We start from the raw sequence: 72089 nt of genomic DNA, 5'->3' as shown, positions 1-72089 counted from the left end.
TCCGACCATGTGCATCTAGTGCTCGCTGAGCTGCATTGGTGTATAATGCCCCACTCATTACACACAAAGTAATTGCCACAAATGCACCACAATACCTTGCTGATCTCGTTAATGAGCACAAACCATCACGCGAACTCCAGTCATCCATGCAGCGGCTTTCGGCAAGCAATCAAACGACGGTCACCGCATGGTGCACTTTCGAATTCGCTTCTACGGGCGTCTGGAACCCTCTTCATTGCAATATTAGGAAGCCACTGAAGCTATGCACGTTTCAATCTAGATTGAAAACTCGTTTCTTTAGAACTATTTTTTGTGTTTAGTTTGTTGTCCTTCCCCCACTATGTACTGTGCGAAAGAAGTTCAGCATACATACGTTTACGTGGAACTTGGAATTCACTTACTGCTCAACACGGGACATGGCATATACATAGAACAGGCACCAGAAGAGAGACAGATATGGGAGGCGGACTTCATGCGGAGGGAAAAACAGAGACCACGCAAAGAGTCCGTGAAGCCAAAGTCTCTGACTTTAGATTGGGCTGTGCTGTCAATAGCAGAACGAGACGCAACATTCATTTCTCTGTCCCTAGATGCCAATGCAGTAGCACAATATAGAGATATGTCTCGTGACAAAAGAATGCCTCTCTCCTCTATCAACTGTGCTGTGGTGGAGCGATTGGCTGTGCAGGCGGGCAAAGGGCCCTTGGTGCCGAGCTACGAGAAGGGGTCGGGGTAGTCATCATATTTTTTTTTACCAAAGAAAGCCTCACAGAAATCCGGAGTTCTCTACCTGCACAAGGCAAAGCAGTGTTATCGCTCTCTGCGGTGCACCATGATGGTTATGATGATGCTACTTTTAGTGTCATCATCATCATTAGTCACGGCCAATCCACCAATGGATGAAGGCCATCCCAAACCGCCACCACCTCTCACAATCCAGTAATGTAATAACCCATCTAGAACCTGTACGTGAACTGATTTCATCGTCCCATCTCGTCCGTGTGGACATCCCTGTCGTGTGACGTCGTACCATTGCTCAAATGAACCATGATACGACGCTCATTTCGTGGGTGTAAACGTTACAATTCGTGGTGGTAACGAGTAAGATTATATTATCACTGTTGACTGGCCCAAAAAAGTGATACTCATTTTTTTATCAACCCCTGGTTGTGATTTGCACTCGCAACCTTCCGATTGCGAGTCAGGTGTTCTAACCGCAGAAACAACTGGTCCATAGATATTATATATTGTTAAAAGAAAAAAAAATGAAGATAGGATGACATTTTCCGTGACTGAAAATAAATATCACTATGGCTTGGCTCGCTGACTATGGGTCTTCTCTCGTGAACGCCTCCTGCATATATTGTCATAGCTTCTTTTTTCCTGCCCTCTTGTAAAAATAGGCCAGGTTTATGTTTATGCAACTTGCTATTCACAGCGTGGTTTCACTGAAGTTGAAACAGAATCAGAATATTTATTCATACTGGGAGAATCCGACGAACTGTAAAGCTGCTTTCCACAGATGTCCAGTAAACGCTTTAATACCGTACGTGTAAACACATTGGAAACGCAATCGCCAGCACTCGGGCATGCAAAAAGCATTTTAAAGTCAGGGTAGGGGCAAGTAATAGCCATGGGGATGCAAGCCAAAAACCCAAGAAAACTATTAAACCATTAAGACTGTTGAGGAGCCGTGCGGCGTACAGTGCGAAGCCAATCTCACAGAGGGCAGCTGCTCCCCTGATCCCCATTCTCCCAGAACCCACGCTCGCATTTGTGAGATCTTCGGTTTCCTTCACTTCGCGATGCAAGAAGCGAGAAGCCAGCGGCGGCGATAGCAGCAGCAGTCCCTTTGTTTTTAATCTGCATAAGCCGATATGCAAGCTCATGAAGTTTTCGCGACCCCCTGCGTCAGACCGGCGCACGAGGCAGCAGCATGCAGCAATCTGCGCCCCCACCCACCCTGCCACCGCTGCCACCTGCTCGGAATTTTGCTGCATTGCGGCGACGGCGCTGTGCGCCTGGCACGGCGGCTCCCTCGTTATAATTGCAGTTTCGCTGCGCGCCACTTTGGCCCTTGGGCTCGCTCGCTCGCTCTCTCTCCCGTCGACTCGAGAGAGAAAGTTGCGCGACGCCAGAGCGCGCGCGAAGAGATATCGCACGCGGACTTTGACGTATCGGTGCGGTGCACGTGGAGCGTAAAGCGTATATCCGCGCTCGATTCGATGGGCAGATTTGAGGACGCGGAAATGTATAATTTAACAAAAACCCACGTGATATTGGTAAAAAGATCTTCAACTTGTCGAGCGCGCACGGAGAGAAATCACACGCGGTTTTTGGCGTATCGGTGCGGTGCACGTGCAGCGTAAAGCGTATATCCGCGCTCGATTCAATGGGCAGATCTGTGGACGCGGAAATGTATAATTTAACAAAAACCCATGTGATATTGGTAAACAAAGCTTCGAATTATTTATGCTACGAAAAAGGGTCGTTGCACAAATCGTCGCCTGTTTATATATATGTTTCCGCTTCAGCGCAGTGCTGTTGACGAATACTTGTGTTGTTTCAGCTTGTGCACTGCTTGAGAATGTAATATCAGATTTGTTGTTGTTGTTGAATTTCCCCCACAGACAATGTTCACGCTAATCTCCCCTGGTAGTCTATTTCAGAGCCGCCGATAGATAGCCTCCCGGGAAGCGGAACTTATTTCGTTGACCATAGAGGGATTCCTGGCTGAGTCTCAACTCCTGATTGGGATTTAAAATCGCTGCTTTTTTCCGATTGCGAGTCAAGCATGTTAACCATTATTTCAACCAGCTGGATCATGGGAAAAAATGTATTTCCAATTACCCTGTATGGCGTACTAGTATGTTTGACAAATTGGGGCTATATCGCTGGTGATGCCATGTTCTACTCTTGCGTACGATTTTGTTACAGGGTCTTTTGATGTTGGGTGTACAGCAGATGGGACGCGTTGATAAAAATGCCAGCTCAGTGGGTAATGCAGTATGCTTCCCAATCATCGTAAATGAGTTCAAAACCCAGCCAGGGTTGACTTTTGCCCACATTACCATCACGAGTAGCATTAGCAGCTGCCCAAGCATCATCATCAGTCGTCGTGAGCAGCATCAGCAGCATCATAAGCATTCGAATTATCATTATGAACAGAAGCAGCCTAAACGCCGTAACTAACATCAAGATAAACCCTTTGTATGTATGTATTTATATTGAACTTCGTCCGCAACGTACATACCCAGCCATGCTAATCGAAGGTGCTGGAAAGAGAGTAGGGTATTTAGAGAGTATTTGGCCTACTCTTCCACGCTGGCCAGACGTCTTCGAAGAGATGGGAGTCCCCACACTTTTCCCCACTACATGCAACTTGCAGATAGACTATATGTGGTTGTACCCATTAACAAAGGCGGGGGGGGGATTTAAGAAACTTTCCTCATTGTTAAAACTGCTGCTTCGGGAGAACGAATCGAACCGGTGATCGCAAGTCCAGCGTGCTCAACCGTTACGCCACCGATGGCAACCATAGACACGTTAAATGTCCAACCCTGGATGAAGACCTCCACCAAAATGAGAGATGCCCAGTGCTGGCGAGAGCATGACAACACACCGCCTTCTCATCTTCTGAGCAGAGAAAAGTCCAAATTGCCACCACAGTCGTTCTGTCCTTTAATATGCAGTACCACCACACAATGGCCGAATGAGATTATCTCCTTTAAAATGGGAAACTGCAGTAAGTGTATTTTAATGGAGAGCACTATAATGTTTTAACAGTTCATTTGTGGGCACAGCAAATCACGCATTTGGGATTTGAGCTGAGCAACACAATGGCCTGCTATTGGGCAAGCCGTAACAGGATCTTTTTTTAACGTTAATCCAGACAGCTCCCTGCACCCTTATGTTGAAAATGCGTTTCGGCTATTTATAGGCACAAATGTGCCGAATGTATTTCCTTCCATAGGCACGCACAATTCTAAACGGTGTCTGCCATGAGGTACCGCGGCTGCTGACACGTGAACCGATGGATGAGAGAGCCTCGCAGATGGCGCAGATGACTGGGTCCGTGCTCCGAGCGTCTTCACGCTTATTCATCAGGTTCCCGCACAGTATTAACCGTGATTCAGTCAACCGCTGGGGCCAAATTAGAATAATAAGTAGTGCAGATCATTCGCCTACCAATATGGATTTCAAGTTTAACAAGCACTTAAGAATTCTGAAATTTTGTTTAGAAAAATGAGGGCACATTATTTTGGGGCAATTGCAGGCAGGTTGGTGAGATTTTCAAGGAACTTTCTTTGCTAACCTGAAACTTTATGTCGCGTGAATTCGTTCGAAGGCCGGACGGAATGTTACATCGCAGAACCATGAGATGGCGATGGCCTAGGCAGCGGTTCATCCAATGAAAGTTCAGGGATTAAATCACATGCTCACCTTCTTACAACAATTTCACAAAATACAGTTTTAAAATAGTCAACAATCCAAACTTGAGAGAGCGTTGTTTATTGTGGTGCTCATCTACATTGGAGGACCTGACCCAGTGGTCGAAATTCCACATTTCTATGGGTGGGATCAGTCTCTTCATAGAAACAACGAATGTTTAGTTACGAAATACAGCAATGAATTAACACGGCATGTCAGATGAAGGGATATTGTTTTGTAAAATCGATATATCTAATGCAGCTCAAGCCTCCCATAAATCACTGCTGTGTAGTCACCCCCAATCTGAATCCCTTCCCTCTCATCTCCATGTCTTTATATCTACACCAACTCAAGCCTCCCACAAGTCACGTGACATCTGTGCGGCCACCCCCACTCTGAGCCCCTCCCCTCTCTCCGCCGCCCCCTGTGAAAGCAGACGCTGGTTCGTGCAGCTCACTCCTTCTCTCTCCTTCCCCTCTCTCGCCCTCCCCTCTCATCCTCACCTCCCTCTCATCCCCGACATCTGGCCCGATCATTCCTTCTCTCCTTCCTCCCCTTCCTGCCCGACGATTCTGACTCCTTTCTTCCTGCTGCTCATCTTGGTCACTCTATACTCATGGTGTAAACGGGTTTTTTTTGTTAAATAAATATTAGCTATGTTATTAATTTCATATTTATTGTATTACCTGAGCAGGATATAGCTCAATTGTTCGAGAAGCAGAGCTCCTCGTCATGAGATCGAGTTCACATCTGGCCAGGATTGAGTCAGCCCTACTGCCATGATTGTTCATCATCTTAGTAATTCTTCTGTTTACTCCCAAAAGCAAAACACTTTATACAGTGAAATTGGCCAAGCATCCGATGCAAGATCCTCCTGAAAGAGGCCTTCAGCAAAATGCATTTTAGATTCCATTGACACATAAATGAGAAAACCAAGAGTGAACACAATGTTTTGGCTGGGAAATAAGAGAGACAAGAAACGAGGGAATACAGCGAATTAACTACGTAAGCAGTTTGGACAATTGGATGCAACTGGGAGTATGCAGTGTAAACTTCTTGAGTATCTCATTGGACAGAGCTAAATGGAAGAAGACCTTGATTGGCGACGTCTTTGAGAAAAGGACACGGCTCACAGAGCGAGAGGAGAGACGCAGTAAGGCTATTCCTGAATGAAACAAAGAACGTTGATTGCATTCGATTTATTTATCTCTCGACAAGGGTTGGTGATGAGGCTGCATCGCTTGGTGGAAAGTAAACAGCACTGAGCTTATCGCCGCGCAGGTTTCCGCGGTTGTGCTACACGGCTGCTCTACATTTCCACACGATAAGCCACTTCGTTGAGCTATGACTTGTGGCCAGTTTGCTTCTGAAAAACAGCTACGTAGCTCAGTGGGACTTACCTGGTAAAATAAAAAAAATAGCAGCAATAGTACTAGTAAATAGTTATAGGCTCTCGTACCATCCTTGTTGGGCACGATATCCGACGTTTCACTCCACATCCTTGCACGCGTGTACACGATGCCACCCGAAAACACAGCGGAGAGTGCTGATGTCATCAAGAAAGTTGCCCCCCGCCCCTCGCCCTCCTCACTTGCCCACTATCACTGGGGCCTTTAAACGTCTACTTTACAACGGGCCATTGGGCATCAAACGATCAATGTCACAACAACCGTGACCAACAGACTGTGAAGCTGTACGAATACTAAACAGCGGTGGCCCGTGCGATTTTGGACCTCTGGCTTGAGCAGGGTGTTGTTGTTGCCAGTCTGCGACCCGTCACGACAACGCCGTTGTGACAGCGTTTATAAGCGAGACAGACGAATAAAAGAAGGACCTCCAACAGCCCGCATTGTTCTCCCAGCACACGCGCACTGCTCCGCAGACTTGGCCCAAAGCAACTTTGTTATTTTCTCTCGTGTCAAGGAACTGCTGAAAGGACATCGTGTTTGCGGCGCCGTGGAAAGTGAAATTAATGTGGCAGCGGCTGAGCGTCGCTTTCCCGGCCGCACAGACGCTCGGAGTGCGTGTGATTAGCTGACAATGGTCCTGGAAGGGCGAGAATCTCCTGCTGACCTAATTAACACTCACCGCACCCAATGAAAATGGAAAAGTTAGGCCACTTGTCACGGGTACTAGTGTCGACATGCGTAGAGTTGTGGTTAGGGTGCCGCTGTGCCGAGATGTTAACTACCTCGTGGGTTCGAACCCGATCCCGAACCTGACGCCCGTATATTTTGAATTTTACATGTCTTTCTCCCCGTAGCCACGTCGATTTTTCTCCGAGTCCTCCGGTTTTTCCCTCCACATTTAGAAACATGCGTTTAGAATATTTGGCTGTAATAAATGTCCACATAATAAACCACTTCGTTGAGCTATCATTTGTGGCCAGGTCGACTCAGTCTATCATGATTTCAGGCCGATGAAGTGAGTACCACTTCGATCGATATTTGTTTTTGGGTTAGGCCACGTGGTAGTTTTACGCCAAAAATATTGTCAGTAACCCTCCACCATCCGACAAGATTGTCACATTTAGAGAGTTATTATTTATACTGTGTAGTGGTGATACGCGCTGGGTGTATATGTCGTGTGCCAGCGCGTATGTACGGGTGTGTGTGTGGTGACGCGCGCTGACGGGGAGGAGCAGGCGTCAGTGCGCGGGTGGGGGTAGTGCTGCTGATTGGCTGTGTGCCGGTGACGCGCCCAGAGGGAGTGATCGGGTAGCAGCGCGGTGTGATTGGTCGGAGAGTGGAAACACGCGCTGAGCGGAACCGGATCGTGGGGATAGCGCGTGGGGATTGGGTAACGGAGGAGCGGTGCCGACGTTGAGGTCCGCATCCGCTCCGTCTCCCGGGAAGAAGGGGTATATAAGGTGATGCACAGAGGAGCAAGGGGCAGAAGTGGAACCATCTAAGAATGAAGACGAAGGTGTAGAGATAGAGCCCGGAGAGGAGAGTAATGGAGAGTAGAAGAGAGTAAGGTATAGTGTGTAGCCAGCGAGAGAGAAAGGTCTACACGAGCTGAGTAAGGTATAGTGTGTAGCCAGCGAGATAGAACGGTCTACACGAGCTGAGTAATGTATAGTGTGTAGCCAGCGAGATAGAACGGTCTACACGAGCTGAGTAATGTATAGTGTGTAGCCAGCGAGATAAAACGGTCTACACGAGCTGAGTAATGTATAGTGTGTAGCCAGCGAGATAGAACGGTCTACACGAGCTGAGTAATGTGTAGTGTGTAGCCAGCGAGAGAGAACGGTCTGCACGAGCCGAGTATGCATACGGTGTAGCCAGCGAGAGAGAACGGTCTGCACGAGCCGAGTATGCATACGGTGTAGCCAGCGCGAGAGAGGCAAAGTCTACACGAGGCGAGAGAGGAGAGTGTAGCAGAGGCGCAGAGTCTACACGAGGCGAGAGAGGAGTGTAGCCGAGGCGCGGAGTCTACACGAGGCACAGAGAGCCGGCAGCACAGAATCCTGAGTCAAGAGAAGTGCGGTGTGAAGAAGAGAGGCCACGCGTTGTATTGTTATAAGTCAAGATTTAATAAAAGAAGTGTGTTCCCGTCAAGGAGTTTCCTGCCGTCATTTTCCAATACTTCATCTGGCGTCAGAAGTGAAACGGGCTTCCAAGTATGGAGACGAGGAAGACCCGTAGGACCCACGGGATTGACCGCGAGGAAGACCTGGACGACTCGGAGCCGCTGGTGGCGGGGGGTGAGGAAGAGGACTTGCCCACGCTGCAGGGTCCGTCGACGGCGCCGGCCGAGCGACCGGGGACAGACGCCGGGCTTCGTGAGGCGCACTCCCGACTGGCGGAGCTGCTGCTCGCCGCCGCGTCCATCTTGGCGGAGATCAGCTCGTCGGGAGGAGCGGGGACGGTGGGGGACATTTTACAAGGTCGCCCCGCAGATTCCCGCCAAAACGAATGGGGGATTCCCGCCATTGCGCCTGGGCCTACTTTTGGCGGGAACGGCGAGCGCCACGTGGTGGTGGGTTCCCAAGCGCGCGCATCGACGTCATCAGCGCGCGAGGGGGTCCGCCATCTTACGTCTGCTGCTGGAGCCGCCATCTTAGACACCGACGGACAGGCGGAGAGGAACCACGAGGCGGATGACTTCATTTTTCAGCAGCGCCTGCCCACGTTGTCAGCCTTCAAGGCGGAAGGCGGAGACTGGGGCCAATTTCAGCGAAGGTTTTTGGCGCATCAAGAGATGTCAGCGTGGTCCGATGCTACGGCGCTGCGGGCATTGCCCGCCATGCTGGACGACGATGCGCTCGCGGCCTTCAGGGCTGCACGGAAGTCGGACCGCTCCACGCTGAAGGATGCGCTGGGTTTGTTGGCCAGGGTCTACGGGCCTCCCTCTACATGCCGCCATCAGTTCTACGCAAGACGGAAAGCGGCCACGGAGACCGCGCTGGCCTATCGCACGGCGTTGCTGGCTCTTGCTGATGCTGCGTTCCCTCGGATGGACGAGGAGGGCCAAGACGCGATGGTTTTGGAGCAGCTGCTCAAGTTGGCGCAGGACCTGGGGGTCCCTATCAACACAGCTGACGACATTGATATTTCTTCTTTGAGAGTCGCCACGAGTATTCAAGCGCACGAGGCCCTACAACGGAAGCAAGGCGTTGGTTGCAACGCTGCTGTCGTCGCAGCCCCGGGGTTGGTGGTCGCCGAACCCCAAGTCGTCAGCCCACGAGAGGAGGCGTTCGCCACGGGACGACCAGGGGACTGGAGGCCGGGGGCCCGGTCGCCTCTGCGATCGGGCCGAAAGTCGGAGCAACCAAGATCTACTCCGACCCTCGTCACGTGCTATAACTGCGGCCTCCGGGGCCACGTGGCGTCCGGGTGCCGCGCTCCGCGGCAGCGCGCCATGGGAGCTCGGCTGGACGACGACCGAGAGCCCAAGTCATCTCTACAATCCCCGGCAAGTCGCGGCACCTCACACGCTCGGCCTGTTTATTCGGCACACATGGGACGCCGCGTTGCGGCGGAGGAGGGCCGGTTAAGGTTCGGGGATTCGGTTCGGCGAGGGGGGTTCGGCCGGGACCAGGGAGACATTGAATGGGCGGAATTGGGGCATAGAATTGTGGCTGCTTCGGCGGGTTCGTCCGTTGTTACGGGATCTATTGATGGGGTTGAGATTAGGGTGTTAGTGGACACGGGGGCATCGGCAACTATTATATCGGACCTCATTTATAATATTCTTCCAGTCCAATGTCGTCCGCTGCTTCCAGGGGATGTGCCATTTTACGCCGCTAATGGGGGATCGTTGGGCATTATCGGTCAGGTTAGGGCGTCCATTTGCATTGGAGATATCAAATTATCGGGACCCGTTTTCGTTTCGTCTTCTTTGGCAGTTCCGTGTCTTTTGGGCACTGACTTTTTGGCTAAAATGCCCATTAAAATTCTTATCGATCAACGATGCATTGAACTGCCATCGGGTCGCCGGATTTCATTTTTGACGGGCCCTACTGACATTCGGACGGCGTGCGCTACGATACAAGCGGTGGCGACGCAGACAGTGCAAGTGCCCCCGGGTTCACAGATGTTGATTCCCCTCCGGTTGCGAAAACCATGGGTGAGGGAGGCTTCGGGACAGAGTATGCTTTTGGGTCCTTCTAACAAGGCTGTCGGGGGTCTTGATTTATCGGTGGCTCACACTTTGGTGCGGGCTGACAGGGATCCGTTTGTGATGGTTTTGAACGCGGGGTCGCGACCAGCTGTCATCCCGCAGGGCACCGTGCTGGCTCACGCGGCGCAGGTTCCTGGGGATGATGGGTTGGTTGCGCAGGTGGGCTCGAGCCCCGCGCGGAACGTTGAGCCAAGGGAAGACCTTGAGTGGGTCCATTCGTTATGTGCCGCCTCGGACGATTTGTCGGCGGCGCAGTTGGGTGCGCTGCGCGAGTTGCTCATTGAATTCTCTGATGTATTCAGTAAACATAAGTATGACATTGGGTGCACGGATTTGTTGCACCATCACATTGAAACGGGCGATGCGGCGCCGGTCAGGCTAAATCCCTTCCGACTGAGTCCCGTGGAGAAGGAACATGTTCAGTCGGCTGTTAACGATATGCTAGAAGCCGATATTATTTCACCCTCCTCTAGCCCGTGGGGAGCGCCTATTGTGCTGGTTAAGAAGCAGGACGGGTCCCTGCGATTCTGCGTTGATTTCCGTCGCCTGAATAAGATCTCTGTGGCTGACGCGTATCCGCTCCCCAGGATGGATGAGTCCCTCGATGCATTGTCTGGTGCGCGATATTTTTCGACTCTTGATTTGTTATCGGGGTTTTGGCAGTTGCCGCTCGACGAAGAGTCGAAACCTAAGACAGCATTTCGGACTCCAGGGGGGCTGTTCCAGTTTAACCGGTTACCCATGGGACTTCACTCCTCTCCAGCGACGTTTCAGCGACTTATGGAGCTGGTTTTGTCGGGCTTGCAGTGGGATACATGCTTGATTTATATGGACGATGTCATTGTTTTCAGTAAAACGTTTGAGGAACACCTCCGGCGATTGAGAGGGGTGTTCTTGCGAATGCGATCGGCTAAGTTGAAATTTAAACCGGCCAAATGTCACCTCCTTCGTAGGTCCGTTAGATACTTGGGTCACATTGTCGATTCTTCGGGGATCTCCACCAATCCCGCGAAGACGGATTGTGTCGGTTCGTGGCCGACACCTACGTCCGTTTCCGACGTGCGTAGTTTCATCGGGTTTGCTTCTTATTATCGGCGGTTCGTTGAGCACTTCGCCACTATTGCAAAACCCTTGCACGCTCTAACGGCGAAGGGAGTGAAGTTCAAATGGGGACCGGAGGAGGAGGCCGCGTTTCGCTCCCTCCGGGACGCCTTGGTGGGTGCCCCACCCTTGTGTTATCCCGATTTTGCCAGTCCCTTTTTGCTGGACACGGATGCTAGCAACACGGGCATTGGGGGGGTGCTATCCCAAGTCGTTGGGGGTGTCGAAAGAGTTGTCGCCTACGGTAGTAGGGTGTTGTCTCCGGCGGAGCAGCGCTACTGTGTCACCCGTCGCGAGCTGCTTGCCATTGTTTTTTTTGTGCAGCAGTTTAGGCCATATCTGTATGGTCGTCACTTTACAGTCCGAACGGACCACGCGGCGCTACAGTATTCATTGAGGGTCGCCCAGCCCTCGGGCCAGTTGTCGCGTTGGTTGGAAGTCCTCCAGGACTATCAGTTTACGACTACGTACCGTAAGGGGTTGCGACACACGAATGCCGATTGCTTGTCGCGGTTGTTGCCTTGTGATGAATGCGCGTGTTTGTCGGGATCGGCGCGCTGTAAACCGACGCTTGCGGGGGAGATGGGGGCACTGGCTGCGACAGCGGGCGCACCGAGTGGGGATGATTCCACTGCCTCTCAGGGTCGGGACTCGCTGCTCTCGCTGTCGCTCAGCGAATGGGGCCGCCTCCAGATGGCGGACAGCTCGCTGCTAGCATTGCGCCGCAAGGTTGGGGGTCCCGAGGGGGACCAGGAGCGTACCGGCTCCTATGTACTTGAGCGGGGCGTGTTATTGAAATGGGACAGTTTGTCCCGGCGGAACGCACTCGTGGTGCCTTCCGCTGTGAGGGGGAGGGTTGTCTTGGCGGCACACGAACGCCTCTTGCACTTGGGAGTTAACAAGACGCTTGCCCTGCTTCAGCGTGACTATTACTGGCCGGGAATGGGAAGTGATGTGGTGCATATTCTGAAGGGGTGCGTTGAGTGCGCCAGGCGTAAACCACCGGCCGTGGCAGCTAATCCACCGCTGCAATCTATTCAGGTCTCGCGTACCAACGAGCTCGTTGCACTCGATATTTTGGGGCCCTTCCCAGTCACGCCGAGAGGGAATAAATATTTGTTAGTGGGGGTCGAATACTTTACCCGATGGCCTATGGCGTGGCCTCTCGCTAACCAGTCGGCAGCGGCTGTGACGGATGCCTTCGTCCAGGGCTATGTCCTGGACAAGGGGGCTCCCGAACGCCTGCTAACCGACCAAGGTAAAAATTTTTCGAGTAAATTGTTGCAAGAGGTGTGCGATCTGTTGGGTACCAAGAAGGTGCGTACCTCCCCGTACCACCCGCAGACTGACGGGATGGTGGAGAGACTCCACAAAACCTTGACTTCCATGCTGTGCCAGCAGGTGTGCGAGGCACATGTAGATTGGGACCTGCAGGTCCCGGGAGTCCTTGCCGCGTATAGAATGGCCCCTCATGCAGCTACGGGGTTTTCCCCATTCTATTTGATGTACGGTCGGGAAGCTGACCCGCCAATAGAAACGCAACTTGGCCTGTCCGCTCCACGAACTAATTCTAATTTGGCAGAACATATTAAGTTTAATATTCATAAGCTGACAGAGGCGAGGGAGGCCGCACGGCTTAATTCGCGGGCTCGCCAAATTGCTAATGAACGGTTGCGGGCACGGAAGGTGTCCATGCACGAATGGAAACCAGGTGACAGGGCCTGGCTGCATTGCCCTCAGGCACCCTTGGCTACGTCGCCTAAATTGTTGAGACCGTGGAGGGGACCCGTGGAGGTCGTGCGCGTTGCACGGCCCCAGTGCGTTCAGATAAAGTGGGGAAAGCGCCGGTGGTACGTTCACCCCTCCCGACTGAAACCGTTCTCGCCTCCATATGGCCTCCCCTTGTGTCATGATGGCCGGGCGTGTGACGTGACCGGCGACCCAGAGGGGGAAATGTCTCTGCCTGATCCACACGTATTGTCGCCTGATCTGCTCCCAGGTGTCTCGGAACTGACAGCTGCCGATCACCGGCGGCCGGATCTCCGCGGCGGGGCCGGCCCTTTCAGGCCCGTTCCGCGCCGTCTGGAGCGGCCGGAACCGCCGGACGGTCGTCAGTGTCCCGCCCCATACGATGGACCAGCCAGACGGACTCGCGCCAGGTCGTGCTACTTTGCATGACCTGCCTCGTGAGGAGTCGGGGCAGTTGGAGCGCCTCGTCACTGCGTGTAGTCGCAGGGACGTGGGGCGCGTTCGTTTCGAATTTGCTCGTATCGTGTTATTGTTGACTTTTCGCGTTCATTGTCAATCTGTACATAGTTATTCTTGTTGTTGTTGTTGTTGTGTTATGTTACGGGGCACACTCGGGGGGTTATGGGGTTTTTTTTTGTTGGTTGTCGTTTTATCGTCGTGGTTGGTTGTTGTTAGCAGCCGGGCCGGCTGCGAGCTATGTGGGAGGGGGTGATGTAGTGGTGATACGCGCTGGGTGTATATGTCGTGTGCCAGCGCGTATGTACGGGTGTGTGTGTGGTGACGCGCGCTGACGGGGAGGAGCAGGCGTCAGTGCGCGGGTGGGGGTAGTGCTGCTGATTGGCTGTGTGCCGGTGACGCGCCCAGAGGGAGTGATCGGGTAGCAGCGCGGTGTGATTGGTCGGAGAGTGGAAACACGCGCTGAGCGGAACCGGATCGTGGGGATAGCGCGTGGGGATTGGGTAACGGAGGAGCGGTGCCGACGTTGAGGTCCGCATCCGCTCCGTCTCCCGGGAAGAAGGGGTATATAAGGTGATGCACAGAGGAGCAAGGGGCAGAAGTGGAACCATCTAAGAATGAAGACGAAGGTGTAGAGATAGAGCCCGGAGAGGAGAGTAATGGAGAGTAGAAGAGAGTAAGGTATAGTGTGTAGCCAGCGAGAGAGAAAGGTCTACACGAGCTGAGTAAGGTATAGTGTGTAGCCAGCGAGATAGAACGGTCTACACGAGCTGAGTAATGTATAGTGTGTAGCCAGCGAGATAGAACGGTCTACACGAGCTGAGTAATGTATAGTGTGTAGCCAGCGAGATAAAACGGTCTACACGAGCTGAGTAATGTATAGTGTGTAGCCAGCGAGATAGAACGGTCTACACGAGCTGAGTAATGTGTAGTGTGTAGCCAGCGAGAGAGAACGGTCTGCACGAGCCGAGTATGCATACGGTGTAGCCAGCGAGAGAGAACGGTCTGCACGAGCCGAGTATGCATACGGTGTAGCCAGCGCGAGAGAGGCAAAGTCTACACGAGGCGAGAGAGGAGAGTGTAGCAGAGGCGCAGAGTCTACACGAGGCGAGAGAGGAGTGTAGCCGAGGCGCGGAGTCTACACGAGGCACAGAGAGCCGGCAGCACAGAATCCTGAGTCAAGAGAAGTGCGGTGTGAAGAAGAGAGGCCACGCGTTGTATTGTTATAAGTCAAGATTTAATAAAAGTGTGTTCCCGTCAAGGAGTTTCCTGCCGTCATTTTCCAATACTTCACTGTACCAATGTATTGATCAAATTCTCATCAATAAAGCTCCCCTATTGGATTAAGACTTTTCATGACCTAATTGAACATCAACACGGAGTAGTTCACTCAAACTGCTTTGAGCTTCATCACGTAATGAACTCGAAAAGCATCGCGTACCGCCTCTTTTGACTATTAAATTGGATGGACAATCCCTTACCATGGGAATGTGCAATTTCTACAAGCCCTTACTACCAACGTATATGACACCTTCGTGCTTGTTTGAGCAGTAGACACTTTGACTGAACATATTGAATATAAAGTATATGAATATCTCACTTGCATGTGTCAATACAAGTCAGAAGTGGTGACACAGTCGTTAGCAGGCTGCAGTTAGTAAGGTGTTATCCCCAGTCACGGTTAGCATCAGTGGAAAGTGAAATCCTTTCACGTATTGGACCTACCACAGGTTGACCTATCCTTAAATGGGTAGGCCTGTCTCGTGGCTAGTAAGCAATAGCACTTGACAGACAAAGGCGGCCGGGTGTGGTGCTAACCACACCACCCCTCTCTTGCAATGCTCAAGCATTAACCGATGCTTACCAAAAACACTTGCCCCAACAGTCTAAAAGTGTATATTTGTATTTGCTTGTATTTCCTGTGCAAATAAGTACCGTACTTTAAGACTTTAAAATAATGTTTGCACGCATATATTAATGTGTAACCACATACGAAATGGTTAATGCTCATATGGATGGCGTGAAAGAGGGAGAGGGAAAAAAAACACCTATCAGCAGAGTTGAGCTTTAATAGACACTTTCAAGTTTAATTAGTTTTCACAGTAGGTGTGCGGGCGTTTGTTACTCGGCAGACGAATTGCAGGTAAAGAGAGATCTCCCGAGGCTGTTCTCCACAAGGCTTTGCCAAAGGTCATCCTTTGCCACTCATAGGCGTATTAATCATTCCACCCTCTGTGCGCTGCCTCAGCAGCCCGATCCATTCCAGTAGAGCATTGGGGAGGGGGGGGATCAGGCTGTAGCATGGTGGAGTTTGTGTACCACAGCATAGAACCCCCAGCTTTTAGAATAAATATATTCCCATTGTAAACACGTAATTCAATCTAATTCAATGTAATTTATTTAACAAAGTTAGAGCCCATTGATATATAACATTTGGGTAACGGTACGGCGGTTATGTTGTGACGTTAACACGTAATGGTGCATTTTCTATTATTACATGATTTACACAGCAATGGATTGACACTGTAAAACTATTGTTCAAATAATTGTTATTTTATAAAGGGCTTAATCTGAATAGAATGGTTAGACAGAGCCCATCATCCCTTCAGAGTCAATCAAATATAAGCCATCATCCCTTTAGAGAGAATAAAACAGTCCCAGTAGATTTTTTTTTATATAAAGTCAACTATTATTGCCTTGTGGGCAGTGACCCCCAACATAGCAATGTAATTTCCATCAGTTGGCTACCAATTGAAATTAACGCCACCCCATTGCTTGTTGGAATAAGCAGACACTAACTTTGATGTAATTATAACTGAATGCACGTGTGGTCATGTGAGAAGCTGGTAAGTTGTGCACGAGGCTGCTTTCTAAAACTCCAGCAACGCGTAAACAACAGAAGCGAATGCGAGGAACTCGGCTCTTCCGTGTGTTTTCGAGTTGCGCCATGTGATCTCCGGCACCATGTCCGACTTGTCGCTCCGTGTGCCGGGAGCTTCATAGAGAATTGAATTCGGTTACCGAGAAGGTTCTCAGCGCGCGAAGCAAAATCTCGGACATGCTGCCGTACAACCCACAAAACACAGAACGACTGCGAAACCTTTGCAGATGATAATATCTTTTAAAGTATTTTAGGTTTTTTCTCTCCCAATTGTATTCCCAGTGCACTATAGGCTCCATGTCACGAGGCAATCTGAAAATCTCACAGAGCAGTGCAACCCCATGTATGCAAGGATGGCTGTGCAAGAGACTTTCACAGAACTCTGATAGACCCTGCAAGCGGCCTCTTCACCTTCACACAGCCCGGGGCTCCACTTGATGGTAAGAACTTGATTCTGTCACTGCAATCGGAGTGGCGATTGTCAGCTTCTGCTACAGGCCTGTATGTGCAGTTCTCCACAATGCAGTTATTCAGGAACTGTTGATATTTGTTTGCAGAATGCACAAGGCTGTCTCATTTGTATACACGTGTGTGTTGTGTGAAACTGAAGGCCTGTGAATGTTATTCAATGCCTGCGGTCATGGTGGGACCATGGGCAGTGCCACTTATTAGGGGGGGGGAGAGGGGCTGTACGTCTCTGCAGCCATGGGAGGGGGCAGCATGAGAATGAGATGGGGTTGAAGCAATGCCACCGCTCATTTCTTAGCTATGGAAATGCGTGAAATACATCGGTTTGAAATCCCCTTCTCCGGGTTAGATAACATCGTAAAATGTAACTAATAATTTGGTGATGCTGCGTTGACAGCAGTGCACAATCACAAAATCAACACGTTTGTCAAAAACCCTGTGGCCTTATAAGGCAAAGTATATAATAGGCGATGTTTCTGGCGATGGCCCTTCATCATAGCACAGTAGAATTATGTCAGCCTGCTTTAACAGATGTTTAGCTGGAAGGATATTGTTTGTTGTGTTTTTGTATTGTTCGTTGTTGTAACTTTATGATCCGACCCTACAGGACATCTGTGAAAAAGAGCTTTATAGCTCATCGGATTCATACAGTATAAATAAATATTTAGATTGTTGTTTGCTTACTCCCTGCCGCTACCCAAGTCTGCTAAGTGGGAGGACAATAGACTGCCCATGGCTAAGGGTGACCATCTATCTGCAACTGAGATGACTAGAGGAGCCATTTAATATAACATGTGTATTTTCCATAATAAAGGTTTTTAGATCGCGTTATTTATAAATGTGTCAGAACCCTCCACCACCCGACACGGCCAATCAGTAAAACATGTTTCACGGTGACAAAAGACAAATAGTTAACTACTTTAGCCCACCGGTGTGTTGAAGAGTGAATTCACATTTACAATTTGAGTACGCCGTTTCGCTAGAAATTACATCCAACATCTTCTGGCGATTTGCCAGAATAGTGAAGCCATCCACTTGCTTCCGGTCTTAAGTAGTGCAGGATGACGTCTATTTTCTTTAGAATGATATATTCGAATGATGTAATAAAGCATATCGGTGTAACATGTGGTGATAAAGAGCTATAAAACGAAAAGATCCTGTGTTTATCTAGGAAAAGGTCAATTAGTGTCACAATACTTTCAGGAGAGCCATTCTGTCAAGCAGGCAAGTGGGCTCATTCCAGATCCGCGGCTGCTTCACCCAAGCAAACCAGCTCCAACCAGGCCATGTAGTCCGCTTTGTGTAGTCCGTGTGGCTCACTTTGCTGAGGGGGTTTGCACATTTAGCCACACCACCCGAGCGAACTTCAGTGTCATGTCAACACAGTAGAGACAAGTTGTAAATGATGTCTGTTGCATAGGTCAATTTCAGAGCTGTGTTTTGTTTTAAAAATCATAGAAGACAATTACAAAATGTTTTTTAGAGTGGCATAGTGTGACGTAACCCAAGCGTACATTTCACGTTAATTAATTTTTGCAATTTTCTCTGGCCACGGAAAGAAGAATCACGGATGAAGCAGAGGAGATGGAGAAGAGGGGCTAAGTCTACAACGCCATGTGGCTCTTTAAGCATCGGGACAAATAATGAGCTAGTAGTAGGTTTTTACCCTTTTAAACTGGTACAAAACTGACACCTTTACACCTTGACACCTTTAAAAGGGTAAAAACCTACTACTATATTTTGCCACTGGTAAAAGAGATCTCATAGTGTAAATAATGAGCTGTTGGGCCATACAAAGAACTGCCCAGCATGATGGCCATGGATTCACAGCATTAATGGAATGAGTAGTTGACATTTGGAACTAAACCAGGCATGCCCAGAGAAAACCCATTTGAGGGGACAGGATTCAAAACCCACACTTCATCAATTTGCTGTACTGAATTCTAAGGGCCACTCCACAGCACAGCAGGTAAGCACTGCAGATGTAATGCGTGATATACATCCAGTAATACCCCGATATGTCTTCCCCTTTTACGTCCTTTCGCGAATACGTCGTCACTTTATTAATGCCACTACCTGATTTGCGTCGCCTCAACCCACACGTCGCTGACAGCATCATTCGTCCTTTCTCGTATCCATCGCCTCAGCCTTTGCCTCCACCTACCCTCTAAATTGCTTTACGTCGTTTTGATATTCGTCACATGTCAGGAACACATCCCCGACGTAAACCGGGGTATTATTGTATTCAATGATTATGAGGATGATGCTAAGGTTACAAGCACGTGGTGGCATATGTGTGAGCTACAACACGTGCCTCTAAAGCACTGGATTACATGCATGGGTCACCATGCCCCGGTATCTGTCAGACACTGAAATAAAATTATGTAAATTTCTCATTCACAGGGCAGGGACCTATCTCATACTATCTTTAGCCTATGCTCCCTAGCTGTGCAGATAAGTGTCTTCTTTCTCGGTGCCTATCTGGCGAATTAATCCTCAAAAGCCAGACTTGATTGAATTAAGTGCAGTTGTTGGTGACTTGGGCCATGTCCACATCCACTACCTAAGAGCGCCTAGTTTAATTTAGAATGACAGTCCATGATTCTAAGAATCTCAGTAATTCCAGCTCACTGCTTGGACAAGGGCAGAGCGTTAGCCCTATTAGGCTATTGTACTTGTCGAATGTATATCGACTGCCATTGTCTATCCAATGCTGCACGAGGCCTCCCTGCGCCATCGCCGTCCCTCACAGTCAGGCTGCTACCATCTGTCTCAGTCCTGCACATCAACTCATCCCATCGCTCCATCTCCGCAGGCGTCGGACTTTGGGACGCTTTCTTTCCATTGGCTGCCAAAGCCGTCAAGCAGTCTCGTCCATAGGCCATCGTCCATCCCTTCCGGCGATGTATCCTGCCCAAGCCAATTTACTTGTCGTAATCGTCAATGTGTTTGTCCCCTGATCTGTGTGTTCAGGCTATTACACAGACAATAACGTACACGTTGAACAAAGCGGCGCGCTGCGCAGAGTTCACGCAGATTTAAAAGTGTAAACATGAAACACGTTTGCCCTCTTCTGGGATATCTTGGTACAGAATGTTTTCATATACATTTCACTGACGCATACCAATTTCCCTTTGTCTCCCTTGTGAAAGAGATATACAGGGTGGTCCAGATGCCTTGTGACCCCATTTAAATCTGTAAAACGCAATATTTTTAAAATAAGGTTCATTTTCAAACAGAAATGAATATGCAAAGGGAAAAAAAAATTGGGAGTCACAAGACATTTGGACCAGCCTGTGTCCATCACTGTGTTGCCTCGAACTGTTATTTAGTATAGATATACTTATTAGATTCTTTGCTACCAGAGGCTCCACATCATTGATTTAACGTATATGCATCCTTATGTAACTACATACCGATTTTCACAAATTGGACGAAATGATAAGCGTGGAGCCGATGTCGTATATATCGTAATGGAATATCACGGCAATTATATTTTCATGTGAAACATCATTTGGTGATTCTGAGTGGCAGTGGTGCAAACATTTTTTATGAAATCACCACTCACAAAATATCTTGTTTTAAAGATGTCACGATTAACTTTGCATACTTGACAAATATTTACACAAATAAACAATTAAAAAATATTAGAATTTATGACCCACCCCAATTGAGCATCTATGAAAAAGAGCTCCATAGCTCATCGGATGTCTCCAGGATAAATAAAGATTCCGATTTTGATCTGAAAAGATTGTGATATATGAAATGTACATGCCTTGGCATTTCAAAGATATTTACATCTGATCTCAACCATTCGAACGAGGGCCCCCCCCCCCCCCAGTGGCACCTGTCCCTGTGCAGCGCAAAGTGACGACAAAGCGTATGGGCACAAACCCCAAACCGGTTCTGCACAAACCAAGGCAAATGGAAAAAAAACTCTCCGGCAATAAGCGGCGACTGTAGTCGCCCAGAACAGAGCCATGGGGACACATAGTGACTCCATGCCCGATTCACAAACATGAAGCATCATCAAAGCGATTTACCACTCCGCTCCTCCCGACGCAATCGTCTGGCTCAGCCACCTCAGTGCCAAATTACAGCTGTTTCTCAACAATCCCACAGGGTTGTCCAGATGTCTTGCGACCCCTAACATTTATTTCATTTGCTTTTTTTATTTCTGTTTTAAATGAACCTTACTTACAAAAGATATTTCGTTTTAAGAGAATTGAATGGCGGCCACATGGCATCTGGACCACACCTGTACCGCAGTGTTCATCACAACTTTTCGGAGGGGGGGGGGCTAGTTTCGTTGATAAGACATCGGTGTGAGGACCGCCACACATTTCAATCATTTGTTGGCTTTGACAGCACGAGGGGGTGTTGTCACGTGTTGTGGATTGTTGGGGGCCGCACTAAAGGCCACCAGGGGCCGCCAGCAGGCCTTGCAATCAAGAACACTACTCTATAATCTACCTGGTGCTCCAGATGTCTTGTGACCCCCAATTAATTGACCCCTAACATTGTTTTCCTTTGCATATTTATTTATGTCTTAAATAAACCTTGCTTTAAAAAGAAGATAACGTTTTAGAAAATGAAATGGGGGTTACAAGACAGCTAGTCCACCCTCTGTACATCAACATCAGCCACCCGAAGTAAAACCAGTCTGCAGGTGGGCATCAGTCTGCCAGCAGGTGGGCACCAATGGTGGCATTAAGCACAGAGCAGGTTGTGAGTGGGGGTTTTTTTTCCTACGGGCATGGCTTAAATTTCTCGCTGAATATTTTCGGGGTCGTCATTGTAAGGCTGGAGGAGGGAGCTGGAGCCATGGACCTGGACCTTGGTCGCAAGATTTATGTGTTACATAATGCTATTGTAGCAGTTGTAGTGGTAACTCTAAACTGAGTGCACCAATGCACTTTTAAATCTAGATTGAAAACTCATTTCTTCAGAACGGAATTTTGTGTTTAGTTTGTTGTCCTTCCCCCCCCACACCTCAGATTAGGACGATTTGGATACGTACGGTGCGAAAGAAGTTCAACATACATACATACACACATACATACAACACATCACCCAGCTCCTACAACATATAGCTGTACTCTCAAATAGCAAATAACTGGACAACACAACACTGGCATAAAAATGTTATATAGATACAATCGCCAACGTTCCTTCCTCATAGCCCATGAGCAGAGCTGGCGGTCCAGTGCTGCCATCTGCTGTTGTGAGTACCATCCATCTGTATTCCACTGCTGGATGACAGCCGTGTCCATCACCATCGTGGGAATTGTATCACCGTACTTCGCTCTGTTCGGCGCAGGGGACAGGTCCGGACAGGGGTCTGCAAACCAAAACAACAATAGGAGAAGTTTTTTTTTCTCAGATTCAGCAACAAACTCAATATTTAGAGGGCCGCAATGCGCGTGAATTAGGTCGGTCCAACCGTGACTGGGAATCAAACCCAGATAACTGTTTACAGTTTTATAGTGCAGGGTGCTAACCACTGTGTCACCACTTCCCACATGTGTTATAAGCAGTATAAACAGTTCACTGAGTTGAACATGTTTAATTATAATTAGTATGCTGTTTAATTGATTGATCAATTGATTGATTGTATAAACATTCTTCTTTTTTTGAAGTGGGTTTTCATTTAAGCCCTCGGGTTTCGAACCTATACATGCAAACCTTTGCTTCAACCTTTTTTTATTTGCTCCTTTTGTCTTTCGCTTGTTTTGTGTGTGCGTGCTAATACCCAATACAAACACACACACACGAGTCACACGAAGCAGTCCCTTTAAAGAGCCGCAGGTTAAACGACGACCCTGGGGTCCAGACGGCCACTCGCCACTCACGTGAACCTGGGGGGGCGGGGCCCGAGGGGTGGGCGGGGCCCGGGAGGTGAGCGGGGCCCGGGGGGTGGGGGGGGCGTTGCGGGGGGGGTTCCCAGCTCCATGAGCACGGCAGCCATCTTGGGTGAGGAAGTAGCACCGTGGCCATGGCCCTCGAGCTCCTCAACCCCCCTTCCTGCCTCCCCCCTCCCCTCACGTCCCCGCTTGATGACGTCACTGCCACGCCTCCGTGGGAGTCTCTCCCCCTACCCCCTCCTTACCCAAGATGGCGGCTTTCCCCTCCACGCGCTATTAAGGGAAGTCAAAGAGAGCGATGCACATTTAATTTGTTGAGATCGCACACTCGTTTCCGCAGCACCGCTTCGTCGTCGTCGTTGTTTTTGTTGCGTTTAGTTGTTTCGTCCTTTCCGCCCCGCGCCGGCGTCGCGCACCTCCTGCTGAGCACCGTTTGACCTCGCGGGGTCAAACGGTGCTCACCGAGTCCCCTCCCACCGTCACCCACACGTGGAGCTCCCATGGCCGAGGCGGAGGAGGCTGAGTCCAGGGAGAGCGGCCCGGTTGATGATGATGATGTTGGGGTTGATGATGTTGGGGTTGATGATGTTGGGGTTGATGGTGATGATGTTGGGGTCGATGATGATGGGGCAGGGCAGCCCTCGGCGAGGCCCGTGGTGCCCGGAGTCGTCTACCTGAGCCGCATCCCTCCCCGTCTGCGCGTCAAGCACGTGCGTCAGCTGCTGAGCCGCCACGGCGAGCTGGGACGAATATTCCTGCAGCCAGAGGGTACGAGGCACCCGCATCGTCATCATTGTCGTTATTAACGCCGAAACTCGCTCTCGTCGGTAACGTCAGCGCTTACAAGTTTAGTTTGGTAAACGTCCACAACGTCAACATTTCCACCGCCATGATTAAGACCATCGACATGTCTTTCATATCCGAAACATAATTACAACGTCGTAATGAACATCTTCACCAACAACATCTACATATCAACATAGTTGAATATAGCATAATTAACCTAATAATGCTGTACTGTATAACGTCAACAACTGGGAAAACAACAACCACTACCATAATTGTGTTACATCACTACTTCTGTACTATATATCATTACCATATCACCCATTCCACCATCAACAACCACCAATACCATCACACCACAACCACTTCTACAAATACGAGCACCACTACCATCACGTCCATCACTACAACCACCACCTCAACTACTTCCACCATCACTCCCATCACAACTACTTCCATCACGAATATTACCCCAACTACTTCCACCACCACTGTCATACAACCACTTCCATCACCACAACCACTTCCACCACGACTTCCATCATCACAACCACTTCCATATCCTTCCGGGGTCGATACAATGAGTATCAATTTATCTTCTTGGTTCTTTCGGTAAAGTCACGTAGAATGGAAATAATAAAATAATAAAAATAAAACATTAAATAATTCTCACTAGAGAGTATCAATTTGTCGAGAAGTCAACAATGGTCCTCTCAATAAACTCCCCACACCCCCGCCATAGGAATGTGGATATTCCACCACTGGTTCAGGACTGTAAACAAGTGGTCAACATGGGTATCTTTTGAGCAATAAATTACAGACTTGTCTTACCTTCATGGAGAAACAACCGCGATGTTTCCTCCTTACACAACAGTCTCTGGGTTGCTTGTCGTACAAAATATAAAAAAAACTAAATTGCAAAACTATACAGCACAGTGCCTTAAACGCAAATCGTTGTCTTCCAACGTTTTCCTGGTCAAAAGAGTCACTTGTAAAAGGGCATGGATTTTTACCGGCACTCACGTCCTCAGCTCAAGAGCATCGTTGCACTAGCAAGTGTTTAGTCAGCAGGTGGCTCCAAAATACAGGCTAATGCTCGATATGGCATCGTAAAATACTATTCATTAAGCCAGTGTTTAAATTTCCAATGATTCAAGGCTAACATTTTCCCGATAATTTACACATTCTGTCCACAAACTACATGCTCCTTTTCTTTCTATTAATCTTCATTTCCAATTAATGCAGTTAATCCATCACAAGATCCTGTGTGGTGGGTAAAGTGTCGGTAACCCTGAGCACTTCCAAGACGTCTGGCCAGAGTGGAAGAGTAGGCAGAATACTTTCATAGAGGGGCTCTCTAGAGCTCGCTATGGCGGTGACATGAGCAAGACATGTCATGGGGGTTACAGTGGCGAGATGTTAACTACGTCGCCTGGTATGTAGAAGTTCATGGGTTCGATCCAGACCCTGACACCTATATATTTGGAGTTTGCATTTTCTCTCTCCCTATGGTCGCATGGATTTTTCCCCAGGCCCTCCAGGATTTTCCTCCACATTTAGAGTCAACCAACATGCGTTTTGAGTATTTGGCTGCTATAAATATCCACGATAAGCCACTAAGTTGAACTACTATTTTTGGCCAGGTCGCTTCTGGAAAATTGCTATAGAGTTCAGTGGGCCTTATCTGGTAAAATTAAAAAAGATATTTTTAGTTCTTATGTTACTGTTCACCTTGTGAGTGCAGTACAGTAAGGGAATTCAGCAGTGGTCATTAGGATAGATGGGAGCCTGGCATGGGGATGTCAAATTTTCCCTGCTGCTTTGAGAAGGGAGATCTTCAATTTTATGTTTTTGATTGTAAAATGGTTTTCATCTCCTTCGGTGGAAATTCCAAGTCAACCCTCAGCAAGGATTTTAACACTTAACCTTCCATTTCCCATCAGTGTCACCATGGTTACGCTGATATTTATTGATTTAACCCAAGTCGCCTTTGCAAAAAAGGCAATGATTCAAGTGTGTAAATGGGTGTCTTTCAACTCCGGGTTCAATAATAATGCATGTGAGCCATAATTTTGGCAGGTGTTGCGAAACGCATTTCCCCCGCTTTCCTATTATCAGTGCTCCCGATATACTCCTGATTCAATCTGTGGATCTTCCTATTGTTCGCGTTCAAGCACATATGATAGGAGTAACTGGAAAGTGGCAGCACATTCACCGTATTATCCATGCTTATCCCCAGATAAGGCACCCAGAGGTGGTTTCGTGGAAGAACTGCATCCTTCCTGTCTGTCAGCCATGCTGTTGTACTAACCACAGACATTGCCTACTACTCTTGTTATCCATGGAAGCTGTAGAATCCATGAAAGCTTCTATGATCTGTGGTCATATTCTTCCTATTGTCTGCAATTATGCACTTGTTTGTGTCATCCCACACCTCCTATTGACACGGTTGGCTACGTATGGTGTGAAAGAAGTTCAACATACATCCTGCTATATTTGGAACGTTTTACCGTTTGCAATATTTTGTGGATAAGTGGAATAGCTCGAAAAATCTGATTATCCCAACGACAAAAATATCACTAAGTGGCATAAACTCGCGCATGACATCATCGACAGTAATATTAGTGATGTTTATCTCACGTGTCTTCCAAGTCTCCATTGTATATTGCACTTTGAAGTGCCAATGGACCCTCAATTAAGGTCATGACACTATTTCTGTATAAACTCACGGTTTAATTTAAATGACTAGTATATATACAAAATTACCATATGTATTTTAATTGTGATGCTGTATATTTCTAAACGCATTACTATCTTTGTAACGCTTTCTAACTAAAGTTAAATGCTTATTTAAGCTTTAAACTAGACTATTTTTATTTTACCAGGTAAGGCCCACTTTAGCTGTTTAGATCTTTTTGAGAAGTGACCTGGCCACAAATGATAGCTCAACTAAGTGGCTTATCACGTGGAAATATATATAGCAGCCAAATACTGTTAGGAACCTCCTGGTTACACCAGCCCACAGGGGATTATTGTGTCCGTCCGTAGTGCAGGGAGCGGCTGGATGGGGTGGGGTGGGGAGGGGCTGGGTGGGGAGGGGCTGGTGGGGGGGGGCTGGTAGGGAGGGTGGGGCTGGGTGGGGGGTGGGGCTGGGTGACGGGGTGGTCACCCCGTGGTGCCCTTATAAAACTCAACATTTAACCTACTCAGGCCGGCTTGTGCCCGCCCTCACAGTCGGGCATATTTGCGGAATACACCACGCTGCCGTTGACCCTGGCCATTGACCGAGCAACCCAACGTTCCTACCAGCTCCAGCTCCCTCCGCAGGAATGTGTTACCTTGAACACATGTTGATTCTAAATGTGGAGGGAAAATCTACACGACCACAGTGAGAACGTGCAAACTCCAAATATACAGGTATCGGGGTCGGGATCGAACCCACAACCCCCTTTATACTAGGCGAGGTAGTTAACATCTTGCCACTGTGGCGTGTATCTGAGGATCACGATAACTCCCGTAGAGACGATCCGATATGAACTTTTTACATGTTGCTGTTATGGATTTTACATGTAGATAATGTGGCAAATGTATCAAAGCGTTGACCAAAAACTCTCAGTAAATTACATTGGCCAATTAACCCTTTGAGATGACATCACACAATCTGGCTGATGATGAGTGATTTGGGCTTACCCCAGTCTTCACTGACATTGCCTTACCGGGGTAGGCATGGGGACCTGGGAGGTAAGCCACGCGAGATGGGCTTTGTCCAATTGTCATTAGGCCATTTACGTATAAAACTAATAACTTAATTATAAACGAGATGACGTCATCACAAGTGACGTGATGGGGTAATGCATGAATGATTAGCTTGGCCACTTAAGTAAAAATAAATACTTCTGGGAGAAATAGACGTTGAACGTTGTTACGGAATCCATTCGAATGCACGGTTTTTCTTGTTCGTACCGTTCAATGTATTAATAATTAATGACTGCAGTGTCCTTGCGTGCATCCCACTCTGCCCTTTATTCCCGCTGTCCACTCCACTCAGTTTGTTTTCTGACCACCGCTGTGGAGGACCGCTTTTGTACCCTTGTATTATTAACAAGAGAAGAGTTCGTAACACAACACCTGTTGCAGCTAGTGCGCACATAATACAACACACGAGCTGGCATTCATTCACAGTGAAGTGGTCATGATGTCAACACGACTTCCCGTGATACTCGGTTATCCCCCCCCCCTCCAGAGAAACGCGGAGGTCAGGATTACGTTTAGAACTCTGTAGGTACACTTAGCGATGATTATATCTAAGGAACGAAATGCCGATCTGAAAGAGTATTTGTTTGAATGGTACATTCAGAAAGGTGAAGATGCTACTCTGTACTCAATTTAATAGAATCGTCTAGCTGTTTGTGAGTTCACTTTCCAACACACCGGTGTGCAACGAATTGGCACGTTTTTTGATGTGACAAACCTTACTAATTGGCCATGTCTTATGGTGGTGGGTTTAACGACACATTTATATTTACACGATCGAACCCAAAAAAAACTCTTATGGATTATATTGGTCACGAAAGCGTACGTGTTAAACTGAACAAAAATCCATTGTTCTGCTGCACATATATGTATCCATGTCTGTTCCCCGTCTTCACCCAACTGCATTGGCCAGCGTGGTGAGGTATGGTCAAATAATCCTCACGACCCACACAAGTTTGAGGAGCCCCTGATCCAACAGTTGATCAGCAAAAGAGACTTGTGTATGTTGAATTTCCTTCGCACCATACGTTGCCAACCGTGCTCATCGGAGATGCGCGAGGGAGGGACAACAGACTGAAGTATACATAAAGAGTTTTCAATTTAGATTTAAAGGTACACAGGCTTTTAATGAAGGAAGAGTGTTCCAGACAGTAGCAGAGGCACAGCTAAAAGCACGCGATGCCATGACCGTCTCCGAGTGGCTAAAAGCCGCTGCGAGGATGAACGGAGTGGGCGTGATGGTCTGTTCTCCTTGACGAGCCCGGCAAGGCATTGTGGTGCGTTTGTAGTGAGCACTTTGTGTAATAAGTTGCGCCCTTGTAATGTGTTCATGTATAGATTTTATGACCAAATGGCACATAAAAGCGTGATGTTTTTTTTTAGAGTGCACATATTCTCAAATTACAACCGCTCCACTATGCAACTAAGTGAAAGTATGGTCTACACAACTCTCGGGCTTGATACAAGTGTTGTGGCTGAACACCAGGAAATCACAGGAAATACTTCATTGCTCAAATGGCTAGGGTAACTGCAGGATGTATCATATAAACCACCCATTGTCCCATCTTGCTGCGTTTTATCCACCCCAATGCTCTACCATTTTTTGAGAGCCTTGTTCAACTTCAGCTGGAGCTGGAAGGCAGCCGCCACCGGCCATCCAATACCGCCTTGCATGAGAATCCTCCATGGAGGACGATTCTCAACCACTGGTACGAGCCATCAACAAGTCTGCTCCGCTTCAATTCCCGTACCACATGAGTCCATCTATTCTCCAGTCTGTGCCCCACCCATTTATCATCCTCTGTTCATCCAAACTAGCTTATTGGACGTGCAGTGGCTGCATTTGGATGACAGTGCATATAGAATAGACTTTCTGATCCACTCCATCTTATGCATGGTTTGCTGCAAAGAGTCAGTTTCAGGCCTTTTATTCAGAAATTGTCACCTGCATTTTCACTTTAATATGGATGGATAACAAATCATCTCTTCAATGGAAAAGGAGGACTGTTTTCTTTTCACCACAAAATCGAAGCTTGTATATTTGAAGTCCATGAAATGATGTTGCGAAATTTCTATTAACCATAATAGAGGTTCTTTGGGTTAGATCGTGTAAATATATAAATGTGTCGTTTACGCAACCTAACCCAAAAAACCTCTATTATGGATATTGGTCACGAAAGCCTACGTGTTAAACACATCTCTATTAAGTTGAACTCTTGAGACTTTACCCTCCTAATTGTGAAGTGTATCATGGTATCAAAAATAAACCTTGAAAAGTGGGCCGACTACATTCATGGCCATTGTGCTGGTCACCTGAAACTATTCTCTCACAACCTCGAGTGTGATAGTAAACAACGTTCTCCTGCTCAAAACATTTCTGAGATTCGTTCCGAATCACTGTAATTCGCATGAGTAAAATTGCCCACAGCTTATGCCTTCATATTAATTTTACAAAAAATACTCAATGCATTTGTTATGTCTTGTGGTAGCCCAATGCACACAATTTTTCATGGATTTCTCAGATTAATTTCTCACACTGCCACTGTTTCAAAATGCATCTGCCCCACCAGGTTGCAGAGTAACGCACTCATGAACACATCACGCCAGTTCTGCAGCAGTTGCGTCACCTTTCAGTGAAAGTCATCATTAGCCATGGTCAATCCGCTGCTGGACGAAGACCTCCCCAATCCACCACGACCTCATGATTGCAACGATCCACCCAGCACCCACGCACGAGCCGATTTCATCGCTCCATCTCCTCCGTGGACATTCCTCGCAGATGTGTTCTGTTCCTTGGCTGACGAACCTTCATTATTCTCGATGATCTCACCGTAATGGTGTTAGAAGGACTTGATGAAGAAGGCTGCAAAGTGACCCTCAGGATAAATATTTTCAAAACAAAGGTCTTGAACAACAGCAAGTTTGCTAATCAATTGTTCGGAGAGGACACGACGCGTATCTTCGATGGCAAATTGAACGTGGGCTCAAGTAAAAATAATAGAATTCAGCAGAATTACCAATTTTCAGTTGTTGATGCTGTGTTTAACTACCATCTTACATATCTAACTGTACTCGGTCAGATTGGTCAGTGCAAGTTGACCAAACATCCAAATATACTAAATTATATATTTTTTATTTTACCAGGTAAGACCCACTGAGATTTCTATCTATTTTTCAGAAGCAACCTGGTCACAAATTATAGCCCAATGGAGTGTCTTATGTGGAAATGTATAGCAGCCAAATATTCTAAACACATGTTTATAAATGTGGAGGGAAAAACCGGAGGACCCAGATAAAAATTAATGCAACCACGAGGATAACATACAAACTCCAAATATACAGGCATCATGGTTGGGATAGAACGCACGACCTCTATATAACGGATCCCAGAGCTTGGACAATTGGTGCCCATGCTTGTCTGCTGTCTCCCACGCCTCCTGAAACATTCTCTTTCGCACCAAGGGGGTAAACAAAAACTGCGCATTACAGTTTCTACATCACAATTAAATCTTGACTTAAAGCTTTCGTGACTGCAGGAATTCATATTCTTTGGGTATTTCGGTAAAGTCACGTAGATAGAAAAAAGTAATCAAAATAATAACATCACGACGTTTCGATCACAACACAAACAATCGCCTTAAGGTGAAACAAGAGGGGGAATTCTGCCGAGGCAGGCTGTTTATAAGGGTTAGAGATCGGCGGGGCAGCTAATGTTAATGTAGGAGAGGTCTCAGTAACCTGCAGTAGGTCTACACCAATCAAAGAGCTGTTTACAAATGGTTTAAAGATGGGCGGGGCAGCTAATGTGGGGGAGGTGCTACGGAGCTGTGGGGGTGGCCATTGTATTGTGAGAGATTAGCATGTCAATGTAAGAAATTCGAAGCTCGGCGAGAGCTCGGATAACGCAATGGCCACATGGAGGTAGAAAAGAATGGCAAGCTGCCATTTACTAACACGGCTAACGGTGGCTGTGTTAGTGAATGTGGCTGTGGGGGTGGCCATTGTATTTTGAGAGATTAGCATGTCAATGTAAGACAGCGCAGATGCCACATGGAGGTGGAAAAGAATGGCAAGCCGCCATTTACTAACATTCAACACAAGACATAAAATTCGTGATTTGATCCCTTCTGTGAAGGATGCGATCCCCGGGATGCAATACCCTTGTGTCTACAAACTAAGCTGTCTGCGGCAGCAGTTACATTGGGGAAACTAAGCGACATGTCTCGGACCGGGTCCTTGAACATAAGGCAGATCTGAAACAGTAGAACCAATACCTCAGCCGTGGCTGATCATTATGTTAATGCTGTGGGCACACACAACATTTATTTTGCCAAGACGAAGGTACTCTGCAAACCCACTGGCTATTAACAAAGATTTGTTCATGAAGCCATCCAGATATATAAACACGGACACAATTTCAACCGAGAAGATGGGTACAAACTGAGCAATCATTGGAAGGACGTTATTATCCAGTTTAGGTCATAACTGGCTGTGATGTTCCTATCCTACCTAGCAGTTATTTTAGACTCTCTGAGTTACATTCACTAACACAGCTACCTTTAGCTGTGTTAGTAAATGGCGGCTTGCCATTCTTTTCCACCTCCATGTGGCCACTGCACTGTCTTACATTGACATGTTAATCTCTCTCAATACAATGCCCACCCCCCACAGCCACATTCACTAACACAGCCACCATTAGCCGTGCTTGTAAATGGCGGCTTGCCATTCTTTTCCACCTCCATGTGGCCATTGCGCTGTCCGAGCTCTCACTGAGCTTCAAATTTCTTACATTGACATGCTAATCTCTCACAATACAATGGCCACCCCCCACAGCTCGTAGTACCTCCCCCACATTGGCATTAGCTGCCCCGCCCATCTCTAAACCATTTGTAAACAGCTCTTTGATTGGTGTAGGCCTAATGCAGGTTATGGAGACCTCTCCCACATTAACATTTGCTGCCCCGCCCATCTCTAAACCATTTGTAAACAGCCTGCCTCGGCAGATTTACCCCTCTTTTTAAATCCTTTATATTACGTTCGCTTGCTTGCTTGCGTGCTTGCATGCTTGCGTGCTTGCTTGCTTGCTTACGACCGTGCAAATCTTTCGGTCGTTTTTTAACCCACTTCCCGTGATCCAATCGAGCTGACATTTTCCACACAGACTCGTTGTGCGAGACAATTAATGTTCGTGAAAAAAAAATCCCAAAATTGTACACTTTTTAGGCAAAAAAAATGTATTTTACATTTATTCAAATAGAACTCATTCATGGCTTTGGCTGAACGTCACAGTATAAGAGCCCAGAGCGTAACCCCTCCACAGGCCGTGGCGGAGTAGCGCAGTTGGTAGCGCCCTCGCTTCCCATGCCAAAGGTCGCGGGATCGATCCCCGCGTCCTCCACAGGCGAATATATTTTTAAATCCTTTATATTAAGTTCGCTGCCACGCATATAAAGGATTTATAGTGAAAAACTTTGTTTTTACGAGTTATACTTTTTTCACCTGAAGACGATTGCTTGTTTTGCGATCGAAACGTCGTGATATTATTATTTTGACTAACTTTACTACCCGGCTTCACCCTAGACTTGGATTCTTGTCTTGGATTAATACACGGCCTACGCGGAGGGTTGGGGGGTGGTGTGTGACGTCAGCAGGCACACTGCGTAACGCTGCTGCATGCGGGTGACATCATAGATGTTACGTCACCGATCGCTTGCAGTGCAAAATATATCTGCCACCACCGCACCCCCCACCCCCCCCAAATACAAAAGTATTTTTATACGTTTTGCATTGTGTACAGTCTGGAAGCTACCCACATGCCAAATTTTATGTTTGTTGCATGTTGGAAAGTATGCTAAACATTTCGAACAGACACTTATATTCACAAATTTCCCTTTTATATATATAGATTATTTTTTCTATGTATGTGGCTTTACCGAAAGACCCAAAGAATATACATCACAATTGTTCAGCACCATAAAAAGCAACAGACTAATCGCCTGTGCCATCTGGCTGGCAACGTGACACAACATTTATCAAATTACCTCCAGCATGATAAACCATCTCTGATTACAACTTGGTTCCTGCAAATCTATTTATAGTTATAAAGCAAGACTCGTAACGTTGCGTTGCTCTTCGTAAGGAAATGAGAGTGAGAGTGCCGTATGAGAGAATTGTTTTAGGCGTCGTGTTGAACGCAGCACGTGAGTGTGCATGACAGCATTTGATAAGTGTGGAAGGTGTGTCGAGCGTGTTTTTTTTTTATGAAAGTCGACGTATGGACGCGATTCGTTATCGTGACCCACCCTTCACAAGCATGCTCTGACCAGTGTGCTGAATTAAGGTCAAACGACCCCCATGACCGACACGGCTCAGGGAGACCTTCATCCAGCAGTGAATTGATTATGGGCTGTAGTTAACTCATTACAAATGATAACATTATGACCCGGCCAAACACAACATACCCTTAAGTGGAAGCCCACTTGTGGGGCTCGCACCAGGGCTTTCGGGTATTGGAGCTTCTCGTGCAATCCCATCTGGATGAAACCGAGATGAGTGGATTCATCGTGCAGAAGGCTCATCGACAGGAGTTAAAGGGACAGACCCAGGTGTTAGGAGCCTTATCCGTAGGCGTTGTTTCCACAAAACATGCAGAACGTACAAAATAATTGAACTCATCTCAGGGCTTTGAAGCTGTGTCTTTGAACTGTGCGAACATGTTCTCACTTGCAAAACGTGGACCCCACTTTCAAGAGAAAACTACGTATGACCCACACCTTTGAAGCCAAAACGTTAATACTGTACCATCCAGAAGCTGACCTGGTTAACCTGTGTGAGAATCACACACAGACGAAGATGCTGCTTTGAGTCTGGGGGGAGGTGCTATTGATGAGTGCTTGTTGAGACGACTCGCAGCATACAAGGGGGTGGTGATATTGACCGCACTGCCCCACGTACTTGGACTCAGTTGACCTCGGGAAGTTTAAATAACACCCGTTTCATAATATATTTTTTACTCATAATAATTCTCACTTTGTTACTTTACAATGTATTTAATTAATATAAAGCTGTGCCACATGCCTCGCTGCTCATCATCTTGCAGCAGTGAATACAAGCAAAAATAGGACATCAATAGCTCTACTCTTTGGTTCTTTCGGTAAAGTCACATAGGTAGAAATATTTTATTTTATTTTCTACCTACGTGACTTTACCGAAAGAACCATAGAATATGGATTCCTGCAGTCACGAAAGCTTCAAATCAAGATAAATAGCTCTGTAAGCTATTATATCTCTGTAACCTATTGTATCTCTGTAAGCTATTGTGCTAATTAATGCAATAACTCAACACGACAAGTTGTTTCGATTCGCAAACAAGTGTGGGGCAGTGCCCATTTCTGTTGGAGGTCCTAAAACAGTGGTAGAAATTCACATTTTTTGATGGAGTTTCAAGTCTCCCCAACGGACAGCTGGTGTTGACTTAACACGTAGGGTTTCGCGACCAATATCATCCATAATATAGGGTTTTTTTAATGTTAGATCGCGAAAATATAAATGTGTTATTTAACCCGCCTACACCCGACACAGCCATTTAGTAAGGTTTGTCATTGTACAAGCATAATATATGTTGATAACCATATGAATAACCCAACCGCCAATGGATACCCATTGTCATTTATATGCATTCTTTATCCCCCCCCCTTGGCACAAAAAGGCCTCAAGTGACGTCATCACATCTACCCCTCTATTTAAGGAACGAAACGAGGATTTATCCACAAATATGGCTGTCGCCTGATGAAGCTAGTTGTAATTACTGGTGAAACGTCGTACTCAGATTGTAAATGTTGTGGATTTGCTCTCCGACACACCGGTGTGCTGTACTAGTAACGAATTTGCATATTATGTTTACGTGACAAACCTTACTAATTGGCTGTGTCAGATGGTGGTGGGATTAACGACACATTTATATTTACGCGATCTAACCCAAAAAAAAACCCTATATTATGGATGGTGTTGACTTACAGCAAATTGACTACTGTTTTGGCAAACTCAGAGGCATCACTGTCTGTGTTGCCGTGATAAATTTTTGAACATGCCACCTTCCAATTCTTAAGTTTAGCAGTCTGAATCTTGACTTAAAGCTTTCGTGACTGCAGGAATTCATACTCTTTGGATCTTTCGGTAAAGTTACGTAGATAGAAAAATAATAAATCGTCTTCAGGGGAAAAAATTAGCACTTTGCCACAGCACCACCTAGTTGATTTACTGATTTGTTCGTGAAAATTAAACATCAGAAGTGAAAATTAAACATCAGAAGTGCTTGTCAATATGCCATATGCCAGCTAAATATGGATCCATTGGTTGTAGAACAGTGGGGTGTGAAGCACTTTGTAAACGTAAAATGTATTATCCTGCCAACAAAAACCTGTGGATCTTCTTAACGGAGGTGAATCATTAAGAGACGTGTGTGCGTCTTGGTTTTTAGCAAAATGTTTGAAGACGTCTCTACAAAGGTGTTTTCGCAGTGACAAATTGAACTAATTGCAGGACTTGGCCAGCTTTGGATGGTTTTCAAATGGAAATTGAGCTGTGTGCCAATTGGCATGCACACACCAGGGCTTTGACTGTCACTTGTCTACAACGTACATCTGTGAGCTTTGTGAGAAGCATTTCAAAGGGAGTTTCAGCTGCATGTCAAGCTTATACCTGCATCCTGCAAAGTCACACTCTCCCTGCTCAAACCTGCATCTAGCAGTGCTCGTCTTCATTGGTGGCCCGTAGCCAACGGGAATGAATTCCACATTTTAATGGCAAGGACAATTCTCTCTACAGCACAATGTTAACTTTCCACACTGTGGTACTTGTTTTATCTACTGCAGAGGGAAATATTGGTTGAACTCCTGATCTCCAAAATGTGTGAGTCAAGTACCCTGCCAGTACCGCTGCCTGGCTGAAAACCTGGGTTTTGTTGGTGGTAATTAAATGTTAAGTTATAACCACGTGTGTGGTTGTATTTGTCTTCATCAGTGTATAAACCGTTGTTTGTATCTGCATAGTTATATCGGTTTTTTGTTCCTATTCCGGGATGTCTTGCGACAGCAGAGCTATGCATCACGGGTTATACTTGAGCTGGTGCAGCTGAATTCTGCTTGGGTTTAGTTGCAGGCAACCACCCTCAATTAAAACAGGTTCCCAAGTATCGTCAGTTGATGGTCTCCACCTGATCATCCATTCTGCCTGGCATTGCACTGAATACTAAAATATACAATTATGACTTATTTCACCTTGAGAGTGTATTGGAATGCCTTGTAGTAATGAGTAAGGCATACTGAATTTAATTAGGTGCAGATGTGTCTCGCTTAATGAAGCCGCGTTATAATAGACATGTTTCACGTTGTGCGAAAAGTGTTCTCGAGTGAAAGAACAGTGTTATAGCGAAAATGCGTTACGAGGACTTGCCGTGTAGGACAACTCTTTGGTCCCCAGCCCTGGTTATAAATTGTCGCCTTCCATTTGTGAACTACGTGCTATATTCTCACAGCCGGCCTGCTTGACTCTGCATTACACTGCTGGCATGAGTCTCCACTCGAGGAAGCTCCAGAGAGCCATTCTAGAGGATATTTTGGCCTACTCTTACATGCTGGCCATATGTCTGGGTTTACCCATACTTCACCCCACGACACACAACCTTGCCAATCAGTTTAACTGTAGCATGTACCAATTTATACTAAAAATAACTCCTCCGGCTATCACAGTTGGCTATGTATGGTGTGAAAGAAATTCCACATACAGACCGAATCGAACCAGCAAGTCCAGTGTGCAAGCCGTTACGCCAAGGCAGCGTCCCTGGAAAAATGGGCATATAGAAAGAACCTTGACTGTTATTCCCTCCCCGACTCTCCGCCGCCCCCTCACCCCAGACAAACACACGAGGAAGGTGCGGAAGAAGATATCGCGCTCCAACGCGCGCAGCTACACGGAGGGCTGGGTGGAGTTCGTGGACAAGAAGAAAGCCAAGCTCGCGGCCATCATGCTCAACAACAACCGCATCACGACGCGCAAGCGCAGCCGCTTCTACGACGACCTGTGGAGCCTTAAGGTGTGGCGATGGCCGTAACGAGACACGGGTAGAGTGGGAGGCATTGCAAGGGGGGGAAAGAGGAGGGGTCCGAGATAGTGCTGGATATGTGATGCGTAGTTAAAGGCAGTCCCGGATGAAACCTGTTCGTCCTGCAGGCCATGTTCATGGCCATTTCCCGTCTGCGGAGACATTGTAGCATAGGAGAATAGGAACCGTTCTGAACAGTGCTGGTGTATACGTTTGGTGGTCCGAGAAGTTCCCAAATGGCGTACCGTCATATACTGGCACGTTTAGGCCACTGTTTGAAGGTAAATTGATTTCAAGGATTACCAAAAATCATACGACAGATTTTTATTGCAGCAGTTGAACTTCCTTGCTTGTTAACTGAAAAACGTTTAAATCTGAAAAACCCAGAAATTTGTAGGAACCTATTCTTACCATACTTGACTCCCATTGACTTCCACATTTTTCATTACTGAATCAATTGTGGTTTGTGCAGATTTTTTGTTACAATGAAGTACTGTGTTTTGTGAATGAGTGGATTTAGGAGCAAGGTTAATTAATTCAATTGTTATTAAAGGGGTGCGACGGTGGTGAGATGTTAACTCCTTTGCCTGGTATACAGGAGGTCGTGAGTTCGATCCCAACCCTGACGCCTGTATATTTTAAGTTTGCATGTTCTCCCCATGGTCGCGTGGATTTTTCTCCGGGTTCTCCGTTTTTTCCCTCCACATTTACAAACATACTGTTAGACTATTAGGCTGCTATACATGTCCTTGTTAAAGGCCACTTCATTGAGCTATAATTTGTGGCCAGTCTCTATATAGCTCAGTGGGCCTGACCAGGTAAAATAAATGAGTTCAGTTTAGTAATAGTTTAAATCGTTATTTTTAGAATGAATCAAAGCCTTTGGACAATCAGAGTGCAAGTGCATTGCATAAAATAATATAAATGTGTCAAGTTATGTCATTGCTCTCTTTGTTGTGCCGCTGGAATTATTGGTTACTTGTAGCACAGACAAAGCATGGGGAAACGAGACAAGACAAGAGGGAAACAGTCACTGCCTGGGAACAATGGAACACATCACGGGGCATTCTGGGACAGCACTCAGGGGTGTAGATGGTGGCAGTGGGGAAGTAGGCAGGGACAGGAACACTGTCTAAGGAGACACTGCAGGTGGTATGAGGGACACGACAGACAGGAATACTAAGGGGGCTGACATGGCTGTCCTGCAGTTAAATCCAGGAAAACTACAGAGGTACATTTCCGCAGTACTGAGGGATGTAGGTATGCTGGTGACCGGTAGCAGATGGAGGAAGGTGTGGACAGGAACAATAGCAGGAATAGATTGTGCCACACTTCCGGAGCAGGTACATAAATTGCAGGGGGAGATACAGACAGGACACAGATAAACTAGGACAGCACTGAGAGACGTAGCAATTCAGATTCTAGCAGTGGGAAGTGGGTGGGTACAGGAACACGATTGGGACACATTGGTGGCAGAGGGAGACAATGAAGGGGGAAGCAGAGACTTTTTAAAGAGGGATTACCATACATGACTGAATGCACGAGAGGGAACATTACATGGGGAGACGGACGCTAGGGGGAGACGACTGCAGGAGGAGACGGGGACACTGAGACACAAAGAGCTGAAGGTTAAGAGGGAGAGAAGTTTGCATGGAGCGCAATGAGACATTAAGAGATAGCAACACTGCAAGTGAAGCAGACAGCACTGCTCGAGAGAAGTACGAGGGGGGATGCTGGTGAACCCAGAGACACTTTAGGAGGAGATCAGGACACAGGGACAATGCATGGGAATAGAGAAGGACATGGACACCGCATCCAGAGAAACAGAGAAACTGCATACAGAGATGAGGAGACACAATTGGACATGGAGACCCTGTCGAGGAGGACTGGGACACTACCAGGGGTCGCGGTGGCAAGGCATCGTAGACACAAACGCTCCACCCCACGTCAAGCCCCTCCTGCTCTCTCCACGTCACCCGTTGTTGAGTGTTCAATTTTTCTAAATTAAAAACTAATTTCTTTTGAATTGCTTTTTGTGTTTAGCTAGCACGGTGGACTACGTATGGTGCGAAATAAGTTTAACATACATACCCTCTCTCTCATCTCGCCCGCAGTATCTGCACCGCTTCCGCTGGGCGCACCTGAGCGAGCGGCTGGCGTACGAGCGCACGGTGCGCAACCAGCGTCTGCGCACGGAGATCGCGCAGGCCAAGAAGGAGACGGGCTTCTATGTCGCCAACGTGGAGCGCAGCGCCACGCTCGGGCGCCTAGCCGAGCGACGCAAGAAGCAGGCCGCCACCGCCGCCGCTCGAGACGGTGGGGCAACCGCGGGGCAGGCCGCGGGGGAGGTTGAGGAGGAACCCATGTGGGGCTTCCGGCAGCGCAGGACGGAGGGGGAGATCCAGGAGCAAAAGAAAAAGAGGGCGGCCGTGGCTGCGACGGCCTCCTCCAAGAAGGTCCAACGCTCCAAGCAGAAAGCGAGCAGAATCGCGCAGGAGAGCAAGTCCAACCGCGAGCTTCTCGCCAAGATCTTTCAGGGCTCGGTCGATGGGCAGAGCTGAGCCCATGGCTGAGAAGCAGAACTCTTTGTTTAAGTTGTGTGTGTTCAATTTACCAGTTACATTTTCGAATAAATTACCATTTTAGTACAATGTGTGAACCCATTGTTGAGTCGCCTGTCTCACTTGAAATATCTTCATTCAGACATACGCCATAACGTTAGTTTTCTTTTGTCTGCCATATTATTCTACCTGTTAATTCCCTCTAAAATGATGAAAGAAACAACGGAGATGGAATGAAACAACTTTCTATCAACCAGTAAAAATGTACTATTGGAAATGAGCTTAACTGAGTTGGGCTCAACAAAATAATTGTTGGAGGGATACGACTGTAAACTTCAATAGAACGTCCTGAGCCATGGTGAGTCCAGGGTGTTAGTATACATACTTACGTTAAACCTGGTTGTTGTAGGTCATCACCGATACACACTCCAACTAGGTAACCTTTAAAATCCGTCCTGTGTCGGGCACTTAAGGAACAACTCATAAAAAATTCTTGCCAGCGTGGGACTTTTCCCCCTCCCCCCGCCTCTGAGGTAAGCCCCTCAACCCTAAGCTTAGTGGGACCATAATACGGGGCAGTGCCGTGGGCCATTTGTTTGGGAGAATTTCGCGGTTTGAATTCGACGACCCGCCCTGCTTCGTGTTGCAGGTGTATTCACCATGCGCTACATAGTGGACGTGAATTAATCTGGCGGTGATGTCATTCGAACAATTGGGACACTGCGCCTGCGTCATGGTGCAAATTTGCCAAGAATGTTCTCGTTTTTAATTTGGGTTCTGAAAAATCCCAAGCTGTCGACTACTTGAGAATGTCTTTATTGACCACTTTACAGTGATCGATTGCGTATTGATAATTTAGCTGCAGACTTTACCAAGAAAACATATCGCGATGACACTTATTCGTCTTGTAAAAAGAAAACTGGCTTTAATCAATGATTTTGTATTAAATTTCCATATTTGAGATATTTACTATCTGTCCCAATTATATAGATATACGCATGATGTGAGAGCTGTTAATAATCTAAATATGATTCTGTGCTTTTCAAGCTAGTACAGTATAGGTGGCAGGTGTAAAAGCCATTGACTGATGCACATTGATCCGCTTGGTTTGTGAAAACGCGTGCATAAAAAATTGCAAGTAACAAAAAAATATATATTTCCCCCCTTTTTATCTGCATATCCTTTTAAGATATTGACCACTCGTGCAATATGTTGCCAAGTAATTTCGTGAAATGTGCAGGGTTATCCAAATGGTGTGGGCTTACTAACACATTCATTACATCGTATCGATTTGTGGCATTGATCCACGCTCAGACTGTCTGCTCTGAGCACACATTTAAGATCCGTCCATTGGGGATGTATGTCCATCATTGCGAGACTTCTCAATATAGAGCACGGCTAAACAATTCTCATTGGAGCTGGCTAGGTAGCCCCTCGAGCTGTTTCTCACATCACAGCAGTGAGCCTGGGTTTCAAGTCACTGGACAGCCGAGATCAAAGGCTCTCGGTTGTATTGAATTGATGGTCTCAGCACAGCAACCAACAGCAAGCCAAGCTCTGAGTTGTCTCGGCATATAGGCAGAGAGAAAACGAGTTGCTCATTTACACATCTAAAGAATTCACAGACGTGGTTGAATAAAATAGATCCTAAACACCGTGGTAAAGAATTCCGGTGTCGTGGTACAATTACGTTTTATCCTCCCAGACCAATTCAAGGCAAGTTTGTTCCATTCTATACATCTTTCATATAACCCTTCATTTTTGTTTAGTTTTAGATTTAAATTTAATTTCACGTTATTAGCGTGAGGCCCAAATCACGGCCTTTGTCCTGATTTGCCCACACCACCGTTTTACATATCACATTGCTGTAAATGTCTTATAAATCCTCTGCAAAGCAATACAGTCACCTCGAATTATTCTCAAAGTTACGTTTTTCAGAATGAGTCCCTTATACTGGGTGAAATCTGCAATCCACAACAGACGCGGGAGCAGTTCCATCAGGATTACGTGGCTGAGACAGCGGCCCTGAAATCTGCTACTTCATCTTGCCCCAAAATAAGATTGATTCCATCACGGCCGCGATTGAGAAGCACTCAGCGGAGATCGTGGAACTTCATGAAATGATTGATTGTGGAGATTCAATAAGGCTCTGGAGAGATGCCCTGGAAGCTGCTGACGAAGCTGTCAACGGACTGGATCCAACTCGTGCAAGGTCCAACGTATATCAAAAGGCACATCTCGGCTATTTCAGATATTTATCCTGGAGGAATCCGATGAGCTATGAAGCTCTTTTTAACATCAAATCGGCTTGTCCTTTTCCATCATTACGTGTCATCACATGATAGAAATATCTATTTCGGCACACGAATATGCCACGATTATTGTAATAAATGTGTTTTCCATAGAGCTTCCTTTATGTCCGGAGCAACTCAAGAGCGCTTTTACATGCAACCGTGCAGAGAAGTGGATGCCCCCCTTTGCCACTTTCTGAGAACATCTCCGGAAGACGAATCGCCAAGGTTTAGATCGAGGACAAACACCGTCCTACGAACTCGGCTCCTCCGCACGCTGGAGTAGCCGGTGTGAGCGTATAATTGTGCACTCCGTAGTCTATGGGAACCGAATAAATCATTTTGCACAGCTCCGGGTAACCAGGTGCGTTGTTTTTTTTATTGTAAGTCGAAGTTAATTTCAATGGTGATCAGAGATTGGACCCGAGCCCCCCACAACAGAATAAGAGGCACGTCCAAGATTGAGATTTGGGAAGACTTGGTGCCTGCGGAATAGAGCTGCGGTGTTGTGACGAGGAGGGCGTCTCTGATCGCCATCGTAGAAACGCAATTTGCCCCTAATGAAGAAGACTTTTGAAATAAAGTTGCCCAGTGCGAACGGAATGGTGGGAGGGGGGGGACACACAATTGACCACAAAAAAAGACCTCAATCGACCACCACCGAGAATGGCTTCCCGTCCTCCTGTTGTGGAGTCGCCCGCAGAACGCAACGTCTCCGAACTTTCTTTGTTTTTATCGTCGTTATCGTTGCTATCTATCGCAGCCGACCTGTCGTCGTTTCCCCCATTCCCCCACCTCGAAAGGATTCATGAGAATGGGGACAGGGCGGACGGGCTACACGGGGAACCACCCGCTCCTCCGCGGTGTCCTCCACGTGGGTCACCGCGTAGAGCACGCGTGGAGTCGCATCGACGAAGGAAATGCGACCCCGGACTGCCGATTGGCGGTGATCACGAACTGCCCTCCCGTTATTCGTCTGCAATCCCATCCCAGGTTCGTGGTCAGTGACTCAAAAACGCCGAGCGCAGTGTGAAGGAAGCGGTGGGGGTGGGGGGACACACCAGCGAGCATGGCCATGGAGTCAACATTGGGGGGGAACAAATCTTACAGGGGTTCTGGGGGTCCCCCCCCCCCAGAAAAAAAAAAACTAAATTTGAAAAGAATTTCCTGCCAATTCCTGCCTAAAATATAAAAAAATCACCAACACATTGGATGGACTTATTTATTTTTTACAATAATGTCTAATAGTGTATTGTATTACATTGCTCTGTTTTTTCTAATTTACCTTTTCTTGTTTCATTGTATGTAATGGCAGAGATTAGGGATTAATAAAGTACAACCATAACCACAATCATATAAACAGAAATCTATATTTGAATATTGGGGGGGGGGGAATGTGTTCCCCCCCAATATATATTACAATTACGGTCTTGCAAGTGAGCAACAAGGACCTCATGATCTATGCCCCACAGAACGCCTCGCTGGCTTCCCCGCACGCAAACCATGGACCACGGTGAAACGCCGAAATTCTGATATCGCGCAGGCGATTCGCTCATCGACACGAGTTGGGGGGGGGGGGTAAAAGAGAGGTCCACCTGTGAGAGTCGAGCAGAGCTATTCAGCACGTGGTCAACGACTGCCCATCAAAACCAAAGCGATTCATTAGCTTATAGCCAACCCCATTTAATGATTCAAGAACCCAAGACATTACGGGGCCGTCCATAAATGACGTCACGCGATTTTGGACGATTTTTGACCCCCCCTCGTCACACAGTGTCACAAAAAGTCAGACCCCTCCCTCAAATATGAGGTCACAAAGCTCTGCCCCTCCCCAAACCATACTTCCATTTTGAAAATAAACATGCTTCAAATCGCGTTAACTTATTGTCATTGTAGTGCGTATTTAATGTGGCGCTGCACTCGGATGTTGTAGGAGTGTTGTTATAACAATTCTATATTTATTTAAAGTTGTGCATTTTTATGTGACGTCACATTTCTAACCCCCCCCCTCGTCACACATCGCCACAAATGTCTGACCCCCCCCCCCCTCTAGGTGCGTGACGTCATTTATGGACGGCCCCTAAGTTGTGACATCTGAATTAAAATACGTATTTATACAGGAGAAATCCGATGAGCTATAAAGCTTTTTTTCACAGATGTCCAGTAGGGGCAGGTCAGAACCTTACAACATCAAACAATACAAAAACAGGACAGGAGCGCAAAGTATAAGCAAGATCTATAAATCACTTTATAACTCATCGGATTCCTCCTGTAAATAAATATTCCCATTCTGATTCTTCCCAGGAGTGTTGGGCATAGCCCTGCTGGTCCAAGTAATTTATCAGCACGATGGCACAGGTGTGCAAATGCATCTGAATGCCATCCCAGCAAACACGCCAACGTTGGGCCAACGCTGGGATGAGGTTAAAGCTGTTGGCCAACTTTGGCCCAACGGTTCCATATTTACTGCAATGTTACTCCTCCAATTGATATTAGCAGTGTGTCTATGTGTTTATGGACTCGAGTTCAATCATGAGACGTGACAATAGCTGCTTCCTTTTAACCTTTCCTACCCCAGTTCAGTATTTCCCATTGTGATAAGTACTTTTGTTAAAGGATAGTCTGGAAAGGTGACACATGGGAGTGATTCCACTGCAAAGCAGATTCCAAAATAATTATGCTGTGTTATTTAGTGATGAGGCTATTTGTCAGCGACAGTTACGATCAAATTGAGTATATGGAAAGAGGGAACGATGTTAAAATGTTTAAAAGTAACCGGTGGTGATAACCAGAAAAGGCCAAGAAATTTGCCGTACAATGTCCACCAGATGGGTGTCTAACTCACATTAGCAATTCAGACACCCGCAGCGCACTCTAACCACTGAGCCTCCAACTCCACTCTGAAACATCACATTTAATTGTACGTATTAAATTGCAGGGCTGCAACGATTCCCAGAATAGTAGAATTATTACTTTGCAGTGAATTGTTAATCCAACGTCAATCCACTGCTGCATGAAGGCCCTCCCGTGTCGATTCCTGGTGCGTTATTTTACCAAACTTGACCACTGATGGTCCGGTGTGAGTGGGTTCATGAACGGGGGATCCGGCCAGGACCAGTCGATCTTCACGAGACACTGTGGATGGAGTAGTAGCAGTGACCACCTTCATCGTCCGAGCACAGCAGACACTGTCACCCACATGCTGATCACTGTGCTGGTGGTCACTGTCATGTCCTCATCCATCACCTCCTCCTCCCCACCATCAACTTCTTTGTCATCTCTGCTATCGTCATACACATTGATCAGACCCTGATGATCCCTGAGGTGTTGGTGATTGCCGACTCCACCATTAGAGGTCGACCTAAAAACGTCCCGAGTAGGCGTAGTCACAAAACTTCAAGCTTGTTAAAACATTTATACTGTCGTAAAAATAAACACGAATTGCATTTTCTCTCGTAATAAATAGCTATAAAATACTTTACCATTTGTCAGGGTCTCCATGTGTGTGGGCGAGGGATGCCATTGCCTACTGCCTTGTGTCCACAAACTGGTTCCTAAGCACACGCATCAACATGAGCTTTGAGATGTTACGGCCACCATGGATGGCCTGATTAAGATACGAGCCCATCTGCAGGTGACTGGCGATTTTGTTTGGGGGTAGTCTACCTCGTTGAAGATCATTATTTTCTGTTGGTTTACTTGAGACTTGTTTCACCAGAACGCTGCCACTAGACGTCGTTGCTCAGAAGGGGCTATGAGCGAAGCCCAATTTAAACACTGCTTAGGGTTAAATATATTCAAGAAGGCGGCGGGCGGCTGCTAGCCCAGGAGATTTGTTCGAGGTTTCTCACCCCCCTCTGATTCCTGGTCAATGCCAAAGTTCTCAGGATGGGTTTCGGACAGGAAAGAGCGTCGGCTATTGTATTTGGCGAACTGTGGTGAATAAACAACGGATCAGTGTTAATTTTGAAAGGAGACTTTTGTCAGGGTTTCCCCCCTGGCATTGTGCGTCTGCAGTTGCCGGTCGATCGCTGTCATTTGTAAGTCTTCACATTTTTAGTTGGCGACGTTGTTTTGAGTTTCTTTAGAAATTAACTACCACCGTGAGTCCTCCACATTATTTACTGGATTTCGATTTTGATATTTTAATTTGCCAATTTCCTACTTTGTGATGTCACATTGAACCTTTCACTTACATTTGGATAAACTATTTGGCGAATGTATGGATGGGCTTGCAGCCATCTCATTGATTATGTGTGTTGTGCATTTCTTGTTAGAGTATGGTTATGAATTCTAAAAAGAATTGCAAAATATGCAGTTTTAGCTCTTCTGTTCAGGATTGCAAAGTATCTGCCACAGCTATTGCTTTCGTTTGCATTGTTTGAATGAATGGATCAAATGTCATATTCAGAATGCACAACCACCTCGTTTGGAAATGTGGCAATTTAGGAGCTGAAAGACTGCTTGCAATCACCTTGAAACAAAGCTCCGGGCTTAATGAACTACTTCTGATGTTTATTGTAGGTATGCAGTGGTATGCCTTCGCTAAGATCCCTGAATATGTTATTTGCATTCATAAGATATAGCGACAAGTATTTAATTACAAACATTACAGTTTTATGATATTTTTCGATTTAAAGCTTTCGTGACTGCAGGGATTCATCTTCTTGGTTCTTTCGGTAAAGTCACGTAGAAGGGAAGTAATAAAATAATAAAAATAAAACATAATAAAACAATTTATGATAATTGTTTTTTTACCCTTCCATCTGGCAACAAAACTGACACCTTTTTTTTACAAGGAGTCATGTTTGCATAGACCACAATACCTGCAGTTATAATGCAAACAATCAACTTCAAGGACAGTGCACATTATGAGAGTTATGTTTTTTGTTTGCATTATGACTGCAGGTATTGTGGTCTATGCAAACATGACTCCTTGTAAAAAAGGTGTCAGTTTTGTTGCCAGATGGAAGGGTAAAAAACCAATTATCATATTTTTTACGGGCAAATGAGGTTCCAATGGTGTAAATTACAGTTTTACTCGCATTTTCCATGGCTTGCATTTAAAGGTGTCTTTTTTTACACTTTTATTTTTTGAAGAGCTTATGCATGGTGCAATATTTTTTAAATATTATTTAATCCGTGATATGAGCACACAGCATTCAATTTGTCACTAGCATTCTAACATTGTTATTTAAATGACTTCGAAAGACATGCATTACTTAACTTACAAAGGTATTCTATTTTGTACATGTTTGTATCATTAATGTACATCTTTTATAGATATACAGTATATATAAAAATAATAATTCAGGGACCCACATATTTTAGATATGTCAATGATTTTAGGTGAACAGCATTAGGGTTGAAGTTGCTTGCATGACGTTGAAACAAGGTGAGCATCCCTATGCTGTGAAAATAGGGAGTTGTCAACTGTTACAAGGCTTTTACTTGAAGTGTGATTTTATACGGGAACATTAGACTTGCTGTTAGCACTTGGTTAAATACGATATGCACGGATGATGCTTCGCTTGTAAACCGTGAATGCAGCTAATTGCCCCGCCCGTATTTGATAGGCTATAGATCATCCGGTGGCCGCTACACCAAGCACTGCGATCCATTGTAGCGAATCTCTACGGGCTCTACGTCAATCAGTAAGCTATGACCAACAATCACCAGGATTTAACCCTCTACGTAATATACAGGGTGTCCGAAAATTATTATAGCAAAAATAACGTTTAATAGTTTTATTGTTATTCGAAATATTGCCATAAATTTGATATGAATATATTCATTAAACATAGAAGTTTTAGTTTTTTGTGAATATTGATTGGTACTTTCTTTTCTGATATAATGACAAGTCCGCTCGTTCACCCGACTTAACGCCATTACATTTTTATCTCTGGGGGTTTAAAAAAAGTAAAGTCTACACTACAAACGAAGGGACCTTCAAAAACTTAAACATCGTATTGTTGATGCTGTATCACTCATTCCTATGGCTGTGTTGGAAAATGTTTTCTCAGAGTTGAACACCAGGAAAGGCACAAAAAAATTGCACACGAATGACACATTTACGCAAGTACCCGATGCTCTGTTTTGAAGTTTTAAAATGAAACATCTTTGAATTGTTTTATGTTTTGAATTAGATCATTGTTATTCTTTATTAAAATATTTTATCATTTTACATCTGGAATACTTCATTGCAAACGACATTTCGTGTGAATTTTCTCTCGTCGTTAAGTTGATGGCCTTGCTGGGGGCTTGGTTCGATGCGGACTTTCACCTGTTTGGGATTGCGGGATCGAGCTAAGGCGACATAGAGCTGCTGGCCGTGCGAGAAGACTGCCGTCTGCAGATCGATGACAACGTAATCGAACGTCTGTCCCTGCGCCTCCGTCGTTCATGCAGGGGGCACGTAGGTTTGCAGCGCCCCCTGCATGAAAACGACAGAAAGTGCAGCGTTCATCACAGATAAAGTTGTGCGCTTATATAAGAGTATGTTAGACATGTAGACGTTTATTAATATTAATAATTCGAGAATATTTGATCACTAATTAAAGTTTTTAATAAAATAAAACGTATACGTCCATAACATATTACATTTGTCAGTATTTCGAATAACAATAAAGCAAAAAAATTATTTAAAGTCACATATAAGGAAAACACTTAAATAATAAAAAAATATATTTTATTGTTAATATACAATAATACAAATATATTTTATTGTTAATATAAAATATTATTTTATTATTTTATTGTTTCCCTTCTACGTGACTTTACCGAAAGAACCAATAATAACAATAAAGCTATTCAACTTTATTTTTGGATACACTCTACATAAGAATTTAGGTCTAGCGCCATCTATTGGTGTAAGTTGTTATTATTGTTTCAAGATATGCATTTTTAGTCGGTGATTTTTATTTGCCATCAGCAGGAACCGAAATAGTTGTCTGCTTGAGTTAATGTTTATACGTATTTGGCCTGAGATCCACACCAAACTTTTTGGAATCCACGTCTTGCCCACCGCTGTTATAAATTGCTATTGTGGTAGAAATGTTATTTTACTGCACAGCTTACATACGACGTCTGATGATGGTCTTATTGTGCACGACATTATTTCCAATTGCATTGTTGAATTTGATTGCTGTATTTTACATCCAAACAAAATTATAATTTATTTTGTGCGTTTAAAATAGGACAGGCATATTTAACACTCACTAAGTTACATTTTGTATTTAAAGTAAAGATTCTGATTCTAATTATGCCATATTTAATTTCAATCTTGACTTAAAGCTTTTGTGACTGCATGAATTCATATTCTTTGGGTCTTTTCTTTAAACCTATCGACGTGACTTTACCGAAAGACCCAAAGAAAATATTTAATTTACTATACTGTACATACAGTTCTTTGTTTGGACCTGGGTTACGTATTTTATTGCTTGGAAATTCACATTTCAAAATTCTACTCGGCATGTGTTTTTGATTTGTCCAACTGCACTGGTGACGTAAAATTAGTTTTTCTAGTGACACCAGAAATATATTTCATTTTAGTTACAACGCATTCACTACACATCGACTTTTCAGCACAGGGTGTGCAAGGATCATGCATGTTAAGGTTATGGTGTAACAATAACCCTGTTGCATATGCAAAAGATAATGTTATGGATTTTTTTTCCATAAAATTTTAGTTTAAACGGAAACACTTTAAGAATATTTACTTCGTTTACAGTTTTAATTGAAACAGCTATCATGATTAAACCTTTTTATTATTATAGTAATTGAATGGAAATGTTTGATGTCAATCTCGCAGGTAACATTAAAAGTGCATATCACTGGTAACTTTGTGGGACTGAAATTACATCCGGTCATTTGTGTTTTTTTAAGCTACCTTTTAGCACAAGCCCAAACCACTTAGCTAACATCACATCTCGAATCAACTGGCTCACTGCCTTTAGCTACAGCCAGCGACGGTGTGAACCAGCCTCGCATCCCACCACCTGGTGAGGTATGGGTCAAACAACCTCCATGAGCAACATGGCATGGACATGACTTCATCCAGCGATGGCTTGACATGGATGTATACTATGTTTTGCAAGACTGCATATTTAACAGCAACGTATTTGTACATCATATTGGCTACACGAGTATGCCACGAGTACACGGGATATAAACTTTGCTCAAACTAGCAAGGAGTGGTGCCCATCTACATTATTGATGCTGTGGCAGTGTAGAAAATTCTACATTACTATGACGGGGGGGTGGGATAGTAACATCCGCAGTACAACCACCGTTAACAGGGTGGTATTGGTGTCCATAAATATTAAATTACTGTATACTCTAGTCAAATAGCCCTCAATGTGAAAAATGTCGCAGTAAAGTAATGTAATACATGGGGCTAATGTAATATGTATAGAGGCCTTTTCTCAGTGTTGACCTGGCATAGACCTCCATCTGCTCCATACAGTTACATACATGTGAACACAGGGCAGTGTGTGTGTAATATATACTGATCTCTATATATCCATGTATAACCCTCGTGTCAATCCACTGCTGGATGAGGGCCTTTCCAAACCGTGCGGTTTGTTGGGGGTTGTTTGATTATACTGCAATGTACTGCACCAGGCTGGTAAGTGCGAGTTGAGGTTGGGGAGTTGTGAATAGTCACGGGTCTTGCTGCACTGCCCTCTGCTGCTCACACGGTCTGCAACGACCCATCGCTATCCAGGATCAACCCCTGCTTAGGGTGCCACGGTGGCGAGATGTTAACTACCACGCCTGGAATGCAGGAGTTTCGTGGGTTCGATTCTCGACCCAGACCATGCTTGTGTATGTGGATTTTGCATGGGCTCTCTCCCCCTCTCCCCGTGGTCGCGTGGATTTTTCTCCAGGCCATCCGCTTTTTTCCTCCACATTCAGAAATGTAAAGCATTTGGCTGCTGTCAAATTTCACGTGAAAAGCCACTTTGTTGAGCTTCCAGTTGCTTCTCAAATAAGAGCTATACAGCTCAGTGGGCCATACCTGGTAAACAAAATTAGCTTTCCAGATCTCACGAGATCAGGCTCATCCGGAGTGATTGCCACAGATACACAAAACAGTATACACATATACTGTCTAGATAACACAAATCATCAATCATTATCAATCTACTGCTGGATGAAGTCCTCCCCTTTCTCGCGATCATGCGACGTAATAATCGCCCACCCAGCTCCTGCACACAAGATTATGTAAATCACTCCGTCTCCACGGCGGACGAGTTCCATATCAATCAGAATCATAATCTTGATTTAGACTCGAGGAATCCGATGAGCTATGAAGCTCTTTGTCACAGATGTTCCAGTACGAATACCGTGTGTGCGGACTGCGCATTCTGGCGATGCGATGTTGATGATGCTGATGGCGATGCTGATGATGATGGCGATGCTGATGATGCTGATGGCGATGCTGATGGCGACCACGCACGAGTCTTGGTGCCCACGATCAGAATCTTGCATCGTCTGCACCCAGCCGCGTAGCGAGCGTGGGGGCAGTGGGGGGATGGGTGCCTTGGCCCCAATCCCCTTAGTGGCCAAAGCCACGAGTTGGGGGGGCCCTTGACTGCCACCGTGCGAGACAAAGCAAATATTGGGGCCCCACCTGATCAATTGCCGCAAACTCACTCCCCCTGAGCTGATAATGTCGTCGCTACGCCACTGCACCCAGGAATTCGATTGCACGGGCATCGCGTTCAATGGGGAATCGCTGTGGCATTGTTGGCATTTAAACCATGGAGAGAAAGAGCGGTAGGGAAGAGACAGCCTCGACTCAACATTACCTCCACAATCCATCTCTCTCTCTTTTTTTTACGATCAGAGGAAACAAGAAGATGTTCGGTGTAGTCGGCACTTTGCTTCGTTCATCATTTTTTTTTTCCAATGCTTTGCTTTATGTGCCCCCCCCCTTTTTGTAAACGAAAGATTTCACGCTCTGCTCTCCTCCTCTTTTCCCATCATCACCACCACCTTCAACCCATTCCTCTCTCCCTATTCCCCCATCACCACCAACCTTCCCCCATCCTCTCTCTCTGCGCGCTCTCTCCACGTCTCTCCCCTTCCCCCCATCAACAGCACCACCACCACCCCAGCCTCTCTCTCTCTCCCCATCCCCTCCCTCCGTGTCTCTCTCTCCCCTTCCTCCTCGCCCCCATCCCCCGCACAGGGCGCTGCTGTGCGCCGTGGGAGGGAGGAGCGAGAGACGCGGCGACTGATTCCGCTACTGCTGCTGCTGCATCGGCCACCGGAGCAGCACTGAGAACGCGATCATCGCCTTCCTCCTCTGGGTCGAGTGGAGGAGGTACGCCAATGCCGCCTCTCTCTGTCTCTGTGTGTGTGTACACATCTCTCTCTGTCTCGGCGTCTCTCTCTCTATGTGCGTGTCTCCGTGTGCGAGAGAGATCGGACGGCAGCGCCAAAGTGGCAGCGATGTCCGCGCCTTGACAGATTCCGCTCCCTAGCGGGGGCCGTCGCTCTCGCCTCCTCGCTGACCGCGTGTGGCTGCGCTGGGCTGGCCGCGGTGTGGAACACAGCTGCACCGGGAGAGACAAAGGCGGTCGTGGTGCTGCTGGTGGTGGTGCTGCTGCTGAATCTTCTTCCCAAACGAGCCGTGCACATCCACGGGTGCTCGCTCACAGGCGGCGAGAGACGTCAATGTTTGCAAGCGGCGGGCTTCCATGCGGTGGGGGTGGGGGTCTTTGTCTCTCTCGAGGTGTGTGCAGGTGACAGGGAGCTCTGTACATGCATGTTGCCACACACGTGTGTGTGCAGGTGACGGGGAGTTCTGTACATGCGTGCCACGTGTGTGTGTGTGTGCAGGTGATAGGGAAGCTGTACATGCATGTTGCCACACACTGTGTGTGTGTGTGCAGGTGACAGGGAGCCCTGTACATGCATGTTGCCACACGTGTGTGTGTGTGTGCAGGTGACAGGGAGCCCCGTACATGCATGTTGCCACACGTGTGTGTGTGTCTGCAGGTGATATACAGCCCGCTACATGCATGTTGCCACACACGTGTGTGTGTGTGGTCACGGACGTGTTGCGCTTCGAAACTCGGCGAGCCCGAGTTCGATTCCGGCTCACGGTCGACACCTCCTCTAGGTCGACTCGACCTCAAATGCGTGTACCTGGTGTAGGGGTGCGTAGTGAACATCGCCACTGGGGAGACAAAGGCGGCCGGGCGTGGTGAGCCTGGGTCGGTGTGGGCGGTGCTCTGTGTCGATGCCCCCCCCTAGCTTCCCCGTGTGTCTACTACGCATCCCCATCCCCCCCCCCCCTAGGTCCGCTCGGCTTTAAATGAGTACCTGGTGCGGCATCTGTGGGCGGGCGTGGGCCTTAATAGGTGCTCCCTAACAGAACGTTCCCTAATCAGTCGGTTTAAAGGCTATAAGGGGGTTCTTTGTATATTGAGAGAGATTTAGGGGAGGCTGATGGTTTTGTCGGTGCGTCTCCCCCCCCCCTTTTAGTCCAAACCTCGCTGTGTTGCAATTCTTGTACACCCACTGACAACCACCATGTGTCATTATTAGCAACATTGTGATAGTTGTGGCGGTGTTGTTTCGGGCTCTGGTGATGTTGGCAGCAGTGGTTGATGATAATGATGAAGAGGTTGTGATGATGGTCTTCGGTCTGATGGTAATTGGGAGTGGTGGTGTCGTTTTACCCACGGTCATTTTAACTCGGACGGTGGTGGTGGTGGTGATAATTGTAAGAATGGTGATAGTGATAATATTGCTGATTGGTTTATGCTGGTAATGGTTATACAGCCATGGTGATAGTGATATAGTAGTTATGATAGTAATGTTGATTATTTATGTTGATAGTGGTGGTTACGATATGACCGTGATTATATCGTAGAACGTAATAGTACAATGATGCTTGTAATGGTATTTGCAATGATATGATGGTAGGGATGATTCAGAAGGTGTGATGGTGATTGTTATGATGTTTATGGTGATTGTGAATGGTTCTGATGTTATGCTGCCTGGGTTTGATGTGATGGTTATGGTAATGATTTATATTATATGACAGTGGCGTGATGGAGTGGTAACAATCCTAATGGGGAGTGGAAGTGATGCTTACAATGACACATACTGCTGATGATGAATACCACGCTATTGGTCATCAGATGATTATGGTCCTGGTGAAAGTTTAGGTGATATGATGGTTGTGGATAATGATTATACACAGTTACAATTATATAATGATTGTGATGTCTGCCACGATGTGGTCGTGGATATATGACGATGTGATCGTGATGGTTCTTATAATGGTAATAATGATGGTTAATATGGTGATGGTGGTGATGGTGGCTCTGAGCAGATGTGACAGTGTTGTGAAAAGAGCAACGGTAAAGATGGTGGTGACATTGGTGCTGTTGTTCAAGAGATGGAAATGGTTATGATGGCAATGGTGGTGGTGCTGTTGGTGGTTGTGGACTGAGCCCATTGTCTTGCCCTCTGGTGTGAGTGGCGTTCCCACGCTACTGAGACGGCAAATGTCTAACATCCTCGTGTTCTCCTCGACTCAACAGCAACGAGCCACGCCAATGTTGGGTAGCCGTTATGATGGAGCTGAAAGGGGCAACACACACACTACCATCTTTGTTTATTAAACGCGTAAATCGCACTTCTCACTCGAGATAAGGCTGCGCAGTATTTGCTGAACTGGGCAATGCGTGGATGCAGTCACGCATTTATTCCGCTGTTTAATGCACACGCACACGCGAATGCAACATTCTATTAAATTACATAGCAGGGGAGATTTCGTTGGGAAACGCATCATTTGCAACATTTGCATCATGCACGTGCTTGTATCATTTGTGATAGCGTGCGCACAAGATTTTCATCATCACAACACACACACACTACACTTTAGCAAACAACACCTTTGCAACATATTTTTATTCTGCATAGCATCCGCATTTGAAATCCCCGCTTGCATGCACACAGCGGCCCTTGCTGATGCCAGACAACGCAGCAACAACGCAGTTGACACAAAAGGTGCGTGGCACCAAGCACAAATCGCTACGGTAGGGAATCGATTTGACGTATTTTGACAGAGCACACACACACACACGTGGAGCACACACACATGGTATTGTATTTTAGACAGTCGGTTACTGCGCACAAGCAGAAGCAAATATCATCCGTGCAGTTTTGCTCGAGCTATTGGATAAATATGCTTAGAAATTAGTTGAATGGCCACCAAACAACCACCACCATCACGTCTGTCCGCCTTTGTTTCCCCCCACAACAGCCATCGGTGTTGTAATTTATTTAAAGCGGGGGGTGACCTATATGGGAGAGCTCATTATTGGCCTAGCTAGATGCCACCATGTGACATTGAAGAACATTGGTGGGGGATTTGATCCCGGGCCACACCAGGAATCGTAGCATATTCTGCAAAACAACTGCTCCACCGCACAAAGACAAAGATCACCCGCATAGCTCTAACCAGATTGTTGGGGCAAGTGCTGTTAGTGAGCACCTATGAAGGCCGGCAACCCATCCCCACGAGGGGATGGGTGGCTAGCACCACGCCCGGCCGCCTTTGTCTCCCAAGTGGCGATGATTTTATGCACCGCACCAGGTACTCATTTGAGGCCGAGTCGACCCTAAGGAGACCCAGGACTGGTTCAAATAATCGTCACCGGTATTGGCCGTGAGCGGGCATCGAACTTGGGTCACCGGGTTCGTAGCAAAACGCGCTACCACTCCCCGCGCTCTACCGCACACAAACTCACACAAGCATACCCGCATCATTAGTTACCTCTTCACACGCTTGCAAAATTGGTAACCAATACAAGACAAAGATCCCCCGTATAGCCTTGATCTTCCCAGTGGCAATGTTTACACACTGCAGCAGGTACACACACTCACACAGACGTATTTGCAGCATTGCTCTCGGTTCACCTTCTTAGCTGCAGTGTTTCTGGCATGGCTGCCTGTCATGAGCAAATGTGGTTTGTGCGTTCAATAGGTATTGTATGCCTTGATGTGGGCCTATGTAGGTTTGATATGAGTACAGCAATACCCAGATGTACGTCTCCCCTCTTTTACGTCGTTTCACAAATACGTCGTCGCTTTAATGCTGCTACCTGATTTGCATCATCTCGACACACTCACGTCGCTGGCAGCATCGTCCGTCCTTTCTCGTTATCCGTCGCCTCTCAGCCTTCGCCTCCCCCCCTACCCTCTGAATCGCTTTGATTCACGTCGTTTTGTTATTGGTCGTCGCACATTTCAGGAACGTATCCCCGACGTTAACCGGGGTTTTTGCTGTACTATGTAATCCCAACACAGCACATCAAAAACAAGGATTGTTGTTTGAAGAAATAAAAAGCAGGTATGAATATCCTGTACAGTTGTTTCAACAAATGCTCATAAAAGCGGCCAAACTTTTCCCACGGTGCTGCCCGGTGAGAAGCAGCGTCACTGGCAGTGTGTGTGAGATGCTATAGGTGCTCGTTAACAGTACTTGCCCCAAAAGTCTGTTAAGGCTACACGGGGAATCTTTGTTTGGAGAGTTGTGAGGAGCGGTAGTGCAGTGGTTAGCATGCTGCGGGACGAAAGTGGTGACCCGAGTTCGATTCTCGCTCACGGACAACACCAGTGACGATTGCCTAAACCGGTCCTGGGCCTCCCCTATATCGATTCAGTAACTGGTGTCGTGTGTAATTATCGCCACTAGGGAGACAAAGGCGGTCGGGCGTGATGCAGGCCACCCACCCACATCCACGCATCCTGCCTTTCATAGGTGCTCGCTAACAGCACTTGTCCCAACAGTCTGTTAAGGGGTCTTTTTTGCTGTGCAGAGTGGAATGGTGAAGATGGACTGAAGCATGCTGTCCTACCCTCTGGGTCTGCCTACAGATGATCGCCGTCTAGCTCTGGGGGAAAGTCGAGGCCAATTTGCAGAATACCCTAATACTATTGCACATTACATAACCACGGGTGTTAATGCCATTGGTCGGAACACTAGTTTTGATTCAATGGTATGTCAATTGCAGTACTATATTCGATGTTTTCGTAGTGACGCCAATACGAATGCCCATTATGATTGCAGTAATTGTAAGAAAGAGCATGAGAGATTTGTTCGGTAAAAACTATGTCGCGAAAATTGTAACTTTTTACAAATCTGGGATTTGATTTGACTACGAGCAAAGAAGGCGTTAAAGGTTATTCAAGCACTCGCTTCACAGGAGGTAGTGCACTGTTTTTGATGCACAGTTTATATTTGTTTAAACAGAGATGAGCTTTACAATGCATTCATTCCTCATCAATAACTTTGGCAAATGTACATTGCATAAACAGAGCAATGCAGTGTACTATTAAAACGACTGTGTTTCACAACATACAGTTGATCACATCTCTTTATCTCTGTGTACGGTTGTGTGGCATGACACGTGCTGTGATATTAATCTACAACGTGTATTGTGTGTATTGCTGCTGGATCGCAAGTGCGGTGATATGCAATTCGACAATAGATAAACAGACGTGGACCTGAATCGCCTCTTCAAAGTGAAATGCTCTCGCATTTGAGTTCACCAGCCTGTGAAGGTCATCTTGCACAAAGTGGTTTTGCGGTGGGATTTATTTAAGGTGACACGTGTTTGACCCGTTTCCACTGAGTTGTTGAAAGGACTGGCCCCTTTAATGCGGTCATGAGACTCAAAAGATAAAACAAACCTCGTCGACAGTTTTCCTGCTTTTGAAGAAATGCTTTGCGAAAACACTGCTCCAGAAACCCCTTCGAGGCTGAAGGACCCAAAACGAGATTTGAATGTATCTTCACGTGGTGAAACAAGAACCCTCATGAACAGACAACCCTGTTTTTATTTTAGAATGCACAAATCCACCAAGACGGTACATGAAATGTGTTGTACCACGCTGCTGTACTGTGCTGAATGAGCCCCCTTCGTGTCCGTGGGTAGCTCTTGCGTGCAACATCAGGAAACTCGACACAATTTGTTTTAGCAAGCCACAATCTCCCGGTGAAAGTCAAAAGAAGTCTAGAGTTTGCCTGCTTAAACAAATGCTGCTGAAAAACTCTGGCCCAGGAAGGCCACGCACTGATGGACCAACCATTTAGACCCTTTTCTGTCCGCTCAAACATTCTTCAGAATATTGTACACGTACAGTGTATAGCGCACACTGGTATGTGTGGCTTATAGCTATGTAGATACAGGCGTAGCCCAGAAATGTCTTGCTCACGCCACTGCTGGCAGAAGGGCATCCACCAGAGGGAGTTTTAGGGAGCCCCTCTAGAGGGCATTTTGGTAGAGGTGGAAGTACCCACGATGTACCCCACTACATACGATTTGCCACTCAACTAACTGTGGTGTACCTGTTTACCCTTTCCCGCTCCGATGGCGTGCGTGTACGTCATCACTTTCTCTTCTGATTCCGTTCCTTTGACATACGTGTAAGTCGTCCGAATGAGCACTGTAAAAAAAACTAAAATAAAATAACTTTATCGGTAATGAGGCTCCCACGAGGCCTTGCGGGAGGGCGTGTGAAACAGTTTGGCGCCGGCTATCGTAGAGTGCGGTCATGTCATTACAGTTCTCAGCGGTGAGTACAATGTCTTTAAAAACAACGGCACTACGCCTCTAAATAAAATGAACGCTAACCACTTGCGCGTTCCGAGATTCAGTGGCAAACGGGACACCCACCCTGCGACTTGCAGATGTCTCGGAATGGGTTATTAGATGGGTGGACAGAGGTGGGAGGGACGGTTTAAGAAATTTGCCTCCTTTTTTCACCTGCTGCTGGGTGGGATTGGGACCGGTGACCTCTGGATTGCAAGTTCAGTGTGCTAACCTGTACAACGCGGCTGTATATCCCGGTGGTTTACGTAACAGCACATTAATTAATTCGGAGGTGGCCGGGGGGGGGGACACAGCGGTAGGTGCACGTGAGATTCCTGGTTTGTGCTTTGGCAGCCACCCATAGATTAAACTGGTATTTCAAATGTAGCGAGATCATCATGGACTCAGCCTGGAGTTTTAAAAAGTAAGTTGTTGCTTTCACTTAAGTTGGCTTCTTTACAGGGCCCCAAGAATTAAAAAAGGCTGTTTACAAGCAATGAACATTCTTTTCAAGGAATGTGAAGAGTGCCCCTCGTGAATAAAGAGGCTTAAGGAAGTAAGTTTAGATGCACTTCTGTGACATTATCTCAGAGGGCCATTCTCTGATGCAAGATGATGCACTCTGCATACTGCGAGCATTCCAAATGGTTATTTATCCTCCTCGTGACGTGACGACAAGAGCGCAGTTGAAATATATTTAATTTTTACTGGGGGAAAAAGCAATGCTTAGAAGAAAATAAAAAAAAGCGTTCGTTTTTGTTTTACTGAGATAGAGGTGAGGTTACGGCCCCTCCCGCCCCCAATCACACTACCAGACGACCCTCGTGTCAAACCTGGCACCCTGCTGCATCGCTGAAGCGTGGTCTCAGAACGGTCACCTTTCTCTTTAGCTGCCTGTCAAACCGGTCACCGCGTGTGGGCTGTTGTAACGCCCTCGTGGTGTTTTACGTGCACCCTATGCTGATTTATCCGATTGGCAGGGTAATTAATCAGAGAACAAAGGAGGCTTTATTGGTTCCGTCCACAATCAATGGATGTGGCATCTCTAATCGATGCCTTTGTTTGGACCACTGTGAGAGCCCATCGACTCGTTAAGATAGCATGTTCCATTTCTTAACGGGGAACGGCGGAAGACGCAAGGCCAGGGGTTCGGGGCGCAAAAAATATTTGTGCGTAAATAATTTTCCACCACCGACTTGGGAGCGCGGATAAAGATTACCGCCACTCAAGGCTTTGATTGAGCGTGTTCCCTAATGTAGGCAATTGTCTCATTTCCTTACACAGCTGCCCACTCCCGATGACTCCCCTCGCAGTGATATCACTCCTCAAGCGTGGTATCATCACTGCCTGATGTGCCACGGCAGCATACATGAACACAGTGGCTGTGCCATGTGGTGGTGGTGGTGGTTGGTGTGGCTGTTCGCGTTGCTTCTTGGCACGCTATATCAGTGCCCTGGTGAGGGCGTGTAAGCCATTTTTAACATTGCAATTTGAATGTCAGCTGTGTTATGTTTTAACGTGACAGCTTTAAGTGAGTATTTAGAATATAAATGTGGCCAGGTGGCTCGAGAGGCAAATGACCGCTGTGAGATTGACAGCACTATGAGATCCTGGGTTCAAATGTATACAGCCACCCGCGATTAAACCAGATGCTCAAGGGTATCGACTTAATGGAGTTGCTCGCTTCAGCTTTGTCTACAATTGATTGTGGAATGAAAATGACTTTTACTTTGTATTTTTTGACTCAATTTGGGAGCACCCTGTAATGCTGGATAAGAGCGGTCCACTGCAGTGACGAGTATAGTGTTTGTGCTTTTGTCACCTTGTGAGGCATGGCATGATCTGACATTCTACTTGCTGTTATTGTTGAAGGCGAAGGTTTACCACTCCATGGCATGATGCAATTAGCACGATTGGAATATAATTCATGATACTACAATACAAAAAACATTAACATGAAATCATTAAGAAACACGAATCACAATTAATTTTTTCTTCTATATACTGTAGTAAGATGCAAATTTAAGAATGCTCTCATGAAATAAATTTTATAATATGGCAAAATATTTAACCCCACTTTGGTTTGTCCTCAACCCTCCTCAAGCCATGGGTTTCCAAACACACTCTAAAGTGACACATGTCTTTTCTCTGTGGTAACGCGTTAAGCGTGTGCAATTTCACGAGACCATCTTTCAGGCCACTTGAATGGGCACAGCAGGGGGACATCTTGTGGCGCGATTCCAGCCAATAAAAAGTTATAAACCGAAGCAATTCATGATTATAATGCCCCCCCACCCTGGCTCGTGTGCGTGAACTGTAGTCACAAACCACAGACCATAGAACTTTGATGGGTCCATTTAAAATGTGTTTATTTACACATTGTGGCTCATTGGCAACAAACAACACAAATAGAACACACGACTGTTCCCCATGAAAGTGACTGCATCACTATAGGGTAAATTTCGATATCAAGCTTTCGTGACTTTACCGAAAGAACCAAGAAGACACTATAGGGTATTCGAGTAATTATTACAATGCAGTGTATTGTATTCCTCGTGAAACAACAAATAGCGGTTCTTTGTTAATCAGCTGCTGGGTGAAAGCATTGATCACGGGGGGGGGGGGTTCATCACACTGGGGGTAGTTGTTGGTTTTGGCGCAATGGGGTGCCCCGGTTGAGAGATTATTCGCCACTCATGTTAGCCATGGCCAGGAATCAAAATTTCGGTTAACCCCCTTTGTTTTTACTGCGTCGTTGCTATAAACCACTGTGCCACGTTAACCCCATTACCTCTCGTCTGTGCCAACGTATGTGAGGACTGTGCTCTCTGCTGTACCGCGTTCAATGAGGCCGCTGCGAGGCTGCATTGTGCCAACGTCTCTGAGCAGATGTTGTTTTTCACCGGTCATGACGCGCTGGCGGCTGATGAAGGAAAATCTGACGATGCCACTAACAACATCAACTCATAGTAGTAGGTTTTTACCCTTTTAAATTGGTACTAAACTGACACCTTTATTCAAGGCATCATGTTTGCAATAACCACAACACAAGTACTCAAAAAAGCAAACAAAAAGAATCAACTCTGATAATGATAATAATATGCACTGTCCTTGAAGTTGATTGGTCCACACCCGAGACGGCTTTCTTTAGAGCCTAGTCCCCATTGGTGTTGGACCAGATGACACCAGAATGCGTACAACTCAAACACAGTGCAATATCAGAGTATTGAGAGCTCGGGGTAAGCATTTACACTATGAGATCTCTTTTACCAGTGGCAAAATATAGTAGTAGGTTTTTACCCTTTTAAACTGGTACAAAACTGACACCTTTATTCAAGGCATCATGTTTGCAATAACCACGACACAAGTAGTCAAAAAAGCAAACAAAAAGAAGCAAATCTGATAATGATCAACTTCAAGGACAGTGCATATTATTATCATTATCAGAGTTGCTTCTTTTTGTTTGCTTTTTTGACTACTTGTGTTGCGCTCAAAATAAATAGAAGTATTCAAGATCTTGTATCAGGAATATCCTATCGTCTGGTACACTGCAAAGACAACGTAATCCTCTAGGATCTATCTCTTTACATTCGGCACTGCATAAACTCACGTACTGATCTATATGCAATGGCCTGTAGTATCACTTCATAATAAATACCTTATACTTAATTGTTATTTATACAAGCTAATGTGTAGTACGATTTGTGCGCATGTGTGTGTGTATTTGTAGCACCTATTTTGATGCTGATAGTACAAATGAAATATAATGAATGGGAAAATTGTTCAACTATGTCTGTGCGTTCTCTGTCAGTGGTTAATTAGATGGGAGAAGTGGAGCCAGCTTCTGTGTGCTTGCAGATTAATGACCTACAGTATTTAGTTGCAATTTAAAAGGCTAAAGATAGGGGCACATGCATTTAATCATTTCTACAATGCTTTAAAGTTTAACTTGCGAGCTGTGTTTCATTATGTCTTTATTACAGCTTACTTATCGCCAGTAGTTGCCAATAACCCGTCGTGACATGCGATAGCGATCAATAAATGTCCTTTGCCTAAGCAGTTGAGTGCCCATTAAGATGCATTACTGTTGGAAGTAGACTTGAATACCATCTGGTCATTTATGGATACATTCTGCATGCTGTATATTTACAACAGGATAATAGGAATATGCTGTTTAATGGTTTGATGTATAGTATCCATGTTTGTGATCCATACGTCAAAACAGGTACGACGTATTCATAATCATTTCGTAAATACTTCTGAGGACACTTCAAAAACACGCTGTATGGCAGGTGTTTATCACACGGTGTGTTTCATTCAGTAGCTTTAATCGTGGAATGTTTCATGCATAATGGGATTCACGCTGCAGATTCATAGTATTATCTGCTATTTTTTGTTTGTGGATAAGTGGTAGAAATTTGCCGGCAACATCTTGGATAATGTTCGTCCCCCACATTGCTATTTATAATTGGAGATCTACTTTTTGACCAAATTGCACGGAATGCACCAGGTCTCTTGAGATCTTGGAAGCAAAGCAGGTTAGATCCTGGATAGTGCTTGGATGGGTGACTGCCATACACAAACACTGCAGGATCAAGTCGTAGACACCACTTCCAAATTGTACTCTACGTCTATTCTCTCATGGTCTAGGACTTAACGATGTCATCAGCCCACACTGCTCAGCGTGGTGAGGTATGGTCAAAACCCCCCACCACTCGTGCGGCGTGGGGAGGCATTCATCCAGCAGTAGATGTACATAGTACAGGAATGTATTAGCATCCATGCCAGTGGTTGGCAAACTGCGGCCGCGGGCTGCATGTGTCCCCTGGTGCCCCTCGTGGTGGCCTGGTCTCAGTGGGTCTCGGGTTGATGTATTGGGTCACGGTTAGTGGACAAGCACAATGTCAAGCTTGTGGGCCACTGGGGTGAAGGAGGGCCCCTTATGTGGCCCACTAACTCGTCTGGGTTGCCCATCACTGATCTATGCTCCATTTTAGTCAATAGCAAAAAAGAACACTGCAGTCCATTGCATAGTCCTTGGATGGCGCAGAGCCTGTTGACACCTGAAATAATATTGTAGTGCCACCTTGTAGCATAGGTGTTAGGAACAATTCTTCACACTGTTTATAAAAAATTATATTATGCCACTTATTTTTTTAAAAACAATGCCACGTTCTATTTAAATTACACACTTGAGAACAAAGTGATCCAATCTCGTTTGTCCCCATGAAAGTATTTTTCCCCATGTTTTGTGATCAAACGATCGCCAGCATACATTACTTTTCCCATGCAGTGCACATTAGATAAGAAGACGATAAACACACGATCATCAATGGTGAATGGGAAGACATGAGGAGGTATTGCAGATTTACTTGACCAAATGCAATGGCATCGAGTAAAGGGAAATCCCAATTACTGCATTAAAGCAGTGAAAATTATCCATATATTCACCTATTCATAGTTATTTTTTCCTTGGATTGTTAATATAGCTGATCATATTACAGTACTGTGGAGTAGAACTCCTCATGCACGGCTCCGATTATTTGCAGAAGCTATAACTCCTTTTATGCTTGGTCTATTTTTCATGTTATCCACCCACGGTTATATATGGTCTCTCCCATCCTGCATTGTTGTTATATATGCAAGACGAAGAATGGCTTCCTTAGCCACACATTTTTTTGCAGATAGGTGGAATGTCGTGACAAATTTATCCGAATACCCATCGGTTATCCGCAACATCGATTCACGGATAAGCGGAGTAAACTCGAAGATAACATCACGGATAATAGAGTCTGCAATGTTCATCACCCACATTGCTGCGGTTAAGAGGAGTGTTGTGTTACTCTACTTTCCTAACTATCAAACATCCCCCCCATACAATATGAATCTCAAACATTTTAACATTGCAAAGCAAAACCCAAAAATGATTTTACTTCGCTAAAAAAAAATGTGTTATAAAGGCCTTTAACAGTAAGCACACTTACATAACGCTTCTCAAAAAAACCTCTCTGCTGACCTCGCCTGAATTCCTGCCCGGAAAGGTGCGTCTTTCCCGGGTCAGTAACTAGGCCACGGGGGGTGGGGACTGGTGGGGAGGGGGGCGATTTGCAGTTTGTACTGTTCTGACCACTGGAATTTTTAAAACTTGGATATGTTGTCGTTTCGTAGCTCTATAGTTTGCAGCCCATTCCCTTGTTTATTGTGGTTGGCACTAATGAGAACACAGTCTTGGAAAACGTAATTCCAGTTTACTGAAATTGAAGGTGCTAATTAGTTTTTTCTGCCATGGACAGGACCCATTTTCCGTGGAAGCTCGTACACAATGCAGACCCTATTATTTGTGTGCACTGCATATGTGCTGAGATTCAATGAAATTGCCTTAAAGATGAATTGCTTTAAATGTCGTGGAGTAGCGTTAGGCAAATCGTGTGAAGAAAAAACCTCAGCCACAGTGATTGTCGCATGGATCGGTGCCATTATCCTTCGGCGTCCTTGAGAGACGGTGGTGAGAATTCCACATTCGTATGGCAGTGGCCAGTCTCCCTACAACACAGCTGCGTTTGAGACGGAACAAAAAAAATCAGCTTCGGCACTGTACCGTCACACGCATTGAACATGAAAAAAACACTCCTCAATGTGCAGCGTACTGAGAGCTCCACACAATCGGAGGTGGCAACAGGAAACGGTGCAGTGATTTTGGGAGCATCCTGTCTGTCAGACCGTTAAACACTGTATTCTGGAAGCTTCACTCACAACACACACAACACACACGTTCCCATGTCCTCTACACACGTAGACGCACACACACACAGACATCAGCAGGTCACCTTGCACACAAACACCCACAAACCCATGTCCTCTCAATGCATGCCATTCCCCCACCCAAAGAAAAACAAAGATCCTGTATGACCTTGAGCAGACTTGGGGGGCAAACGCTGTTGGCGAGCAGCAACTATGAAGGTCGGCACGGCACACGAGGGGGGTGGGTGGCCAGCAACCACGCCCGGCCGCCTTTGTCTCCCCCAGTGGCAATGTTACCACACCGCACCAGGTACTCATTTGAGGCCGAGTCGACCTAGGGGAAGAGGCCCAGGACCGGGTCGCCAGGGTTCGTAGCGCAGCTACCGCTCTCATACCCACCTATACACTCAGAAACTTCACTCTGTGCCTCTAACACAACCTCCCTGTGGCCCCACAACGAATACGCACCAAGAGGGCCCCATGTCTCCACACACAAACACACCAATGTGCTCCTGAGACACCCGCCACACACGACATACACTTGGTAGGCGTGTGCCCAGTCAACATGGATACGTTGGGCTATTGTTGGGCCAATGCTTTCTGACCACATGCCAACTTTTGGCCCAAATTTGCACGTTTGTAATAGTTTTTTTGTTGGGTTAGATCGCGTAAATACATAAATAATAATAGTTCAATTTGTAACGCGCGCAAATTTGCAGATGTAGTGGCCGCAACTCAGAGGCGCAGAGTCAAGCTCAGAGTCGCTCAAAAGCATGATTGTAGAGGTGAGTTTTTAAGTCTCTCTTGAAGGAGGCGATTGAGGTGATGCTGCGAATGTGCAGAGGGATATCGTTCCAGAATGTTGGGGCTGCCACCGAGAAGCGGCGCATAGACATGACCATCCTGGATCTTGGTATCAATATACAAACACAGACATAATTTCAACCGTGATGATGGTTACAAACTGAGTAATCATTGGAAAGATGTGATTAACCATGCAAAAAAGATTTAACTACACTTATTTGCCAATCTTATTTGACAGACAACCATTACTGTTAACCATGTTTAGTGGTGGTCTTCTTGTTACAGGTTGAGTCACAAACCGCACCTCTCCATAACAAAGGCTCAGCCTTTGTTATGCAGTCTATTCTTAGTCTCAAACCTCACCTTACCATATTAATAATAAGTATGCGGCCCTTGCCCCACCACCTTCCCCAACCATTATATAAACGCAGTGGTAACTCCTGCAATCTCTCATTTACTTGATACAGCTGTCGTGGCTGTGACGGTACCATCTGAAGACGGAAGCTTGTGTTGCCTCCGAAACGTCTATTGTTTGTTGCGTTTTTTTTACCTTTGTACAATTTCCATATTGTGATACTCGTGGCGACGTCAGTACGAGTAATTTGCATAAAGTTTGCGTGAATCATGAATAATTGATTGCAGCTATTTAATGATTCAAAGCGCGCATCGTAAGCATACGAATCGAATTTAATAAACTGAATCGATGCATTGTTCCATGCCTCGCCCTTAATCTCATCCGTTAAAAAAATCAGTAGAACTCCTCATATCCGCAGTGATATGGGGGATGAATATAATTTATCCTCTAATCCGTGATATTACCAGCAATCCGCTCCGCTAATCTGCAAACACTTGCAGATGATAGAATACATTTTACCGGTGAACTCCACTAGTCTGGAGTCGTGATGTAATTTGCCAAAGTGCAGGCAAGGAAAAAGGCCGGTTCAAGATCAGCGGATAACCATCGTCCACCTGTCCGCAAAAAAATGCGGATTATAGGAAGAACGTTTAGCAACCTACTGACACGCACTGTGTTTTCAACACAGCGTGCATACTGCACGTGCATGGGCAGCGCGCTGGCAGCAGAAGGGTTAAATTACCATTTTAAACGATGACATTTCCATGCTTTGGAATGGAAATTTGTATGCATGGATGTTGAACTTCTTGCACACCGTACGTAGCTACCCGTGCTAATCTGAGGTGCGGGGAGGGGGAAAGGACAAGAACTAAACACAAAAAGCAGTTCTAAAGCAGTGAGTTTTCAATCTAGATTTAAAAGTGGAGAGCTCCAATGGCTTCCTAAACACATTCCTGCGGAGGGAGCTGGTAGGAACGTTCGGTTGCTCGGTCAATGGCCAGGGTCAACGGCGGCGTGGTTTATTCCGCAAATACTGTACGACTGTGATGGCGGGCACAAGCCGGCGTGAGTCGGTTAAACGTTGAGTTTTATAAGGGCACCACGGGGTGACCAGCCCCTCCCCACCCAGCCCCACCACTCCCACCCCCCACCCGGCCCCACCCTTTCCACCCTCCCCTCCCCACCCAGCCCCTCCCTCCCCACCCAGCCCCTCCCTGCACGACGGATGGACGGACACAATAATCCCCTATGAGTTGGTGTAACCAGGAGGTTCCTACCAGTATAAATGTAATGGACTGCGGTGCAGTGCATTGCAAAAGATGAAATTAGCATAGGCATGACCACATGGGCACGACTTCCAGAGCGAAGGGTGTTTAAATGTCCCTTTTAAAAGGGCTCCTTGACAATACATCAATCGGATCAATACCGTACCACCTCCTGTACGCCCACCACCCCTCCATCTCATTTTCTCTCTCTACCACGAGGCAATCTTACGTCACGTGCAGGTGCCACCTCTTTGCAGAGTCCTTCATTTGCCTCCCAGGCTCAATATTTCTCTTTCTGCCACCGTGGCGTAGCATCCCCCACCCCCTGGCAATACTGCAGTCCTCTGCTGCCATAGAAGTGCTTGCGTTGCTATGGCCTGGCAGTCCCCCAAGAGGTGGTTGTACCCTGGCCCTGTTGGAGCCATACCAGGGCTCCTTTAGCTGTTTTCCTGCAAACGTGGTCTGCGCTTGGAGACCGGCATCACAGTCCAACTTTTTATACATTCGCTTTGCCAAGGGGATAATTATCAACGTGTGGGTAATCCTTCTGGGAGAAAACAATGGAGGATGATTTATTTAATATGCAGTGTCAAATGATGTATTTTTTCCCTTAAATGTAATTTCTCAGTGCATTGCAACAAGTCAAGTCTTCTTTTTTTAAATAAAGTAACTGCACTGCCGTGGCGTTAGCGCTCTGTGCAATCCAGAGGTCGCCGGTGGTTTAATTCGATCTCCCAGTGTGGCAGTTGGGACATCTGGAAAATGTCTGAAATCACTGCCACCTCTGTCCACACCCAGCACTATATAAATTGGTTCACCCACATTTGGTCCAAAGGCAGGTCACGTGTGGTAAAGGGTGGGTACCCCCTCCTCGTCCAAGATGCCTTGGCCAGGGTGAAAGAGCGGGCAAAAATACTCGAGTGGAGATGCTTTCGCCAGCAGTGGCGTGAGTGAGAATTTGCAGGGCTGTACCTCTACCTTTTTACTCTACTTAATTCCACATCAATACTGTAGTACTATATGAGCGTATGTTGAATTTCTTTCTCACCGAACGTAGCCAACTGTGCTAATCAGACTGTATAAGGTATGGGTGGGATTGCAGATGGTTGTTTAAAAATTCACATTTAGTGTGGGTGGTTATGTATTTTTAGTTATTTCATAAAAAAACAATAACAGCTTTAAAAACTGGGAATGGTATGAATTCAAAAGCTTTATCACAATTACAGTGCAACAACATGCGGCAGTGTGAACGCTCTCCATTGTGTGCTGTATGTTAAATTCATGCTCTGATGAACACATTTTTGCTCCCATGTTATTGGAGAAACCACATTCGTTACTCTATTAAAGCAATCCCACTTGGAACATCGTTGGTTTCTTGAGATCCCCAGCTACATCCCCATGAGTGTAGCTGTTCATCTGTTCCTGGGCTGGATTGTAACATTGGTGAGATGCCCTGCCCCATTTCCAGTGGTTTTATTTACAGCCCTGTAATTGTTATGCCTAGAATTAATGTGTCCACTGCAATCGTTTCTTGGTTGTGAATTATTTCGAACGAGGATTCATTCCACGGTTATTTACATGCTCAGGAGCTCCTGTCGTGGTATCACGGTTCGCAATCTGAACCTGAAATTCAGAGGTTGCCGGTTCGATTCCATCTTTGGTGCGGCAGTTGAGACAATGGGGCAAGTTTATTAAAATCCCTCTCTGTTCAGCCAGCAGTATAAGCGGGTACAGTCCACTGTCGACGTGCAGGTTGTGTGTGTGTGGTGGGATGAATTTTGGGTACTCCCTCCCACCTCTTCCAAGACGTCCAGGAAGTGTGGAAAAGTAGGCCAAGGATTTTTCTCCGAGTCCAGTTTTTCCGCATTTAGAATCAACACGCGTTTAGAGTATTTGGCTGCTATGAATTTCCACGTGATAAGCCACTTAGTTTAAATAAAACATTGTTTCGTTTTTAGTTTACATAGTTCACACGCTGTAACCCATGGTATAACATTGCAAAGTGTTTGCAACACAAGCCGTCTGCTTTGCACGAATGTAGCCATGGCATTTCTTCGATAAATTATCCAACGTGGGCGATCGAGAATGAACGCGTCCTTTGCAAGCACCTCCCGGAAATAATGTTGACAATAAATATGAATCTGCAAACTTTTATTTACACTGGACGAATCTTGATTTGAAGCTTTCGTGACTGTAGGAATCCATACTCATTGGTTATTTCGGTAAAGTCACGTAGGTAGAAGAAAAAATAATAGATCACGACGTTTCGATCGCAACACAAGCAATCGTCATGATGCGGCCGGGTACGGGTAGGCCGTGAGTCACTGGTGAGTCATCGTTTGCCACTCATTTCGGGTACGGGTACGGGTACCCATTTGCGACCCTGGTGCGGCCGGGTATGGGTACGGGTAAAGAATCAAAACCCGTTTGCGACCTCTGCTTGGAAGGCACCGTGACGGTGTAGGCAGGTCGCTGTGTAACGATCAAGTTCATTAATTGGCCGAGCTCAGATTTTTGTGGATTTAAATAAAACCCAAGAAGATTGCTCGGAATTTAAGAACTTTAAAAAAAGTCAACAAAAAAACCTCTGCAAGTTCTACATTGTACTGTATTTTGGAATGCAGTATTGTTAAGCACTGATGTAATGGATGTGCTATGTAGCTGATGACCGGAGTTCAGTCGGAAAAAAATCAACAGATGCTTCAGTCTACACTCTGCGGATTAAGATTTTTCATTAGCTACAGTGCTGTGCTTGGTTCCTTCACGGATTACTTATCTCAATCCCAAGAGGGGAGTTTTGGTGCTTCTAGTTGGGGTTTGGAGCTAACCATCCCAAATAAAATACTTATTTCCTACCAGTGTCAGCGTGGTGGACAAAAAACAAGGTTCCCTTCATTATAAAGTTTTTCACGCCATTTGTAAGAAAGACATTGTTGTGAACCTCAAAGGCGGCGGTATCTCACCTCGTTAATAGAGAAATATAAATCCCTTTTATTTTATTGCGGCAGGAATGTTGAGTTGTCAGGTCCGTATTGGCAAGAATACATAATACTCCGGCCTCCCGTGCCGGTGCAGCGTGTCTCTCGAGTCCTTTATTGTTGATTCTTTTTGCGCGGGAGATGCCACATTACATTTCGCGTGTCCTTGCAGGAAGAATGCAACGTGAACCACTCTGCCCTTTGCAAGGCCCACAAGGCCAGCTGCGAGTTGTCGGAAAGGTTGTGGGGAGGGGGGTGGGTTTGAACCTCGAGCTCAGTGGCGAGTGCTTTTGGCCAGCGACTCGATTCTGCCGGCCTCCACCGTCGTTGTCAACACAGTTTTTTCATTTTTTTTTATTTCTTCAGCAGATTGTGGATTTGGTTGTGCGGCGCCCTCGTAGTGCGAGGCTATTTCGTCCGGGGGATTGGTGTTGGTCGTGATTTCTTGCTTTACAGAGTGGGCCACGCGGAGGCCACCATCTTCCACTCCAATGATGTAAAATGCTTACCCATGACTGTTCTGTAATGATTTAATTCACACACACATACCCTGTTCTACATGACTGCATAGTACCCGTGAGACCATGCATGATATACTGCACGCTTATTATCCATTCATTTGTCCACATGTACAGTGGCGATCAGTCCCCAGAAGCTAAGCGGGGTTGACCCTGGATAGTGCTTGGATGAGCGACCACCACGTACAAAATAACAGGCGCTGTAGGTGTTGTCAGAAATAGGGGGCACTGCAGAAAACTCGACTGTTGTTCTGCACTGCCCCCCCACCAGCACCAGCACCATCGTGCACTTGACCAGTGTGGTGAAGTATGGTCAAATAAACCTTCACGACCCCCATGGCCTGGGGAGGCCCTCATCCAGCAGTGGATTGATGAATGGCCTGTACACGGACAGGAGTGCAACTGTCCTGCAGCCCCATGAAACTGTTTCATGGAACATGACCGAACATTCTGTACCGTCGCACCTCCCATTAGCCACAGTTGGATACGTACGGTGTGAAAGAAGTTCAACATACTTATGTCCAAAACCGTGAAAAAATATGTATTTTGTTGTGTCAACTTTGTGCAGTGGATGCAGATGTGATTGTATTCGGCTTCAAAACAAACTCGGACACACTAATTTGGCAAGGTTTTTGGAAAATGAGATATGCAGCACCATAAATGTAAACAACTTCATTTCCCCCCCCCCCCCACTAATCCGCATCGAATTGTGTTATTTTTTCTATTTTACAGTGTGCA

At 46.2% G+C, this 72089-nt stretch overlaps 2 protein-coding genes across 3 annotated transcripts in view; both read left to right on the top strand.

Annotated features, from left to right (window-relative positions):
* Nucleotides 1-22816: 22816 nt before the first annotated feature.
* On the top strand, nucleotides 22817-40066 carry ABT1 (activator of basal transcription 1). The gene is made up of 3 exons (XM_078860814.1): nucleotides 22817-23343; nucleotides 37029-37207; nucleotides 39331-40066. Exons 1-3 carry the CDS (start codon nucleotides 23076-23078, stop codon nucleotides 39775-39777), a joined length of 894 nt encoding a protein of 297 aa, XP_078716940.1. The 5' UTR covers nucleotides 22817-23075; the 3' UTR covers nucleotides 39778-40066.
* Nucleotides 40067-52194: 12128 nt separating this feature from the next.
* The window catches only part of CDK17 (cyclin dependent kinase 17), a 136222-nt gene continuing 116327 nt past the window's right edge, over nucleotides 52195-72089 (top strand). The window contains exon 1 of one of the 2 annotated variants that reach the window (XM_078860812.1): nucleotides 52195-52398. The gene's annotated coding sequence lies outside the window, so the exon portion shown is untranslated. The remainder of the gene's footprint in view (nucleotides 52399-72089) is intronic. The other variant, XM_078860813.1, reaches the window with a different exon arrangement.

This window comes from Lampetra fluviatilis, chromosome 11 (genome assembly GCF_964198595.1).
Source record: "Lampetra fluviatilis chromosome 11, kcLamFluv1.1, whole genome shotgun sequence".
Lineage (NCBI taxonomy): Eukaryota > Metazoa > Chordata > Hyperoartia > Petromyzontiformes > Petromyzontidae > Lampetra > Lampetra fluviatilis.
The sequence above is the reverse complement of the archived record's forward strand: the minus strand, read 5'-3'. Positions and strand labels throughout refer to the sequence as shown.

Bases quoted from the DNA above. Each gene is read 5' to 3' on its own strand.
- ABT1 (XM_078860814.1), top strand. From the start codon at position 23,076: ATGGCCGAGGCGGAGGAGGCTGAGTCCAGGGAGAGCGGCCCGGTTGAT. The intron at 23,344-37,028 runs GTACGAGGCACC...CCCTCACCCCAG, and splicing joins AATATTCCTGCAGCCAGAGG to ACAAACACACGAGGAAGGTG. The intron at 37,208-39,330 runs GTGTGGCGATGG...TCTCGCCCGCAG, and splicing joins ACGACCTGTGGAGCCTTAAG to TATCTGCACCGCTTCCGCTG.